We start from the raw sequence: 72,089 nt of genomic DNA on the forward strand, positions 1-72,089 counted from the left end.
TTGTGGCTTCTTCAATGTAATTGTCTGCATTACTTCCAATCCCCCATCTATATTATTTTTTATAAAGATACAGTATATAGAGTTGAAGTGGGAAGTGTACATACACTTCGGTTGGAGCATTAAAACTCTTTTTCAACCACTCCACAAATTTCTGTTAACAAAACTATACTTTTGGCAAGTCGGTTTGGACATCTACTTTGTGCATGACACAAGTAATTTTTCCAACAATTGTTGACAGACAGTATTTTTCACTTATAATTCACTGTATCAACAATTCCAGTGGGTCAGAAGTTTTACGTACAGTAAGTTGACTGTACCTTTAAACAGCTTGGAAAATTCCAGAAAATTATGAATAGCTTTAGAAGCTTCTGATAGGCTAATCGACATAATTAGTCAATTGGAGGTGTACCTGTGGATGTTATTTCAAGGCCTACCTTCAACAAAACCCTCTTTGCTTGAAATCATTGGAAAATCAAAGGAAATCAGCCAAGACCTAAAAAAAAAAAAATGTAGACCTCTACAAGTCTGGTTCATCCTTGGGAGCAATTTCCAACACCTGAAAGTACACGTTCATCGTACAAACATATACAGTTACGGCAAAGGCGCATAGACATACGTGACTATCGATAGTGCAGAAATCAGTGCAGCAAACTATTCCATACACGCTACCCTTGAAAAAGATTGTCTAAGAGCTGTATCGACGATCTAAAGCTCCTAATGCACAATACCGTCAGAAGGTACGCATTCTGTCTCCTAGAGATGAACGTACTTTGGTGTAAAAGTGCAAATCAATCCCAGAACAACAACAAAGGACCTTGTGAAGATGCTGAGGAAACAGGTACAAAGTATTCTATATCCACATTAAAACGAGTCCTATTATCGACATAACCTGAAAGGCCGCTCAGCAAGAAGAAGCCACTGCTCCAAAACCACCATAAAAAAGCCAGACTACGGTTTGCAACTGCACATGGGGACAAAGATCGTACTGTTTGGAGAAATGTCCTCTGGCTCTGAAACAAAAATAGAACTGTTTGCCATAATGACCATCGTTATGTTTGGGGAAAAAGGGGGAGGCTTGCAAGCCGAAGAAAACACCATCCCAACGTGAAGCACAGGGTTGGCAGCATCATGTTGTGGGGTGCTTTGCTGCAGGAGGGACTGTGCACTTCACAAAAATAGATGGCATCACTGGAACGAAACTGGAGTAAGTGATATATGATGTGGATATGATATTGAAGCAACATCTCAAGACATCAGTCAGGAAGTAAAGCTTGGTCATAAATGGGTCTTCCAAATGGACAATGACCCCAAGCATACTTCCAAATGGCATAAGGACATCAAAATTCAAGGTATTGAGTGGCCATCACAAAGCCCTGACTCATCCTGTAAAATTTGTGGGCAGAACTGAAAAAGCGTGTGCAAGCTAGGAGTATTTTCATTCTTTTTTTTAAACCTTTAACTAGGCAAGTCAGTTAAGAACACAATACTTATTTGCAATGACGCCTACCCCGCCCAAACCTGTACGATGCTGGGCCAATTGTGCGCCACCCTACGGGACTCCCAATCACGGCCGGATGTGATGCAGCCTGGATTCGACCCAGCTGCTGCAGTGTGTTAGACCACTGCGCCAGTCGGGAGCCCAAAGTGTATTGTATGTTGACTTTTACATGTTGTGGCTTTCGAGTGCCTTGTTTGCTATTCATACAGATATTTCATTAGGGATTATAAACTCAGCAAAAAAAGAAACGTCCCTTTTTCATGACCCTGTCTTTCAAGATAATTCGTAAAAATCCAAATAACTTCACAGATCTTCATTGTAAAAGGTGTAAACACTTTTCCCATGCTTATTAAATGAACCGTAAACAATTCATGAACACGCATCTGTGAACGTCTTAAGACACTAACAGTTTACAGACGGTAGGCAATTAAGGTCACAGTTATGAACATTTAGGACACTGAAGAGGCCTTTCTACTTCTTCTAAAACACCAAAAGAAAGAAGCCCAGGGTGCTTGCTCATCTGTGCGAACGTGCCTTAGGCATGCTGCAAAAAAGAATGAGAACTGCAGATGTGGCCAGGGCAATAAATTGCAATGTCCGTATGTGAGACGCCTCAGACAGCGCTACAGGGAGACAGGACAGACTTTCCAGTGGATATACTGAAGCAGATAATATAGCAAAGGCTAGTTACTTTTTAGAGTAACTAAAATAGAGGAATAAATACAAAAGTAATTTGACTGATTGAAACAGCGTTTAGCGTTCGAAGTTGAACGTTATTTAGGATATTGAAAAGGGATTTTATCAAACTACACTACTTTTATCTCTGGGTCCCTTAGGATGACAAATCAGAGCAAGATTTCAGAATGTAATTCAATTATTTACCTTCGATGTGAATGTATCAAACTGTCGCTGTGATACAAGTGTTTTGTTGTTGTGCACTAAACAATAGCATGGTATTTTTGCGATGTAATAGCTCTATAAATTGGACAATGCAGTTATTGAAGCATTATGCCCATATAGACACTTCTATGTACCAAATTTTAGTTTTTGTTTAAAACAATTTTTTGTCACATTATGCATATTAGCAATTCGTTGGACGTCATGAACAATCTATTATAGTTGCCAACGTTGCTGTGCACATGGTTTGGTCAGGGTGTGATAGGTGGGCATTCTATGTTCTATTTTCTATGTTTTTGTATTTCTTTGTATTGGCCGGTATGGTTCTCAATCAGGGACAGCTGTCTATCGTTGTCTCTGATTGGAACCATACTTAGGTAGCCTCAGGTAGCCTCCTTTCAGTGTGGGTAGTTGTCTTTGTTTGTGGCACTATAGCCCTTAAGCTTCACGGTCGGTTTTAGTATTTTATTGTTTTGTTGGCGTCATTCCACAATAAAAGTCATGTACGCCTACACCGCTGCACTCGGTCCGCTTCTTCCAGCATCGGCCGTGACAGAAACTACCCACCACCAAGGGACCAAGCAGTGTTGCGCCAACCTGGAGGACGAGCTGGACCGGGGAGGAGAGAATGGCAGGGGACAAGACCCGGTCACGGAAGCCCGAGAGGCAGACGGGGAGATTGGCGGAGTTTAGACCTGAGCCAACTCCCCGTGCTTACCGCGGGGAGCATGTGACTGGTCAGGCACCGTGTTATGGGTGATGCGCATGGTGTCTCGAGTGAGCATTCACAGGCCGGTGCTCTGTGCCAGCGTCCGCATTTGCCGGGTGGAAGTGGGCATCCAGCCAGAACGGGTTGTGCCAGCTCTGCGCTCGAGACCTCCAGTGCGTCCAAGGCCCAGTGTATCCGGTGCCAGCACCAGGAACCAAGCCTCCTGTATGTCTCCCCAGCCTGGTGAGCCCTGATGGCAGCTCCACGTACCAGACTGCCAATACGTCTCCTCACTCCAGTGATGATCCATGTCACGAAGCCTCCAGTGATGATCCATGGCACGAAGCCTCCAGTGATGATCCATGGCAAGAAGCCTCCAGTCATGATTCATGGCACGAAGCCGCAACAAGGGTGCCCAGTCCGGGGCCCGCAACAAGGGTATCCAGTCCGGGGCCCGCAACAAGGGTATCCAGTCCGGGGCCCGCAACGAGGGTGCCCAGTCCGGGGCCCGCAACGAGGGTGCCAAGTCCGGGGCCCGCAGCGATGGTGCCCAGTCCGGGGCCCGCAACGAGGGTCCCCAGTCCGGGGCCCGCAACGAGGGTCCCCGCACCAGAGGTGCCACCAAAGTGGGGTGAGCCAGTGGTGGAGCGGGATCTGCGTCCTGCACCTGAGCCGCCACCGCGTATAGATGCCCACCCAGACCCTCACCTATAGGTTCAGATTTTGCGGCTGGAGTCCGCACCTTTGGGGGGGGGGAGTACTGTCACGCCCTGACCTTTGAGAGCCTTTTTATGTCTCTATTTGGTTTGGTCAGGGTGTGATTTGGGGTGGGCTTTCTATGTTCTTTATTTCTATGATTTGTGATTCTATGTTTTGGCCGGGTATGGTTCTCAATCAGGGACAGCTGTCTATCGTTGTCTCTGATTGGGAACCATACTTAGGTAGCCCTTTTTCCCTCCTTTCAGTGTGGGTAGTTGTCTTTGTTTGTGGCACTATAGCCGTTAAGCTTCACGGTCGGTTTTGTATTGTTTATTGTTTTTGTTGTCGTCATTTTTAATAAAAGGAAAAAGTACGCTAACCACGCTGCGCTTTGGTCTTCTTCCAGCATCGGCCGTGACATATTGACTCAAGACATTTCAGATTTGCGTTTTTTATTAATTTGTAAAAATGTAAAAAACAATCCCAGTTACATAATTTAAAAGAAATTGCTTTAACACAACWAAATTTGGAAAAAGTCAAGTGGTGGYAATACTTTCTGAAGGTATTGTATAGCATAATAAGCAACTAATTCTAAAACACTGATAAATATTCAAATGTAATCAATTACAAATTGCATGACCCTCCCCTGGACTTGATTTAGAAAATACTAACCCCGACTGAAATAGAAAGCATGRCCCTTCCCCATTCTCCTTCTGGTCSCCGTTCTGTACATTGTGAAACATCCCTAAACACTGCATCTGGTAAAAATGGTGTATTTGATAGACATTACCAAATCAAGACAAAAACATAATGGCACTCTACATCATTCAGTTATAAAAAATAACCATTCAGTAGAATGAAGGCTTTCTTTTTCCTGTCTTTGTTTCACATACAGTTCTTCCATTTTCTAATAATTGCGCCAACAGTTGTTGCCTTCTCACCAAGCTGCTTGCCTATTGTCCTGTAGCCCATCCCAGCCTTGTGCAGGTCTACAATTATATCCCTGATGTCCTTACACTGCTCTCTGGTCTTGGCCATTGTGGAGAGGTTGGAGTCTGTTTGATTGAGTGTGTGGACAGGTGTCTTTTATACAGGTAACGAGTTCAAACAGGTGCAGTTAATACAGGTAATGAGTGGAGAACAGGAGGGCTTCTTAAAGAAAAACGAACAGGTCTGTGAGAGCCGGCATACTTACTGGTTGGTAGGTGATCAAATACTTATGTCATGCAATAAAATATTTAAAAATCATACAATGTGATTTTCTGGATTTTCTTTTTTTAAATTCTTTATAAAAATTACAGACCTCTACATGCTTTGTAAGTAGGAAAACCTGCAAAATCGGCAGTGTATCAAATACTTGTTCTCCCCACTGTACATATACACACATACACACATACTCAGTCCTTTCAAGTATGTATCCCACATAGCTACAGAATCGGAGCGAATCCCCAAGCTGACAAGGTAAAAATGTGTCGTTCTGCCCCTGAACAAGGCTGTTAACCCACTGTTCCTAGAACGTCATTGAAAATAAGAATTTGTTCTTAACTGACTTGCCTAGTTAAATGAAGGTAAAATAAAAATATTAAAATAATATGGCTTGTTAATTGTAGCTGTAAAATTMCAATGTCTAGTCTCCATTCGATTCACAGCCATGAAATCTGCTCCTGTTCTCCTTTATAGGGCCTTCTAGAAGGTGGGTGCCTCGCTCTTCATCCATCGCTGGCCATGCTTCCCCGTCGACTCAGCCTCATCTCCACCAGGCCCAGCTTATTGATGGAGCTCTTGAGGGAGTTTCGGAACATGGAACTGGAAAAACAGTAGATGACTGGGTCCAAGGCACTGTTAAGGTAGGTAAATCCAATGGACAGGCTGAAGAGCTGCGCAGCKATGTTGTAAGACACACAGTCCTCGGGTCTGACCTCCTTGATATAGACCGTACTCAGGCCTGTGGCGATGCCGGGAAAGAAACACAGCACAAACACAGCCACGATCAGCCCAACCACCCGGATGGCCCGCCGCACCTTCTGCTCCTTGTCCAGTTGCCGTTCGCGCAAGATGCAGGCAATCCTGGCTGAGCAGAAGAGCAAGAGCAGCAGGGGCAGGAAGAACTCTCCGARGAACACCATGTTGTGTATCTTGATTGCCAGGGGAGTAACAGTGTAGGAGCTGAAGCTGCGACACAGGGACATGTTGCCATTCTGCTTGAGGAGGTCGGTGGTCAGCAGGGGGAGCCGCAGGGAGATCACCACCGCCCAGATGCCCCCCGCCACCCATCCTGCCTGGGTAGATGTCATGTGGTTGACTAGGTGGTGRGGGTGGACCACCTTGAAGTAGCGGTCGAAGGCCACGGTAGTCATGAAGGCGATGCTGGCCGAGCGGTTGACAGCGAGCATGAAGAGGTTGATCCGGCACCAGGCTTCGCCAAACACCCAGTGTTCCCCACGGAACAGGTTGTCAATGCGGAATGGCAGGCAGATGAGCAGTAGGAAGTCTGCCAGGACCAAGTTAAAGAGGAACAGGGTGTTGGCCCTCCAAGTCTTCAGACGGCAGGTGAAGATCCACAGGGCTATTACGTTGCCTGGCAAGCCCACTAGGAGCTCTATAATCAGGACAGGAGGCAGTATGTTGGCCACCAGATCCTGAGGGGCCAGGCAGTGGAAGGGCTGGTTCAGTCTTCCGGTAGAGTTACTGTGCACTACTGTTGTTTCTTCAACCATCGTTAGATTGAGTATGTTTTTGCRTCCAGGAAACCTCAGAGTTGGTATTTTTCACACAGTCTGCCMCTTCCTCTTTTCAGAGCATCTCWGGGGGATATCTGCACAATCAAGYCAAATGTGAGAAAATATCATCAAATTTGCCAGGGTAATGCATTCAAGACAGACGAAGAGCTGTTTTCTACAAATAGTCTGTTCATATGCCTACCTCTTTGTAACAAAAAAAGGAAGCTAATTGGAGGTTCCTCTATTACAGGGCTTGGGTAAGAGCTCAGCAAAACCGTTTTCAGTCAGGCTGTGTGTTCCTTCGACCTCATMGCTTGGTTGTTGCTCAGACATGCACTGTCAACAGTGGGACCTTATGTAGAAAGGTGTGTGCCTTTCTAAATCATGTCCAATCTAGTTGCAAAAAAAKTGAAACTGGATGCACCRGAGCTCAATTTCAAGTCTCATAGCAATACTTATGAATACTTCTAGAAAATGTGGGAATGAACTGTAAAAAAACGATATATTTTCTATGCTCAAAATTGACTCCCTCAGTGCATGTTCAATGAAAATGCTTGCCATGTTCGCCTTACACAATTGATGAGAAACATGAAACAAATATGAKAAAATGTCAAAACAACATACACACAAGATAACTTTTCGCATATTCACTACTCACCAGTTGAGCATTTTGGGTCAATGACTGCATTTGGGGTTGAAGAGCAGTTTAGAATCCTGTAGGTGACTTTGAATGTCCTCAACAGATTTGATCTCCTCTCTTGTGTGTTTCCACTGTTCAGACTTTTCTGTTGTTTTTCTAGAGGAGCGTCTTGACAGACACTTTAAGACTGACTTCCTCTGAGGGCTGGCCAGAGCCAACATGACATCACAAGTGTGATCTCTGAGATAATTCAGGGAGTTTGCAATCACAACCAAACCCTAATTTTATTGTCTTCTAGTTCAGCCACATCTGCATATARAGTGCCTTCAGAAAGTATRCACACCCCTTGACTTATTCCACATTTTGTTGTTTTACAGCCTGAATTCAAAATYYATTCAATCAATTTGTTTTCTCACCCATCTACACACAATACCCCATAATGACAAAGGGAAAASASCTTTGTCAAAATGTTTGCTAATTTATTKAAATTAAACATAAATACCTTATTTACATAATTATTCAAACCKTTTTGCTATGACACTCCAAATTGAGCTCCTTTGATCATCCTTGAGATGTCACTCCAACTTGATTGGAGTCCACCTGTGGCCAATTAAATTGTTTGGACATGAACCCAATTACCACTCTGACAGAACTACAGAGTTCCTRGGCTGAGATGGGAGAACCTGCCAGAAGGACAGCAGTCTCCACAGCACCTCACCAATCTGGGCTTTATGGGAGAGTGGCCAGACTGAAGCCACTCCTGAGAAAAAGGCACATGACAGCATGCCTGGAGTTTGCAAAAAGACTGAGAGCATAAGGTAAATGAGTCTGTGGTCTGAGACAACAATTMAACTCTTTGGCCTGAAAGCAAYGCATTATGTCTGAAGAAAACCAGGCATCACRTGTCTAATACCATCCCTACCGTAAAYCATGGTGTTTGCAGCATCATGCTAAGGGGATGCTTTTCAGCGGCAGGGACTGGGAGACTGGTAAGGATAGTGGGAACAATGAATGCAGACAAATAAAGGCAAATCATTGATGAGAACCTGCATCAGAGTGCAAATGACCTCAGACTGGGGTGAAGATTTACAATGACCCCAAGCATACAGCCAAATCAACGCTGGAATGGCTTCAGTACAAGATTGTGATAGTCCTTGAGTGGCCCAGCCAAAGCCCAGACTTGAATCCCATTGAAAGTCTGTGGAAACACTTGAAGATTGCTGTTCACCGCCGCTCCCTATCTTACTTAACAGCGCTTGAGAAAATCTGCAAGGAAGAATGGGAGAAAATCCCCAAATCCAGATATGCAAAGCTGATACCGAAGGTGCTTCTACAAAGTATTGACTTAGCACCTATTTTTCTAAGTGTGTATCTAGAAGAATCCTTTATTTAGATGTCACCATAGGAGAACCGTTTTTGATTCCAAGTAMAACCTTTTTGGTTCTAGGTAGAACCGTTTTGAGTTCCATGTACAACCCTTTACACAGAGGGTTTTATATGAAAGCCAAAATAGTTCTACCTGGAACCAAAAAGGGTTCTACATGAAACCAAAAGGTTTCTCCTATGGGTACAGCTGAATAACACTTTGGAACCCTTTTTTCTACAAGTGCGGTGGTGTGAATACTTTTGTKAATGAGATTTCTGTATTTACTTTTCAATACATTTGCAAACATTTCTAAAAACATGTTTTTGACTTTGTCATTATTATGTGTAGATGGGTGAGTAGAAAATATTTAATCAATTTTGAATTCAGGCTGTAACACAAAATGTGTAATAAGTCAAGGGGTATGAATACTTTCTGAAGGCACTGTACTTCTGTATGACAGGGGGACTTTGCTTTATCTGAGGTATCATTGTGGTTATTTTAACATGCAACTGCTTGTTCGCAGCGATAGGGGATGTTGGTCAAAATACCAGTGAGTCAAGATATAGACGTATTATGAGGAATAAGAGAAGGTGAAATGAGCTGTCCTCATAAGAACAAAAACCAGGCATACAAATGAGGGAAGACTTTTTCCTGAAGCATACAGTTGCACTATTACCCATGAGTCATGACATWTGAGCAACATATACTGTATCAACCCAGAAGCTCCTTTTCAACCTAATTCCCCCTGGATCCCGCTATACTGTGGTCTATGAATCAGTCCATGGATTGCACCTGGCTGAGAACAGTGATTAAGCTCATAGCAGCGATTAGGGGACTACTTCAATTTTTCAAGAATGAGTTTGGGTGTCTTAAAGGGGCATTCWGGGATTGCTACATCCGTTTTAAGACTTGTAAATGAATGATATATAGCCATWGATTCTTGAAAAGAAAAAAAGAAAAATAGTCTGATCTATGAATAATGTCATAATATAACCATATACATCTCAAGGTAAAAATCCCCTAGCATGTGACAACAGACAGTGTTACTCTGAACAAAGTTCAGTACTCTGATCAAAGTCCATAGGAAATGATTTAGAAATGTTCAGATGACAGCACTATCTGTCAGCGATGTCTCAAGTCCTCTGTCGTCAGTCATTTTGAGGTTGCCGGTCTCACTAACTCTATTTCACAGAGCACAGAAGTAGCACATATTGTGAAAAATAAATAGGGGCACACGACCGCACCCACCGACTTTCACACTTTCAAAACGACTTCCCTGCATGCACAAATACTCTGCAATACATTAGTGTATTTGTGTTGATAGGCAGATGTTAACCCTATGGTGGTGGTGCCTCTTTTACGGCCTCTGTTTTGTGTGTGGTGTAATAAAGTAGGAAAAATCAAGCAGACAGAGACCAGAGTCCAGCATACACACACACACACAACCACACACACACACACACAACACACCAAAACACACACACACACCCACAACACACACACACACACACACACACACACACACACAAAAAAAAAACACGCAGCAGCAGGCAGCAAACACTGTGGGAGGCCTAGGAGGTGGACCACACTCACAGTATGGGAGTCAATTACCACTAAGTCATTCCCCTCTGTCTGTCTGTAAATGACTGTAAAAGTAGTTGAATTGCAATGTTTTGAGAGCCTTTTGAGGGGAAGCAATGTAGTTTGTGAAAAGGACCTGTGCTAGGTAACCTATGACATTTCTGGCACAGAACTGAAAGATATTATGCAAACTGTCTCAAAAGCGTACTTCCATTAGCTTTTCACAAAATTCACAAATGTAAATTGTTAGATATTGGACAGATCAGCGTTGTACCAATATCTTGGTCACTGTGTAAACAGGGTACAGTGTACTACACTCTTAGAAAAAAGGGTTCCAAAAGGTTTCTCCAGCCGTCCCCATAGGAGAACCCTTTTTGGTTCCAGGTAGAACCCTCTGTTTAAAGGGGTTCTACATGGAACCAAAAAGGGTTCTTCAAAGGCTTATCCTATGGGGACAGCCAACAAACACTTTTATCTTCTAGACGATAGCACCTTTTTTTGCTAAGAGTGTAGGCCCTACTTGCATMTTAGACATCCCACATTAACCCATACCCACAATTCTCCCATCCCATGTAAATGTACACATCACACATTAAACCAGCCTGGGAGGCAGACAATGGTGATCCTCTCTGTAACTCCAGAGGACCTAGATGTAATGTCAGGGCTAGCCCATCCTTATCAGTCTCCCATAAGGTCATGTCCATCACTCCCTTCGCCTGTCCTCAACTGATAAGCCTCACGCAGCCTGCTCTGAGACAGTGGAGAAAGGACCCCCAAAGCCTTAGTAAAGTTTACTTTGGCGACAGTGACACGCAGGCACGCATACACACACACACACTGTTTGTCACTGATGGCCCAGGTGAGTGGTAAACCTGGTTGGCTCTCRTCCCCACCGCCTCCGCACTCCACCCTGACCTTAGACTGGAGAAGAGATGTCGCTCTGTACCTCTGATAGCATGGACTGGCTTAATGTTTAGCCTAGGGTCTAAACACACACACACATAGACACAAAGAGGCAGACCGGGAAGCAGTATAAAAGGCAAAGTAACCACAGAGACATACACGGCTCAGGGATGGCGTCAGGAACACTACACGTAAGGAGGGTACTAGGCGGTAAAACTTTGGGTGAGTAATTGAGTCATTTTTGGGGGAGTTGATTTTATAGGATTGCATTTTTATCACAAATAATTTCGAATAACAACCATGACTATCAGCTAATCAATTTGTTACAGTGGACCTACAGCCATAAATGTTTCTATGCTGAAATAAAACTTGTTCAGTTCTTTCCTAAGCTGAGTCTTTTACAGTAACAGCCTGATCCATAACAATCACAGACAAAGTCAATTGTTTGTCTGTTAAATGAAGAACAATAGGCTCTATAGACCATAACAATGCTGACATAGTATAAGCACATTTCTTAAACTTTGCATGGAATATCATAGAGACTTTTTAATAGGAAAGCATGTAGTGAAATCGTCTGTGTTTCCCCCGTGAGTCAATAGAAGACAAAGGTTATTGACTTGCACCCTCCTCCCCAACGTCAAAAATATTTTCACATGACACTCCCCTTGTACTGTAAAAAAAATAAAAAWWAAAAAATGCAACCAACAGTTTCAAGTTGGAWATTCAACGGATATTCGCGCTTTCAAATCTCAATAGCTTTCAAACCACTTGAGCCACAGACTCCAAATAATTGTCATGAAGTTGGAAAAATTGCGRACAACATTGCACAGGTCTTATTTTCACGATTTGGACATTAATTTGCTTTCCAAAGKTAATAAACATGTGGAAATGTGAGCAGCATTTTGAATTCCTAATTGAATTAGTTAGGGAGCGTAAACAAAGTACAAACTTTTTTTACATTCGAATTTCAATAGCTCCTTGGTCATGTGACCTACTGACTTCAAACAAGGTTCAGAATGTCCATTCAGTGGGCCTACATATTGCACACCCTTTAGTTTGTCCATTTTCATCTCACATGATTTTACATGAATTTTTCTAAATTTAAAATTACAATAGCTCCTTGGTCATGTGACCTAATGACTTCAAACAAGGTTCAGAATGTCCACTCAGTGGGGCTACACATTGCACACCCTTGACTTTGTCCATTTTAATCTCACATGATTTACATTAATTTTGAAACTTTCAAATTTCAATAGCTCCTTGGTCATGTGACCTACTGACTTCAAACAAGGTGCAGAATGTACCCTTCTATATTGCACACTTCTTGTTTGTGTACTGTAAAATCATGCGGTGTAACGTAAATTTTTCATAGTTTTAAATTGCAATAGCTCCTTGGTCATGTCAATTACACACATAAGAAGCGTGCAGTGGATATACAACCATATTGCATAACCTCTAGTCATGTATRTTCTATATTGTTGTACATTATTATTAGTTTGACAATTAGTTCAGTCCAGTTCTTTAATTTTTATCTAGAATAATTGGTAGTTCTAATTACTTATTTTCCCAGTTTTTTTWATTTTGCCACAGTATTTAACAGCGGTACACAATAGGAGAGAGAGAGATAATATATCCTTTCATCGTTAATATCAACCATAAAGGAAAAGGGCAAAGTACGAGAGTCATGTTATTAATTGTCCAAAGCAGGGATGGAGAGTGAGCTGGTGAGGTAGGCTGCAGTGGGTTTGCTGGTCAATACATATACTGAACATGTAACCACAGTAATGGTGGCCAGCAAATCAATGAATAAAAAATGTATATTGACAAATTAAACAGAAATTGTAGACCTTTAATCTTTTCCAACATGTCAACAGATACTTTACTTCAAATAAGTACGAAACATTTCACCATGTTAACTTTCTCTTTATCCCTGGTTGATGTACATGTCAGAGCCTCTTCAGTGTGGATGGGGTTTAGCATACATTTTCAACAACAAAGACTGCACTTCCAGTTTGTTCTTTACTCTGTTGAACTCTTTTCTCTTCATTCATAGGCACAGCACATGGAACCACCGTTGGCATGCAAAACATTCTATCAAAACAAAACAAAGCCTAACACGTTTTAAATAATATCAAATATCAATGCAGAATGACGAATTAGCCATCCATTGTGTTACATCATAAATTGTCTTACACGTTACTAACCCAGTCAGTCTTTGGGCCACATCCAGGTTCTTTATCAGTGGCACACACGAAGCAGTTGTTGAACTCTGAAATCATAGGCATGACCTGAACATATGGCTGTCCCACACAACTACATACAAATATACATAACAGAATTTAAAAAAACATTTACTTTGAATTAAATGTCATTACATACCAGACATTTTTAGTAGAACCTCAAGCCATTTCTTTTCGCAGTTGCTCCATGTGTTTTTGAAGGTTCCATATCAATTTGGGAAGGGATGTTGGGGAAGTTCTGTGCAACTACACCAAAAATAAAATAGAGTTTTTGACCTAATTGTCACATAACAGCTAACCATTCATTATTGAAAATATAACGGTCAAACCTGCATTACAAATACCCCACAGCTGAAGGTGTCCTGCTGCATGGTGTGAGTTATTTCCCCTCCTTTGTCCACTCAGTCGTCTTTTCCATGGCAGGATCTTCTCATTTTGAAGTATTCTCTTTTTTATTTAAACATAACGGAATTCTGATTAATATAGGCAAATTAATACACAGGCCAAAAATGTATGCTGTTTTCATTATCACTGTAATTTAGTAGAGGTATATTCCTTTATGCCCCATTCTACACACAGCCTAAATTATAGGCACTGAACCATTTACAGGACAATAATAAAAGTAGCATATAGGATCCAACCCTATCACAGAGTGAATAAAGCTCAAGAGCGTTTGTAGACTTTAAGAAAAAAATATTAAGGGACAGTTTCATCAGACGTGCTTAAAGAAAGCACATCACAAAGATCACAGATGACAGTGCCCACCAAATCTTTGACAAGAGAATGAATTGTAAACACCAAAGTGTGTTAAAGTGTGTTTGTCAAAATAATATCTGAAAATGTCAGTGTTTGAACACAATACATCCACACGGTCCCGTGTGGCTCAGTTGGTAGAGCATGGCGCAGGTGTGGGGTTCATTCCCACGGGGGGACCAGGATGAATATGTATGAACGTTCCAATTTGTAAGTCGCTCTGGATAAGAGCGTCTGCTAAATGACTTAAATGTAAATGTATTTGCAATAGCAAATTTATGATATATGCAGTTGAGGAATATTCCATGTACCAACACTACATGTAGATCGGACATTCCCACATACAGTAGACACATACATAGAGGCATTTTTCAGCTATGATTTTACCACTCAGAATCCAGAATTATATGACAATGGGGCCAGCACAGGATGTAATACCCTTACAACAATCTACTTTTTGTTCTTCTTGACTTGTTATCTGTAACTGCTACTATGTGTCAAGAAAAGACCCCAATTAGGGGTTAGTGTACTCCAGTAAAAAAAGGCTGGTTAGATTAAAAACTATTGCCCTGTGTCCCGTTCATAGGGATGAGAGACTCGTCACTGGTAGAATTGAGTTGGCACTTTAATGACCCAAATACCACAGACCCACAAAGTTGAGGTTATTCATTGCCAGTAATTAGTATATATATATTTTTTTTGCATTGATGCAGTGTGTCTTCTAACTGTCCAAGAATAAGATCCAAAGCGATAGAAAATGTTTGTTCCCATAAATACAATGGAGATGTCTCTCCTCATATCTCTGGCACTTTAGTCAGACTGCCAGACTGTGTAAAACCTTTATGATTGGGCCAGCAACGGAGTTCCCATTGACTAAGCACCACAGAGCCAATCAGGAGAGAATACACAGGTCAAGGGTGCCAATTGAAAGTCAAGGGGTGTGTCTGTGCCTTTTGGATGACTCTCTCTTTACAGAGAACCCTGTGGTTCAAGTCTGCTCTGCGCATGTCTGAAAGTGACAGAGCCAGCAGCCAAGAGAGTTTTTCACAGTATGTCATAAAAAATTAGGGCCATAAATATTCAAGTGTACATCATCAGAAACATTCAGCTCCAATTCCAGTTAACTACATAATGATATTACATGTCCTTATACTTGGTTAGGTGCACATCTAATGTACTTCTATGTTCATCCTTCATCTGTATGATTTTTTTTACACAATATGTTTAGAATTGTGATAAAAAAAATAAATGCTTATTGCCATGTTATGACTAGTATTTATTACCTCACCCACAAGCCATTGTAGGGCTGCAGAGTTTTAAACTCTGAATGATGGAGAAGGAAAGAGGACTTTTTGTCTGTAGACTCACAACAGCAACCGTCACCTCGCAATTGTTTCTTCGCCACAGAGCTGTGACCTGCAATATGGAAAGGAAACACATTTAGAAGAGATATGTCCTCTTAAACATGAACTGAAAATCACAATCTTTTGACATTTGAAAAAAAAAAAAACATTGTCACTTCGTGATTGTTTGTCATCTTTCCTGTCCTCTAGAGTCTCTCTGCCCTCACCTTCTGTCCCTCTGTCTCTGTAATTCATCACTATGTCGATACCTTTACGTCACTCAGAAATAAAAAAGTTATCAAAATGTAAGTTGATCACTGCACAGGAAAACTGTAGTTTCAACGTGTAGTTGTGGTTGGAATGTTATACATTTTGGTGTTACATAAACGTAGGAATCTATTTCCCAGAAATAGTAGGCCACGCATCAAATAACTATTTTCATCAGAAAAACGAACCCTCAAATGCACTTTAGCATTTTGTAAGTTCTGCAGGTGGCTTGTTGTGAATGCACTCAAATATCAAGTCATTTTCAGGTATTAAAACTGCGTTCTAATCTCAACGTAGAAGGATTTGTCTTAATGTACAGTATATGAAAGTGATGCTATGAAAATGATTATTTCACGTTATCAAGCTCACTGTGACTGACAAATCCCTGCCTATTACAGTGTATAAAAAGAGCATATGAAACATTGTTTTTCATGAGGCCTATCTGTGCGCCCTCCTTTAAGCACCTCTGTTTGAACACCTCTCCTGTCCTTGATCCATACCACATACAGCCATTTGCGGATCTTTTCAGTGTTCATGTGAAAGATAGTTATTGCGAGGATGGAACATTTGTTAACTTCCCCCCCAAAAAATTGAACCCCCATGTAAAATGAAGGCCTGCAAAGCTTAGAGATTTAAGTCTAATAGCATGAGATGAAAGTAGACTAACATCAGGGTGTGCAATGTGTCGGCCCACTGAGTGGACATTCTGAACCTTGTTGGAAGTCAGTAGGTCACATGACCAAGGAGCTATTGAAATTCAAACATGTAAATAAATAATTTAAAATAGTGCGAGATGTAAATCGAATTTAAAAAAAGTGTGTGCAATGTGTGTCTATGCCATCGGGTTAGCTACAACTAGTTTTGGAAGTTTTAGGAGTAATGGTTAAAGAGCTATTGAAATTTGAAAAATGTGATTTGTCACTATGTTGACGGTCCCTAACGGCTGTTGGTGGATGTAAGGAAAACTACAGGCGAATATCCGTCAAATATCCAACCTGAAACTGTCTTTACCTCGGTAAGGTCTAGGGGAAGGACTAGCTAACATGTCTTTACCTCAGTAAAAATGCACACCCTCCTCCTCATACTTATAGAATTAACCGAAAACAATGTTTACGACCACAAATAACAATAACTGCAGCGACCCTGTGTTTTAAAACGTGGATATCGTCTTCGCCACTTCAGCACGCTTTTGTGGCACAGTCGATACCATGCAGGGCTACGGGCCAGAAGGTTGAGGGTTCGCAGACCACCATGGACAAGTTAATTCTCCCTACCTGTTTCATTACACTACGATCAGAGCCGGCTGCAGACAATGATCAGCTAGGTAGGAATCCTATTTACAAAATGTTGATGCAATATTTATAATTATATAAAACATATGCAATTAATTTTCAACCAACAGGTTTCTGTACCAATGCACCACAGAACCAATTAGCCAAGCATATCGACTTTGGGAGCCTCAACATCATGGTTTGCGTTTTCAACACCACAATCAAATAAACTTGTAAATCTCGACAAACAGAATATATAGGTCTACATCCCTCCCTACCTTGTAGGCCTACCCAGTATCGAAGGCTTGGCTTGACAATCTCTGAATGTCATTACACTTTTTGGTGTTTAGTAACAGTCGTCTCTGTTTCCATTGAACTAGCCTAATCAGATTAATACATTGTGACTGTTTGTGTTCCTGCCACACATGAAAGGTAATACATTTAAAAAGTCAAATTACAAATACATACTATATTAAAGCGTAAGTTTGTAGAGAGGAAGCAAAGCTTTAAGCTTTCCTTTCTTAGCTGGGCCTGCTGGGAGCATACAGTACTAGTCAAAAGTTTAATTAAAGGGTTTTTCTTTATTTTTACTCTTTTCTACATTGTAGAATAATAGTGAAGACATCAAAACTATGAAATAACACATATGTAACCAAAAAAGTGTGAAATAAATTAAAATATATTTTATATTTGAGATTCTTCAAAGTAGCCACCCTTTGCCTTGATGACAGCTTTGCACACTCTTGGCATTCTCTCAACCAGCTTCACCTGGAATGCTTTTCCAACAGTCTTGAAGGAGATTCCACATATGCTGAGCAATTGTTGGCTGCTTTTCCTTCACTCTGCGGTCCAACTCATCCCAAACCATCTGAATTGAGTTGAGGTCAGGTGACTGTGGAGGCCAGGTCATCTGATGCAGCACTCCATCACTCTCCTTCTTGGTCAAATAGCCTTTACACAGCCTGGAGGTGTGTTGGGTCATTGTCCTGTTGAAAAACAAATGATAGTCCCACTGAGCTCAAACCAGATGGGAAGGCTTATTGCTGCAGAATGCTGTGGTAGCCATGCTGGTTAAGTGTGCCTTGAATTCTAAATAAATCACAGACCGTGTCACCAGCAAAGCACCCCCACACCATAACACCTCCTCCTCCATGCTTCACGTGTGAACCACACATGCGGAGATCATCCGTTCACCTACTCTGTGTCTCACAATGACACGGCTGTTGGAACCAAAAATCACAAATTTGGACTGATCAGACCAAAGGACAGATTTCCACCGATTTCCACCATTTCTCGTGTTTCTTGGCCCAATCAAGTCTCTTCTTATTGGTGTCCTTTAGTAGTGGTTTCTTTGCAACAATTTGACCATCAGGCCTGATTCACACATACTCCTCTGAACAGTTGATTTTAAGATGTGTCTGTTGCTTGGACTCTGTGAAGCATTTATTTGAGCTGCAATTTCTGAGGCTGGTAAACATTTTGACCATCAGGCCTGATTCACACATACTCCTCTGAACAGTTGATTTTAAGATGTGTCTGTTGCTTGAACACTGTGAAGCATTTATTTGGGCTGCAATTTCTGAGGCTGGTAACTTTAATGAACTTATCCTCGCAGCAGAGGTAACTGGGTCTTCCTTTCCAGTGGAGGTCCTCATGAGAGCCAGTTTCATCAAAGCACTTGATGGTTTTTGCGACTGCACTTGAAGAAACTTTCCAAGTTCCTGAAATTTTCCGGATTGACTGACCTTCATGTCTTAAAGTAATGATGGACTGTCATTTCTCTTTGCTTATTTGAGCTGTTCTTGGTTTTTTACCAAATATATACCACCCCTACCTTGTCACAACACAACTGATTGGCTCAAATGCATTAAGAAGGAAAGAAATTCCACTAATTTGCTTTTAACAAGGCACACCTGTTTATTGAAATGCATTCCAGGTGACTACCTCATGGAGCTGGTTGAGAGAATGCCAAGAGTGTGCAAAGCTGTGATCAAGGCAAAGGGTGGCTACTTTGAAGAATCTCAAATCCCAAATATATTTTAATTTGTTTTACGCTTTTTTTACTACATGTTTCCATGTGTTATTTCATAGTTTTCGCTACTCATAGTCTTCGCTATTATTATACAATGTAGAAAATAGTTCAAATAAAGAATGAGTAGGTGTGTCCAACCTTTTGACTGGTACTGTATGTGGCCACATTATTATAGGACGACTTGGGAGAATGATGATCCACAAAATACAGCAGACTGGCCTGCTACTGTAACTTTCTAGACCTTATAAACTGTCGAGGGCAGACCCACAACTGATCCAAATGGAATGCAATATTCAAATCACAGGGCCGTTGTTCAAATGACATTTTCACAGCAATTTACAGCCTTGGTGCAGCTTTGAATGATTTTACAGTTAGCCTATTGCAGATCTGGACAAACGATCCACCTACCACTATTGTCACTATGAATGGTGGATAGAGGGCAGGATAGACAGACTTGTAGACTATATTGACCTGTGGTGTAGTTAGCTTCCGTAAAAGCATAGTGCATAGGGGAAGTAACAAAATATTTTGACAGGCGCATGAAAGCAGATGAGACAATTTGTCTAAGATGGACTCAATGATATAGCAAAACCTGCAAAAGGGCGAATGCAAACCAAGGAAGAAACATTCTCTTAAACATTCACACTCATCATAGCATCTTCAGTGGTGGTTTTCTTCTTCTTTGGCTGACAGTACCAAGTGAGAAAGTTAATCAAAATAGCTTCCCTTATCTCAGTAGCACTTGGCTGGGTTTGCAGGATAATTCATGGGTCACTCACCCCTTACACCCAGTAAAGTTTGCTCTTTACTAAATGGTTTTAAGAATACACTCTACAAATATTCTACCACTAAAATGATATAGTTATACATAATAGATATATGCTTATGTATTTGTAGCTCCACCCATGAATTATCCTGCAAACCCAGCCAAGTGCTACTGAGATAAGGGAAGCTACTTATGAGGTGAGAAATACTTAATGGCATGCGACAAGTCTTGATCTTCTCTTCCTGTGACAGAGGCTGGTGATGACGAGGAGGCCCCACCAGAGCCACCAGAGCGGGTGACCCATCATCCCCTGTCCCCTCTGGCCCGCCTCTATGTCTACGCCCTGCACGGCTGCCTGTGTGAGGTGGGCTTCACCGCTGTATGGGACTGGTGGGAGACCAAGGACAGGAGGCTGGCAGGACACACCAGCCTTTGGGCCCTCCCCATGTATGCCTTGGCCATCTTCCTCATGGAGGGCCTGCGTGGCAGGCTTTTGGCCCAGCGCTGCCCCCTGCTGCTGCGCATGCTGGTCTACACCCTGTTCATCTACTTGTGGGAGTTTAGCTGGGGTGTGGTGCTGAGGTTTCTAGGAGCCTGTCCATGGGACTACTCTGGGTTTAGCTATAACCTGGCAGGGCTGGTGACTCTTGAGTACGCCCTGCCCTGGGCCCTGGCCTCACTAATAGCAGAGCAGCATGTCATCAGAAAAACTCTGAGAGTACGACTGGCTAACTGATGACTCTCTGTAGAGGATTACCAAGTCATACAGTCTCACCTACATCCTATTATATACACAGCATACTTAAGCAATAAGTCCCGAGGGGCTGTGGTATATGGCCGTTCTTTAGCATGACGCAACGTGGAGTGCCTGGGAACAGCCCTTAGCGGTGGTATGTATACTGTATTGGCCATATATCACAAACCCCCGAGTTGCCTTATTGCTATTATAAACTGGTTAACAATGTAATTAGAGCATTAAAAATAAATGTTTTGTCATACCCGTGGTACACAGTCTGAAATACCACAGCTGTCAGCCAATCAGCATTCAGGACCTGAACCACCCAGTTTCTAAATAGAAACACACCATGTCATTGACAGTGTCCTCGCAAACCCTTAATTCCATCGTTTTAAGTAAGCGTGGTAATAAACTGTCAACATGCAAGCATTTTTACTGAGAGATCGCTAGTCGGTTGCCATGGCAGCGAATAACAAGTGCACTATCAAGCGTCAAATGAGGCAAGCTGGAACATGACAGAATGTATCAGTCATCTGCTCTGTGGGCAGTACACTGTGCTGGAAAGAGAATCTACTGTAGGGCCACTGTCACAAACCCACACACCACATTCAGTTGAACAACCTAAGTACTGTTCAAACATCCTAAGGATCAAAGGCTTCATATTAAAAAAAGGTTTTAATTAGTAGGTCCATCAAATATCTAGACTACATTTTTGTGAATTGCTGATTTCTATTTTGTTCTGCTATCTTACATATGTCAGGTTTGGACGACAGAGAAATAAAATTAGTTATTCTGAACTCTGGGTTTAAGTTGGTTAAATGTATGTTGTTAAAAGAAGCATTGCATCAATGGAAGATAAAAGTTATGCTTCAGTGTGTGGTTTACATGAAGGGAAGTATTACAGGAAGTACGTGTGAACTTCCTCATTCAACCATCCTGACTGCTGGGAAGTGCTAACGAAGCCATTTGGTGTGTTAACAAATAAGAGATCACATACCATATTTGTATTTATTTATGAACACTTGTACAAATTGTACAAATGTACAATTCAGTTTGGATACATATCAACACTGATTCAGGTGTTCATGAAATGGTTTAATTCCGAAAGCATATTGTTGCGTTAATCATATTGTTGCGTTTATTTGTCAAGATGTTCTATTACAGTTTGCTTGACTTCCTCTTTTACTCAACACCTACCCAAATCTTTTCTTTGAGTTCCTTACAGAGTGTTAATCTTTAACGTCATTTATGACTCAGGGTTACAATCACGCTCTCTGTAGCAAAAGAACATGCAATCTCTTTCGCTGACCCTCCTTTTTCCTTGTGCGTCGCAGCAGAGAGTGGGCTCGTCAGAGGTCGTGCACGTTTCCTCCCTGGGTTTTGAGTGACAAACAGGGAAATTCTCCCCTCCACTGGTACCGGCAGCGTCAGAATCATACAAACAGAAATTCAAACGTATTCCTCTAGCAAACCACAAAATAATAGCATCTACTGTATGAGTGACAACCTCTTTCTTCTTGTGTTACTTGAATACAACATTCTTTCTCTAAAGCCATTATTTATTGGGGCAATTCACAAACATGCACATATCCACTCTATCTTCCGTTTCCTTTTCTTATTACCACACTCATCATCCCACTCACTGGCTATGTCCCGGAATGAGTAGACTGTCTCCTGTGGACTGAGGGAACTCTTGGCCATCCAGTCCCATGGGGAGGATCCCTCCTGAGAGAGGAAAAGAGGGTGAGAGAGAAAGTGCAAATAGACAGAAGGAAGCAGAGCAGAGTAAATAAGCAGAGTAAATAAATAGTGAAGGCATGATGACGTGACAGAAATGCAAATTTCTCGAATAGATTAGTGATACTGTACCTGCTGCCATAACCAGACATCAGTTTCTCGTTTACAAACCTCTGTCTGCCCGGGCCCATACAGCATGGTCTGTCACAGAGTAGTAGAAGTAACATCAGCACCACCATCATCATCTTTACACTCACTAGTCTGATAAACCAGACCTATAGCTCACTTCCCTCCTACTACACTAGTGATTAACTTACTGTAACTTTCAATATTAGCAAGTCATGAATTTGAATCAGTGAGGAGCTCAGTCTAGACTGGTTGTTGGTCGCTTTGAAAGGTTTCCATGAACGTAAAAGGTCAACAAATAGCTAAGTCATCATTGGGATATTCCAGGGTCACCTCCGTCTCAAACTGGGCCCCGAACATGTAGATGGGGTGTCAGCTGGCCAGGGAGGGACGCTGTTTTCCACTCAGTCTCTGAAGTGGAAGGGGGTCATCACATGCAAGGTGTTCTGAGGCTGTCTGAAGTCTAGACAGACAGAAAATGATAGCACATTGGCCAACAGGGTTCTCGTGTAGTGGGATACACTTGCACAGCAAAATATCCACAAACCCGATGTAAAACCACACAAAAAATAAAAGTAGTGTGCAACACCTATTGAAGCCCACCTTTCCCATTGTCACTTTGTGAGAGGGGGAGTCACCCGGGTTTAACTTGCCTGTTCTGTGCTGCCCCGCCGCAAAAAAAAACTGAGGACCACAGCATCCGCTGAGTATTCCCTGCCGAGCACTAATGTTCACAAAAAAAGTGTTCTATTTAATGCCGGACTAAAATCAATGACATGCGTCTCACTTTTGAATCACTGGCACCAGCTGGGTCCTCAGGTTTTCACAGTAAAACCCTCTCAAAATGTCTGTAGTGTCATTCACACAGTACCTGAAACCACGAAGAGGCATGATTTACCACCCACCCACCCCACCCACGCATTCTCCGAGCTGGGAGCAGAAATGTCTGAGGACCAGATATGGACACAGGAGGACATGGGGTGTGTGTGTGACACAAACACAAACCTAAAAAATCTGCATTGTTTTTATGGCACTATCACTTATGTTAAACAGTGGACTTGGCGAGAGAAGCTTGGAATAAATGTTGTTTCTCTCACCGGTGCCTTATGGATATGCACAAGCTCCCGAGTGGTGCAGTCCCCTAGGGTGGCGCACAATTGGCCCAGCGTCGTCTGGATTTGGCCGGAGTAGGCCGTCATTGTAAATAAGAATTTGTTCTTAACTGACTTGCCAAGTTAAATGTATGTTTACCATTCTCTACCACCTTCAGACATATGTCCCCTTCCACCTAGTAGAGCTGCACAAAACAAGACAGGAAGAGGACATGACAGTGAAAAGCAATAACTACAGACTAGAAAAAACACAGATACATCATATGGAGGATATCTTAGGCCTCATATCACATTCAAGTGCTCACTAAGCTGTGAATGTGCTTATGCTGACCTCCAGTGGCTAGATTATGTTCTTGAAAATGCAAGTACAATCCTCTGCTTTGTAAATACACTGAGTACACAAAACATTAGGAACACCTGCTCTTTCCATGATGTAGACTGACCAGGTGAATCCAGGTGAAAGATATGATCCCTTATTGATGTCACCTGTTAAATCCACTTCAATCAGTGTAGATGAAGGGGAGGAGACAGGTTAAAGAAGGATGTTTAAGCATTGAAACAGTTGCGACATGGATTGTGTATGTGTGCCATACAGAGGGTGAATGGGCAAGACAAAAGATTGAAGTGCCTTTGAACGGGGTATGGTAGTAGGTGCCAGGCGCATTGGTTTGAGTGTGTCAAGAACTGTGTGTCAACAGTTTCCTGTGTGTATCAAGAATGGTCCACCACCCAAAGAACATCCAGCCAACTTGACACAACTATGGGAAGCATTAGGGTCAACAGCCAGCATCCCCGTGGAACACTTTTGACACCTTGTAGTCCATACCCTGACGAATTGAGACTATTCTAAGTCAATATTAGGAAGATGTTCCTAATGTTTTGTACACTCATTGTATAAAGTCTTTACACAGCGCAAATAAGTCTTATAAGTCTTATATCCCATACATAATATCTCTTAGTCGTTTGAATGCCCATTGTCTGCAAGTGCTTGAGATATCATTCCTATGCAATGTCCCTATCTGAAAGTAAGCAACTGATGCAAGGACATTACCACGCTAGTTAGTTAGCAATCAGTCAGCCACAGTAGTAACTTTCCTGACCCACGTGCCTAACCTTCTCACATAAACTCAGTCAGAAGCTTAGCCAATGGGCACACAAAAATCAAGAACTTCACTCAATCCTTCCACAGTATTTGGTCAATGTCATAGGTGAATGCTGGCCTTTTCTCTTACCTCCTCCCCTTCCTCTATGTGTTAATCATTTGTTGGGACCTCCGACAAACACGATGTTCAGCTGACAAAAATGCCTAACGGAGAAAGAAAATATGAAAGCATGCACTTGCTCACATTCATTACCTTTGTCAATCTTTGCCAACATATCGTGAATCATTACTCTTTGACTACTAAAGATAGTCAGGGGATAAACAGTACTTTTTTATTTTATTTTTTACAGCTCAACATGATAATAGCATGGTCCCGTTTTAAAATAACAACAGATGCTTTATATAAATCTTATGGACGATTTGTGAAGCACCTATGCTTATGAACACTTTATATGAAGACTTTATCAGTTATAGTTTGTCTAATCTAGTGACACCAGAGTGTGCAACTAAAACTGAAACTATAACTATGTCTATAAACGAAACTAGCCTAGGCTGCTACTCACATGAGTTTGTTGCACACTGGTGGTAGAAAGGCCTTTTCGTTCTCTGCAATCCATTCGTTCACSATCACAAGAAGTGGTTTCCCACTCATTATTGCAAAGTGATGTGAAAATTGTAACTGAAATAATAACTCTTTGTGTATTGAATCACTTAGTTCTGTGTGTTTTTTTGGGGGGGGTTCAGAGAGACTGAGAGTCCAAAATACAGAAGTGGGATAACTAGGGTAGGAGTCCGGTGTGATCGGTGAAATGTTGCTTACATTCCCACAATAAGAAAACTAGTGACAGTGGTGTGGGCGGTCATATAAAACCAAAGCGGAAACACTTGTCAGTAAAGTGATGGAGTGAAGTGATGAGGGGAAGAGGGGTGCACATGTTAATGAGTAGGAGGGAAGCAGGAATCACATTACAATTAGCACTGCAGTCTCTGCAGTCTCATAGAATGTACATGCATAAGCAACGTATATTATAAAAGGTACAATTAAATGAGTTGTATGTTTTTTTATGTTAAAAAAAAACATTTTAAATTGACTGTACTCTATGTTTGAACCAATAGCCTACTGTTTCATTGGCTGAGTTCATCACCTTAAAATCCCCTTCTTTTACCATTTACCGCAACATCAGCAAGACAAAGGAGCTGATCGTGGACTACAGGAAACAGAGGGCTGAGCACTTCCCCATTCACATCGATGGGGCTTTAGTGGACCGGGTCGAGAGTTCCTCTGTGTCTACATAACTTAGGAATTAGCATGGTCCACACACACCAAAACAGTTGTGAAAAAGGCACGACAACGCCTCTTCCCTCTCAGGAGGCAGAAAAGATTTGGCATGGGCCCTCAGGCACTCGAAAAGTTCTACAGCTGCACCATTGAGAGCATCTTGACTGGCGGCATCACAAATCACAAAAAGCATGTGACAAATACAATTTSATTTGATTTTGATTTGATCTAAAAGGTGCATGGGACTTACTATTCTACTATCAGCTCTTACTGTCTGGGTCCAGATTGACGACACACAACCAGGGTGATGACATCAGAGGTCAGGGCTGTGTAAGATGAATAGGGCAACCCCCTCAGGCCACCTCCACTGTTAACTAAGAAATAGACAATTTACTTGATTATTTCTCTTTTACTTTCTCATACACTAGCTAATTCCTGTATTCTAAAGAAAACTGACTCACTGGCTGTGTCCACGAATGATCGGACTCCTGTAGACAGAGGGAATCTTGGCTAGAGTCATAGAAGACCTCTCCTGAGGGAGGAGGAAAGGGTGAGAGGTAGAAAGAGAGAGAAAAATGTGAGCAAAGTAGCATTAACAGCTAAGTAGCTGAAAAGTGGTGATCAAATCAAATCAAAGTTAATTTGTCACGTGCGCTGAATACAACAGGTCTAGTAGACCTTACAGTGAAATGCTTACTTACAGGCTCTAACCAATAGCGCAAAAAAGGTATTAGGTGAACAATATGTAGGTAAAGAAATAAAACATCAGTAAAAAGACAGGCTATATACAGTAGCGAGGCTATAAAAGTAGCGAGGCTACATACAGACACCGGTTAGTCAGGCTSATTGAGGTAGTATGTACATGTAGATATGGTTAAAGTGACTATGCATATATGATGAACAGAGAGTAGCAGTAGCGTAAAAGAGGGGTTGGCGGGTGGTGGGTGGGACACAATGCAGATCGGGTCATTCATGCTTGGGGAAGACACATACCAGTTGCAGATCCACAAATMAGTTTCTCTTCTCATCCCCTCAGTCTCTCGTGGCCAATAGAGAAGGGTATGTCATGGGAAGAGCAGGGCAATATGACATCATCATCATCATCATCACACTCTCTAATCAAGCCCCAGGTGGACTAAAGAGCAGTTTCTCACATTTTCCTTTCCCATCAATTTGTTAAGGATCGGCCCCTTTCCCTCTTAAGGATCGGCCCCTTTTTAAAAAAAATGTTTTTGGCCTAAAATGACATACCCGAATCTAACTGCCTGTAGCTCAGGCCCTGAAGTAAGGATATCCATTTTCTTGGTACCATTTGAAAGGAAACACTTTGAAGTTTGTGGAAATGTGGAAGGAATGTAGGAGAATATAACACATTAGATCTGGTAAAAGATAATACAAAGAAAAAAACTACAGTTTTTTTTGTTTTTTGTACCATCATCTTTGAAATGCAAGAGAAAGGCCATAKTGTATTATTCCAGCCCGGATGCAATTTAGATATTGGCCACTYGATGGCASCATTGCATGTGCAAKGTTTTAGASTGATCCAATGAACCATTGCATTTCTATTCACAATGTTGTATCAAAACTGCCCAAATGTGCCTAATATGTTTATTAATAACTTTTCATGTTCAAAACMGTGCACTCTCCTCAAACAATAGCATGGTATTCTTTCACTGTAATAGCTACTGTAAARTGYACAGTGCAGTTAGAATAACAAMAATTTAWTATTTCTGCCAATATCAGATATGTCTATGTTCTGGGAAATGTTCTTGTTACTTACAGCCTCATGCTAATCGCATTAGCCTATGTTAGCTCAACCGTCCCACCAATCCTGAAGAAGTTAATGAGCTCCATCTCTCCACACTACATCCCCTCTCCGTCGATATCCTGGAGCTTGGCAGGAGCCACAGTCTGCTGGGAGCTCAGTCTAGACATGTATTTGTGAAATCAGATTAGTTCTTGCTAATCTGCCTCCTTGGAGAGGAAGGTCATGTGACAGATTTATCTCCCAAGCATATGTTAAAGAAGGCTGCTACATATGTCACATTTTCATCCCTCCCTCCCTCCCTCTCTCCCTCCATCTATCCATCCATCCAGATACAAGACAGATGATTGCTTAAGTTAGTGGATAGATGATAATGATCTGAATTCATGTTGTCAAGTATGGTTGTTGACATGTTGAATTGTGATCCTCCAATAAACTATCCCTACCATACATGTCTAGACTAGCAGTGTTTTTCATTCAGTTTACAATGTTAACATAACCATACTACAATAAAACAATGGACTCTTTTTCGAAAATAGATTATTATACACAAGCAAAACTGCATCATGTTATAGAGGGTAGCCTGAAGAYAAAGAACATGTTTAGTCAACATAGCCGTGGGAAGTAGTTTTGGGGTGGGGGTGCTGCAGGACTAACACAGGACTAGTGCACTACTTTTGTGAAAAAAAGTTKAACTAAATGTATTTGAGTGTTTACCAGCATGTGTAACTTCAGTCTGATAATTATCTGTGCAAAACAGTTAATCTGTTAATACTTGTGGAATTCTTGCTTGATATTTATTTTCCAGTTTCTTGAAAAACTTTGCAAATGCAACTTATTTCGTTGTGAAAACTGAAGGTGTCTACTCAGTTGTTTTACAATTTAGTAGACACCCTTATCCAAAGCAACTTACAGTAGTGAGTACATGTATTGCATACTAATCCCCCATGGGAATTGAACCCCCAACCCTAGAGTTGAAAGCATCATTTTCTACTACCAACTGATCCACAGCATCACATCACAAACCAGTTGATGTGTCAATGTACTCAATCAATTACTGTATTGTGCATTGTCTTTATGGTGATCGAAAGTCCACAGGTACAAATCTAAATGACCAGCCTATGTACAATACAGTAATGTACATTTACATTAAGTGGTTTGTAAGGATGGCAAATTAATACTGCACAAAAAATGCTTGTTTTATTTGATCAAGATAAATATTTAATTTGATGTGGATCTTTTGGGTATTTGCCCATAACTTTGCACATTTTGATGWAAATATTTAATGAAAGGGTTTTGTTCTTTCTGGATTCAAGTAGAATAACGACCACAGAGAAAGGGACAGMGCAACAACTCTTACAATTCCAACTGTTGAATCCTGCAAGATACTGTTTTATACACRTACCTTTTTTGCCAAACCAGCAATGCTGACATTGTTCCTTAATTTAAGGTTAGGGCTAGAATTAATGATAGCAGTGTTGTTAAGGTTAGGGTTACGGTTAGGAACATAAACTGTAGAACTATGTGGGGTTTAGCCATAACTTTGTGGCTGTGGTAACTAGTAACGACCCTGTAGCAGCCAGGATTTCACAGAAAGCATTAGCAACTTGTTATGAAATTAATATTCATACTACAACCACACAGTATAATATCACTTTCCAGATTAACTGTCAAATACACACGGCCAATATAGGAAAATACAATTTAGTCACAATAGACTCGACAACGGACAGATCTCTATCCATCCAGTGATCAGTTCAGGCGAACTAACGTTAGCAAGCTAAGTTAGTTAGCTATGTTCAAACAACGCAAACGACTGATTCGGCAAATCAGTCATTTGTTACAGCTTAGTCGGGTCTTGGTCGGTTTCTATGGGTGATGTTGTATGGTTCTGTTTGTGTTGTAACACATAACAGAAAATATAATTACCGATAAATAAATCATTAAAAAAAGAGATGATAGCATCCGGTTTAGACTGTTCATAATCTCTATTGCTGAGCCYTAGTAGTGGAGCTCCAGTGGCGCAATCGGTTAGCGCGCGGTACTTATATGACAGTACATTGTAGAGCTATGCCGAGGTTGTGAGTTCGAGCCTCACCTGGAGCAGTATTTTTACTACTGCAGAAAAGTGGATTAGGTATCTGTTGAATTTGAGATAATATTGAATACGTGAACCAYCCTCTCTGTACCTACCTAAACTGTCAGTGACTGACAATTAAGCAGTGTAGACAAAGATGATATCAGGTAGGGACTTTCTTCTCTAACATATTTTTTTAGCCTAAACCTAGTAGAGATACAAAAATGTAGGTAGAGTAGCCTAGATATTACTGCACTGTGGGAACTAGAAGCACAAGCATTTCGCTACACTCGCAATAACATCTGCTAACCACGTGTATGTTACCAATACAATTTGATTCGATTTAATCACGATTTGTCATGTCTTAGCTACATGCTATTTCTTAGCTACATGTTATCATTAACATATATTCCTGTTGTTTTATGTTGCGCTGATCAAGGCACGTGCACAGGGGTATTTGGGTGAGTGATGATCACATTCACATCCATGCGTGCTTCGAAATGAAGACATACAACAAAATAGCTATTATCCACACTCCCATCGTGGGGAAAGTCGTGTATATCCGTAACGGACATTTTGGTGACCTTATTTGACTTTTTCTGCTGCTTTTGAGACACGGTTCGATCCCCCCTTGGGASACTACTTGATTGAGTAAATAAAACACAAAACAATCACAGTACAGTAACTATTATGCATTATTATTGTAATATGTATTCATCATAGAATTGTGTCAGTTATTAATGATAAACCTTTAAACTGCACTCTTCCTCTCCTCCCTATTTTTCAGCTCCAGATGACAAAACCTACACAGTCCAAGGATTGCAGGTCTGCCGACTTCCTTCTGGTCACACATTGTATTCAGAGAAATATCCAATAAACCAAAGACATTGCTTTAACTGTGATTGTAGTTTATTGCAGATATTCTCCTCAAATAAAATGTAGCATACATAAAATAAACAAGTTATTACAATTTATTTACATTGGGTCTAATGTGGGTGTGTGAGAGGGAGACATGTTTTTCAACTCAGAAAAAAGCACACAGAATTTCCTCAAACTGTAAACATTAAGCCATAGTCTTTTACAATATTATCAATCACACTTTGATTTGATAGATATTTAGAGTAATTATGTAGATATTGAGAATGGATATGAAGGAGTAGATATCTCCAATACTAAAATAAAATGGACCAAACATTAAATAAACAAGTAATTACAACTTATTTACATTGTGGATAATGTGTGTGAGTGCATGTTGTTTTATTTTTCCTTGTCAGCCACCCATCTCTGCTTGTCAGTCTTGATAGGCCCAGTGTACGCACTTCTGGGTGAGGCTGTCAGGCAGTGGTGGAGTGCATGGCAGATCTGACAAGAGAGATGCACAAAGTGACAGTAAGTACAGTGGGAGAACAAGTATTTGATACACTGCCGATTTTTCAGGTTTTCCTACTTACAAAGCATTGTAGGAGTCTGTAATTTTTACACTTCAACTGTGAGAGAATCTAAAACAAAAATCCAGAAAATCACATTGTATGATTTTTAAGTAATTAATTTGCATTTTATTGCATGACATAAGTTATTATACACCAGAAAAGCAGAACTTAATATTGTGTACAGGAAACCTTTGTTTGCAATTACAGAGATCATACGTTTCCTGTAGTTCTTGACCAGGTTTGCACACACTGCAGCAGGGATTTTGGCCCACTCCTCCAAACAGACCTTCTCCAGATCCTTCAGGTTTCGGGGCTGTCGCTGATGTTATTGCGACCACACCCTGACCACACCCTTGTAGTAGGCCATTCGGTGATTAGCCTGGGAAAAATTACTATCAACCATGTACAGTAAAGAGGATCTGGATTGACAAGTAGGCTAAATCATGTGAAGTTACAAACCTCTAGGGCTTAGTCTACGCTCAATTTAAATAAAGGATGCAGGACATGAGCTCTAGGACCATGCCTCAGGACTACCTGGCCTGACGACTCCTGGCTGTCCCTGTCTCCAGTCCACCTAGTCGTGCTGCTCATCCAGTCTCTGCTGTTTCTGTCTGCAGCTATGGAACCCTGACCTGCTCAAGGCTCATCGGAGATACTAACTGTCTCCCTCTACCGGACCTACTGTCTCAACATCTAAATGCTCAGCTATGAAGAGCCAACTGGCATTTACTCCTGAGTTGCTGAACTATTGCACCCTCTATAACCCTCTTATTTGACACTGCTGGTCATCTATGAACATTTAAACGTCTTGAAGAATAATCTGGCTAAATAGCTGTACTCTTTTATAATCTCCACCTGCACAGCCAGAAGAGGACTGGCCAACCCTCAGAGCCTGGTTCCTCTCTAGGTTTCTTCCTAGGTTCCTGCCTTTCTGGGGAGTTTTTCCTAGCCACTGTGCTTCTACGTCTGCATTGCTTGCTCTTTGGGGTTTTAGGCTGGGTATCTGTATAAGCACTACTGCTGATGTAAAATGGGTTTTTATAAAATACATTTGATAGATTGCTTGTATATGCTTCTATTCATGTCAGTAACTCTAAATCTAAATGTGACATTGAGTTGTCTTATATTTCCTCAATAGGAAGTTGTACCTTAAACTAACACTTTTCCCTGGTCTTTCCTACTGGGTACAGGGGGCTTCAGGTTTGGGAATGTAGGGCCTAGAGAATTGGAATATTAACAATAATTAGTGTCCACATTTATGAATGAACTTCATCATGGGTTCGCTGTGTATCTCAACTGATTGAGAATTGCTGATCATATACTGTATATGTCTATTTTCTTTAGAAAATCTGCAACCAAACCACACAATTGTATCCAGTGAGAGTGCACACAACCATTATGTTATTTTTGACTAGGTAAAATAAGCTAACATCGACGCTAGCCTACTACACCCATATCAACCAACTAGCCAACTAGGTGTAACAAGGCTATAGTATACTGTAACGTTACTGTAGACAACTGTACATTACATTATTATCCACCTAGCTAGTTAGTGATAGCTAGCTCCAAAGAAACAACCAATAAATGACATCAGGTTTTTTAACAAAACATGTATCTATCTATCTAGCTTGTATGATTGCATGTAAAACAACTTTACAGATGATTACAAAGTTTGAAAGCAAAGTTGACTTACCAGTATGCTGCTCTCTCGGGAACTAGAGTGAGGCATCCAGATATGAGGTTAGCTAGCGCCGTTAGCATTAGCTAGCTAGCAGCGACAGCATGTTAGGTATGAAAGTATCTATCCAGCAACAATGTCGAGGTCAAAGAAGAAAGAAACTGTGTTAAGCCATGCTGGGTTCGTAAGATAAATCAAATAGGACTAGAGTGAGGAAACCAGATATGAGGTTAGCTAGCGCCGTTAGCATTAGCTAGCTAGCATCGCCAGCATGTTAGATATGAAAGTATCTATCCAGCAATAATCTCGAGGTCAAAAACTAAATAAACTATGTTAAGCCATGCTGACTTCGTAAGATAAATACTTAAAGGCTGAACGTACATTTATGTGACTAACTAGCTAACTTTAGCTTGCCAGCTCAGTGACCGGTGATGCACCTATTCCTGTTTACAGAGTGTGCGTCCCTCCCCCTCCCATGTCCCGTATGGAGAAGCGCCACTGAGTCAACATGTGGCCMGAYTTATATTACATCCGGGTTGGTTTACAAAGCCCATTGACAATTKATGYGAKACTGTTTAGGGCCGTTTAGCCGCGCGGGGGGCAGGGGCGGGTACCAGTTATCTTGTAGCACACCTCAATGTGTAGGCCTAGCAATTTTCTAGTTATTCTGTTTTTGTGACACTATTTGGTGGGAGGACTTTGCTAAGGCCTAYTATAAAGTGCAAATATATTATTCGTTTTTAGCTGTATGTGTAAGAAGTGTGTTTCTAACTCACACACTATTTAATCAACTGAGCTGAAGTAGTTCCCTCTCATTATCTATATATAGGAGGCAGCATGACTGAATTTCTACACAAATCTATTGGGCTGTAATAAGACTTGCTGTTTAACTTCACTAGAGGGGATGGTATTTGATAATTAACTGCATTTGAACTTGGACAAGGTGAGAGTGACTGTAGTTGAGGTAATTTACCAGTATTACATTAGAATGGTGTATTTAGTATACTTCTCTGGCCAGCCRGTAATGTCCTGTATCAAGTTCCACTCGGGGGCGCTGTTGTCCATGCTATGAGTGGGGTGTGCCATCTCTAGTTAAGTACATCAATGAGGCTTGGTGGCTGGTAGTMACTGGCAACGCCTCTCTTTAGTTGAATGATTTAGACACATTTGATTGATGCATCATTCGCAACCTTTCAGTTGACATGAATACCGTTTCTTTTAAATGRCAGAATGTTGTCCTATACTGATTTGTCTGTGTGCGCATGTTTGAGAACGCTCCCTGAACTTTATCAGAATGTTCTCCTATACTGATTCAATGTTGAATACATCCTACTGTATACATTACACTATAGAAAACATGGTAAAATGTAAATGTTGCGGGGAAGAATGTGTAAAACAAATAGACGTTAGGGGAATGTGAAAAAGCTGATGAGAAAACTCTTTAGAAATAGGCTTTAAGCTGTTATTTAGGTAGCACCTAATTAATTTAGACAACCGTGTGTGAGTGGATGGATCCATTATGAAGAAAAGTAACACATGATAGAGGAGAGAGATTTTACGGTAGAAAAAACTGAGCACGGAGAGCTTTGGCAGCTGGCCTCCCCCTCCCCTCCGCTCAACTCCCCTCCCCTCTCTCCCTCCTCCTCTTCCCGACCCCAATACACACACCCAGGATTTGACATCATCTCAAATTAAATGACTCCAAGATTCATATAATTGACTCTTACACGGAAAGAACACAGCTGATTTAAAAAACATTCGGTGTCGAGGGATTTAACCTTTTGTCCATTTAGTGCCCTCCCAGGAACACTTGAACGCTAAATGCAATTAGCATGAGATCAGTGGAAACAAGGTCACAACAGGTGATGAACTTGTCCCTCTTGTACTGCAAAAATGAAAAGTCTTCTCCCCACCAGTACTTCCAAGACTCTCWCAAGCTCTGTAGCTGTATGGAGGAGTTTTTCAATTTAACATCAGGCCCGAGGACCCCAGCAAAAATCWGAATTTTRTTCACTGCTTATATTTAGCATCCCATTGAAGTATTTTACTTTCAGGAAAACCAGGCCTACAAGTACAACACAAAACATGACATAAACACTTGCATTCAGGAGTTTTATTGACAAATGTCAACAACAAAAAATAAAATAAGGTACACCAAGCAAAAACCTGATAAGAATTAATTTAGGAGAATAGAAATGGTTTGCTAGGTAGGAAATTAATATCCAACTAGTCAGTGACAACTGTGTGGAGTTTGGAGTTTGTGACAGCAACTATGTGAGTTTATTACAGTATTATAGGCACTATGTCCTGGGATTTCCAATSACCTTCTATGTAGAAGAATCTCTTRACCTTRTAACTACTCTGAGCATCATAGAGCAAGACAGATCACATGTACGTGTTTGTGAGAGTTTCAGCTTTTCATAGCTGGGTCATAATATAGCACAAACCATTCGGGACTCTACAGACGTTTTTGTGAGAAGACACACTCATCCCAAATTGAATGACTAAGAACTATATAATTGACTGCCCTTGTCTCACAAAAACCACTCTAGCTCAGCCCCCGTTTATCACACAGACTAATGGCTGGTATCTATGGATGCAAAATAAATAGACAAATTCAACGGTACAACCCCAAAGTCTGTAGCGCAAATGTTTAAAAGGGGTTAGAAGTCCAAAACGTGCCGGCGATACGGTGGGACTCAAGGAGTTTAAAATATTAGCCTAAACAATATATGCTGACAAAAGCACATATCACAGCATACTACAGGTGACAGATGGATCTACAATTTTTGGGGGGGCGTATGACTGTGAGATGGTCTAAAATATAATTTCCCCCTCCAGAATTGAGCCCAATAACATTTTGGTCCATGTTATCAGGGAGGTGTGCTATTCAACAATAAACATTATCACCTGCTGTAGCCCAACTGATGAGGAATATTGGCTATAAATAAATAGGCTGAGGGTTGCCCATCTGCATTTAGCTAGATCAAACTCTAAGCATTATCTTGTTGCTAGTTAGCAACATATTGAAGGCTTGAATGTACCCCCAAAAAGTTCCACTGGCACTCAGCCAGGGATCATGTACTGTGAATATAATGTAGGCCTCCATGTTARACCTGACCCGTGTTACATTTAGTAACACGCTATGTGCGCATAAACCATGCCGCTGCTAAAAACTCAGGTTCTAAAATGGTTCCTAAATTTGGGGGATTTGAGAAATAAGTGTACACTAGAAAGCTCTGTGATCCTCCTCTTTTAACAGTGGCCATCAAAACTGCTTTCAAATGTGTTTTCCCGCGACTGCATTAAGAATGTTGTAGGCTACAATGCATGCATGTTTCTCTTCCTGTGCGGCACTCAAAATGAATATAATGTTCTTGCATACAGTAGAATGCAAAAATCTGACCAATTGAATAGTTAAACGATTCTACTATGGGGTTGTCTAATTTTGCTGTTGCTTACTTGTGTTGTTGGGTGAGGAAAATGAACAACAAATTTTCATGAGAAAATTCAAATGTTGTTTTACCAAAGGAAATGGGTCTCAGCTCCGTCTGGCTCTCATTTGGATCATAGGTTCCAGGTCCCGGACCCAGCGGGACCCGGCCCAATTTAATACCTGGTTATCGAGGTAATTTCCTTCGTAGGTGACGTTAGAGGTCAGCATGTGGGAGAAGTTGGAGCTCAGGGATGATGGACAGGTTTCCTACTAGTAGGCTAATTACCAGTTGGAGGGTGTTGAAGTGGATTTTTCCCAGTCATATGTAGTAAATACTACCTTCCCACTTGATTATGAATGCAGAGTAACCCCATTAAGACACATGTTCTTGTACTGTACTCTGGGAGTCGTAGGCCGATCTGCTGCTCTCTGCCCATATAGGCCTTCTCCTAAGTCACACACACACACACACACACACATCACCATATCTCCATTTGTGGAGACAGTGTATTGTATGAAAGCTTGTCGGTTCAGTATAGACAGGTTTTGATGGAGACATGCCAAACACACCATCATCATCACCACAACACACGTGTTTGTCTATCCAATCATTTCCAGGAATGTTTTTTCTTTTTTTTCTCCAATTGTTCTTTTTTTTCTCTCCTCACTCCACGCTCAACTCAAATGTGCCCTTGGGTAAATTAGGCCTGAGTTTCTTCTCTGACATATTTTGRGTGGATTGTGTTGGCTAAATGATGAACAGGACTGTAGTGAAACACTGAATGTGTGTTTGTGTTGTTCATGTAGTTGCTTGTGTGCACATCTTTTGTGACACAGGTATGTGTTCCAGTGAAATGGCACGCATAGTTTTCCCTTTCTAGTTTTATCATGTTTGAACAGTACTTGTTGGATGGTGATCTGTCGCATTGATTTCACAAGGTCTCCATATATCAAAGCTAAAATCCTCTCAAAATCTCCTTCCTCAGTCTTACGACTAAATGGGGCATGATGTAGGCCTAGCAGCGTATGTACGGGTTTGGTTCGTCATCATATTGGTGTAGATTTTTTTTTAACAAAGTTATTCTCATTGAGATTAAAAATCTATTTTTTAAGAGCGACCTGGCCAAAATAGCAGCATATAACATTTTATACAAAGACACACTTACAAAGCACAGTTGGAAAACAGACATTTACCACTTGATCAGGCATGATGCTCTGGAGAGGTGTGGTGCATCTAGGGGGTCAAACAGAAGCTCTATCTTTTTCGGTGAAAAAAGCCCTGTGAAAGGGTGAGATAGTGGTGAGACTTGGGAATGAACAGCAGGTGAAGGGTTTTTGAGCGTGGTGGTGGGGCCCGTTCCTTTATCTCCTCCTTCATCTGCCCTGGGGTGACCGAACTGTCATTCATTGGAAAATAAATCACTTTCTCTGCTCTGACTCATCTTTAACCCTAACAACACTGAGAATGTTATAGTGAAGTAACATAGTCATGGGCAGGGCTCTAAAGTGCGACCAGTTTTATCACATATGCTCATTTTTATTTTGCTGTGCGACTTGGAATTTGAATTTGGGAGCACCAGTGACGCGTAGTAAAATAATCTGCCAGAATAATTAGGCTTCGCTGTAGGGGAGAGTGGGGTAAYTTGAGACATTTGTTTACATTCAGCTTTTTTTACATACACTCTTGTCAAGGGAAATACAATATTCTTTCTAACAAAGTTATCTACATACAGTACCTTCAGAAAATATTCATACCCCTTGACTTATTCCACATTTTGTGTTAAAGCTAAAATTCWAAATGGATGAAATWGATTTTTTTCTCTCACCCATCTACACACAATACGCCATAATGACAGTGTTTTTAGAAATTCTTGCAAACTTATTGAAAATGAAAAACAGAAATATCAAATTTACATGAGTATTCAATACTTTGTAGAACTARCTTTGGTGACGATTACAGCTTTGTCATATGTCTGTATCAGCTTTGCACATCTGGATTCGGGGATTTTCTCCTATTCTTCCTTGGAGATTTTCTCAAGCACTGTTAAGTTAGATGGTAGCGGCAGTGAACAACAATCTTCAAGTTTTTCCACAGACTTTCAATGGGATTCAAGTTTGGGCTTCGGCTGGGCCACTCAAGGACTTTCACATTCTTGTTCTAAAGCCATTAAAGCATTGCTTTGGATGTATGCTTGGGTTCATTGTCCTGTTGGAATGTAAATCTTTGCCCCAGTCTAAGGTCGTTTGCACTCTGAAGCAGGTTCTCATCAAGGATTTTCCTGTATTTGGCTCCATGTCTCCATTCATTGTTCCCTRTATTCTTTCCAGTCTCCCAGTCACTGCCACTGAAAAGCATCCCCATAGCATGATGCTGCCACCACAATGCTTCACAGTAGGGATGGTGTTAGATGGATGGTGAGCTGTGCCTGATTTTCTCCAGACATAGCGCTTTGCATTCAGGCCAAATAGTAAAATATTTGTCTCATCAGACCATAGAATCTTTTGCCTATGATCTCAGAGTCTTTCACGTGCCTTTTTGCAAACTCCAGGCATGCTGTCATGTGCTTTTTTTTCTCAGGAATGGCTTCCGTCTTGCCACTCTCCTATAAAGCCCAGATTGGTGAAATGCTGTAGAGGCTGTTGTCCTTCTGGCAGGTTCTCACATCTCAGCCAAGGAACTATGTCATTCTGTCAGAGCAGTCATTGGCCTCTTGGTTACCTCCCTGACCAAGGTCCTTCTTGCCCAGTTGCTCAGTTTGGTCGGACAGCCAGCTCTGGTCTGGTCTGGGTAGTTCCATATTTTGAGACCACTGTGCTRTTGGAAACTTTCAATACTCTAGAAATTGTTTTATACCCTTCCCCAGATATATGCCTCATCACAATTCTATCTTGGAGATCTATGGACAGTTCCTTGTACTTCATGGTATAGTTTCTGCTCTGACAAGTACTGTCAACTGTGGGACSTTAAATAGACAGGTGTGTTTCTTTTTAAATCATGTCCAAACAATTGAATTGGTCACAGGTGGACTCCAATCAAGTTTTAGTGACATCTCAAGGATGATCAAAAGTAAATTGGATGCACATGAGCTCAATTTGGAGTGTCATAGCAAAAGGGGTGTTAATACTTAAAMAAATTAGATATTTATGCATTTCATTTTCAATACATCTGCAAAAATCTGTAAAAACACATTTTCARTTTGTCATTATAGCGTATTGTGTTTAGATGGGTGAGAAAAAGGCTACATTTGTGTAGCAATTGTGTACGGGTGTTCGCCCTGTGCACGCCTAAATACAAGCTTTGAACAACTGCTTTTTGGGGGACACAGGTCAAAAAGTTTGAGAACCACTGAGCTAGCAAACAGATTGCTGATGTGCTGTACATCTATAGYACCAGTCATGTTACCTCATTAACTAGTTAAAGAGCTTCTCCAGTACTTTTATATACTTTTTAGACAGTAGTTCTGAAAGGAGGGCTCATGAGCCAAAAGTTGTCCCTGAAAAATTGCATACTACGTCACATATGTGCAGATATGTGCACGAGATCATTGCTTTCGCTCTCGCTCTGCTGAGTGTGAATCTTGCTAGCTGTCACTCAAATGGCGAGAGGCTGAAGCTCATTGGCTCAAACTCGAATTGKTAGGGGGGCTGACCCACGTGGGGGAAAATGTAGGTAAAATGGCACAGCACAGCTTCCAGAGAAAACAGTCACTTTCAAACTAGGGATTTCGTGGCAAAACAGTAATTCTGCTCATAGATTATGCATGTATGAACTACACATTGACACATCCAGCCCAAAAATACTTACTAGTCGCCAAAGTTCTGTAGCATGTCTCTACCAACCTGGTAACTTTACTAGTATCCTAACATTTTGAGGCACAGAAAGAATGGAAAAGGGATAGCTTCTTCAGGAGATCAATGATCATAGCAATMAATGAATGACAGATTTGCACATCATTGTTCTTAAAGAGACAGTGTACAATTTTCAATGTAATGCATCTCAATGGACGGGTTAGCTGACAARGTCACAAACTATGCGCACTCTTCAATGGCGCAGAAGTCCATGTGTTGTTGTGATTCTAGATGGTCAGATAGCTAGCAACAATGTCAAGAAGCTGCCATGTTGGGAACTGTAGATGGCTCATTTCAACTGTACTGAACAAAAATAGAAACACAACATGCAACAATTTCAACATTTTTATGGAGTTACAGCTCATATAAGGAAATAAGTCAATTGAAATAAATTCATTAGGCCCTAATCTATGGATTTCACATAACTGGGCAGGGGGTCAGCCATGGGTGGGCCTGGGGGAGCCAATCAGAATGAGTTTTTCCCCACAAACGGCTTTATTACAGACAGAAATACTCCTCAATTTCATCAGCTGTCCGGGTGGCTGGTCTCCGACAATCCCGCAGGTGAAGAAGCCGGATGTGGAGGTGCTGGGCTGGCATGGTTACACGTGGTCTGCGGTTCATTGCCCCCCAGCACAAGGTGCACCTGTGTAATGTTCATGCTATTTAATCAGCTTCTTGATATGCCACACCTGTCAGGTGGATGGATTATCTTGGCAAAGGAGAAATGCTCACTAACAGGGATGTTAACAAAAAACAACATTTGAGAGAAATAAGCATTTGTGCGTATGGAACATTTCTGGGATATTTTATTCCAGAAGAAAAGTTTGTGTTCATACGCACATCCTTAGAAACATAGGTGCTGGGCTAATAAAGAATACTAGTATAAACAAGAAGGCAGGCCCGCACCCTGTTTAAAGCTCCCAATTCACTGCTTTATTCAGAACGTGTCAATATTGTATTTCAGCTCATGAAACATGGGACCAACATCTTGCATGTTGCGTTTATATTTTTGTTCAGTATAGTTTTATCCTGTTTTTGATGCCATGTCTTGAGGTGTTTTGACTGATGTCACGTCTATGCTAATATGGCKAAATTTTGCTAGCTAGCTTACCAACAACTATAACAATTCTATTTGAGAGACAAAACGTGCTCATTGTGCAAATGTATTTATGTTTTCAATAAACACCGGAAACAAACTATAATTTACATTTTGTCAACAATCTAAGTCAACCCTGTCTGTTTTGCCCCATAGTTGCACACACGTTGGTTTTGTTGCTAAACAACCAACCTGTCTATTGGAAACCTAATATTCCACAAATTACTGTGTAATTTCAATGACAGGTGTTTGTATCAACATTTTAGCTTTTTTAAATGACAAATGTCTTTACAGGGTTACATATTAGTTTCTAGGGCACAACAAGTAGGCCCAATAAAGGCTGTATCTCAATCAATTAAAACATATTTTCTGGTGCTCCTAAAGTTTATGTGGTGCTCCTAATTCTTTTAGGAACATTTTAATTTAGAGCCCTGGTCATGGGGAAGTCTGTATGCTGTATGACGGAACAGTCAATATGAGTAGCAATGTAGTGAAGCTTTGCACACAGAGGAAATCCTATAAGGATTTAGTTGTAGATAAAGTTGCTGGAAAAACTCCAGTTGTAGTTGTTTAGTTGTCACGATCACTCATTTATTAAAAGAACAGATGGTTAAAATATTAATTTCCCAATTGGATCAGAGCCCACACTGGATTCAAAACAGTTATTTTCACCATGCATAGTATTTTTTCTAAGAGCAGTGAACTAGCTGTAGAAAATGGATGTGGGAAATACATCCACTCTAGAAAACAGAACCATTATCACATCTTTTACAGTCAAATGAAACAAAACCCTTCACCATACAATGTCTGTCAGTTCCCCTAATTGTCGAGAGATGTCCCGCAACTCTGTGGGACATAATCCAGGCGTTTCAATGTTTTGAAAGGCCTCCTACAACTGTACGCCAAAAATCTTTAGATCTCAGTCCCTTCGTGATTAATGACAGAACTATGTGTCATGAGATATAATTKATGTGTCTTTGGTTAGCGCTGAGTGCTAGCCGTCTGGGAGCAGTGACAGCTCATATAGCCCTGCTGTTATGTATAGTGGCCCGTGGGGCTGTATTCATTATGTGTCAAGGTATAATTATTGTGATTTCTTTCCCACAGAGCCCTGTCAGGTTGGTGATGAGGCTTCTGTCAGAGCACCAAGGGGAAGTTGTCACACRCTGATCTGTTTCACCTGTCTTTGTGATTGTCTCCACCTCCTTCCAGGTGTRGCCCATCTTCACCATTATCCCCTGTGTATTTATACCTGTGTTCTCTGTTTGTCTGTTGCCAGTTCATTTTGTTTCTTCAAGCCTACCAGTGTTTTTGTTCTCAGCTCCTGCTTTTCCCAGTCTCTCTTTTCTCGCCCTCATGGTCCCTCATGGTTTTGACCCTTGCCTGTCTTGACTCTGAGCCCGCCTTCCTGACCACTCTGCCTGCCCCTGAGCCTGCCTGCCAACCTGTACCTTTGCCCCACCTCTGGATTGTTGACCTCTGCCTACTCTGCCCCTGAGCCTGCCTGCCGTCCGGTACCGTTGCTCCACCTCTGGTTTACTGACCCCTGCCTGCCTTGACCTGTCTATTGCCTGCCCCTGTTGGAATATTAAACCGTTGTCAATTTGACGTGTCTGCATTTGGGCCTTACCTTGATTCCTGATAGAAATAATACATTTGGAATCAAGTTGTAACCAAAAAAGTGTTACTCAAATCAAAATATGTTTTATATTTGAGATTCTTCAAAGTAGCCACCCTTTGCCTTGATGACAGCTTTGCACACTCTTGGCATTCTCTCAACCAGCTCCATGAGGTAGTCACCTGGAATGCATTTCTATTATTAAAAGGTGTGCCTTGTTGAAAGTTAATTTGTGGAATTTCTTTCCTTCTTCATGCATTTGAACCAATCAGTTGTGTTGTGACAAGGTAGGGGTGGTATACAGAAGATAGCCCTATTTGGTAAAAGACCAAGTCCATATTATGTCAAGAACAGCTCAAATAAGCAAAGAGAAACGACAGTCCATCATTACTTCAAGACATGAAGGTCAATCAAAACGTAACATTTCAAGATCATTAAAAGTTTCTTCAAGCGCACTCGCAAAAACCATCAAGCGCTATGATGAAACTGGCTCTCATGAGGACCGCCACAGGAAGACCCAGAGTTACCTCTGCTACAGAGGATAAGTTCATTAGAGTTAACTGCACCTCAGATTAAAGCCCAAATAAATGCTTCACAGAGTTCAAGTAACAGACACATCTCAACATCAACTGTTCAGAGGAGACTGAGTGAATCAGGCCTTCATGGTTGAATTGCTGCAAAGAAACCACTACTAAAGGAGACCAATAWTAAGAAGAGACTTGCTTGGGCCAAGAAACATGAGCAATGGACATTAGACCGGTGGAAATCTGTCCTGTGGTCTGATGAGTCCAAATTTGAGATTTTTGGTTCCAACCGCCATGTCATTGTGAGACGCAGAGTAAGTGAACAGATGATCTCCGCATGTGTGGTTCCCACCTGAAGCATGGAGGAGGAGGTGTGATGGTGTGGGGGTGCTTTGCTTAGAATTCAAGGCACACTTAAACAGCATGGCTACCACAGCATTCTGCAGCGATACGCCATCCCACCTGGTTTGCGCTCAGAGGGACTATCATTTGTTTTTCAACAGGACAATGACCCAAAATACACCTCCAGGCTGTGTAAGGGCTATTTGACCAAGAAGGAGAGTGATGGAGTGCTGCATCAGTTGACCTGGCCTCCACAATCACCCAACCTCAACCCAATTGAGATGGTTAGGGATGAGTTGGACCGCAGAGTGAATGAAAAGCAGCCAACAAGTGCTCAGCATATGTGGGAACTCCTTCAAGACTGTTGGAAAAGCATTCCTCATGAAGCTGGTTGAGAGAATGCAAAGAGTGTGCACAGCTGTCATCAAGGCAAAGGGTGGCTACTTTGAAGAATCTCAAAAAGCKATTTTTTGTTTACTACATGATTCCATTTGTGTTTTTTCATAGTTTTGATGTCTTCACTATTATTCTACAATGTAGAAAATAGTAAAAAATAAACACTTGAATGAGTTGGTATGTCCAAACTTTTGACTGGTACTGTATATGTTTATTTTCTTTTGAAAATCTGCCACTAAACCACACAATTAAAAATAAAATCAAGGTAGACCTAGCAAACAGGGCAGAGCATTCAAGTAAAAGGCAAATCCATAACATCAGCTATGGTAGGGATAAAGACAATGCGACACCACCACAGCTGCATGAATGTGTTGTCTCTCTATAATGTTGGCTAATTCAACCATTTCCAGATCCAACGAATAACAGAACAGTATGAAGGATACTGTTGCTGTATTGTAGCCTACTCTACTGTATTGTAGCCTACTCTACATTTAGTAATGTTGTACTGTAGCCTACTGTACCCCATATCAACTAACTTGCCGACTAGTAGTGACAAGGCTATATTGTTGTCATTTACTAATGCTGTAACGGCACTGTAGCCTACTGTACACCACTGGAACGAACTGCAAAATCTCTGAAGCTGGAGACTCTTACCTCCCTCACTAGCTTTAAGCACCAGCTATCAGAGCAGCTCACAGATTACTGCACCTGTACATAGCCCATCTGTAAATAGCCCATCCAATCTACCTCATCCCCATACTGTATTTATTTATTTATCTTGCTCCTTTGCACCCCAGTATCTCAACTTGCACATTCATCTTCTGCACATCCTACCATTCCAGTGTTTAATTGCTATATTGTAATTTCTTTGCCACCATGGCCTATTTATTGCCTTACTCTCTTATCCTACCTCATTTGCACATGCTGTATATAGATTTTTCTACTGTATTATTGATTGTATGTTTGTTTATTCCATGTGTAACTCTGTGTTGTTGTATGTGTCGAACTGCTTTGCTTTATCTTTATCTTAGCCAGGTRGCAGTTGCAAATGAGAACTTGTTCTCAACTAGCCTACCTGGTTAAATAAAGGTGAAATATATATATATTTTTTWGAATTAACCACCTTACGTAAACTCACCCCATTCCTTACAAATGTGCGCAAACGCAACATTCAAACGAGGCTGCAAAGAAAACTAATGGGACTGTAGTGACTGTGTTGACTTCAAAATCGGGGGTGTGAACWACGTTTCTATTCAWGCGTTGYTRGACATGGTAATGGCTCTATAGTATTGGAGAAAAGTTGAAAAAAACTGACCCTCCGTTACATCGTGACGTGTCATGSCGTAACATATAGCACGCATAAAGCAACTATTTCTGTCTTACAATCTCTCTTCTCCAGGTGTAGCACTTCTCTCATCGTTTAAAAACAAGAAATGGACAGTGACGGGGGTAAGGGGGGATACCTAYTKATTTTTTGCGTCATAACTGCAAGCGATCATCATTCTCAAAGCCGCTGTTTACTTCTGAAGATCACTTTAGCACTGCCCTAAAAACCCGATTCAAATTCGACACAAACCTTCAAATAGGTATGTAATGACACATTATATAAACTATAATAAATATAAAAATATAAACTATAATAAAAAAATGTAATGTAAATGTAAATGATAAACTCTTTATAGTGTTTTATTTACATTTTAGAGGCGATAAGGTGATAAGTTGGACAGATCGAGTGAAAAAAATCAATTTTCCCACACAACATCTCTCCTTCTCACTATCACGCATTAGTTTCGCTTCCCCACCTGCCATTTTTAAAAAGATCCGACGGGGCTCATTGCCTTCTTGAATCATGCAGAAACTGGCAGCGTGGGGGTCATGTAATTGATTCTGTTGGAAAGGGGAGAAATTGTGCTTTACAATTGTATTGACATTACAGTTGATCTGGAAGTATTACGTTTTTGGGGCGCTAAAATAAGGTCAATTGTACGGACCAAGGCGATGTACAAAAGTGAGTGAGTTTACATTAGATAGCTAGTGATAGCTAGCTAGCTACAAAGAAACAATCAATGACATAAACAGGCTTTTTAACTAAACATTAGCTAGTATGAGTGGATGTAAAACAACTTTAAAATTATTACAAAGTTTGAAAACAAAGTTGACTTATTGGTCTGCTGTTCTTGGGAACTACTAGATGGAGGCATCCACATAAGAGGTTAGCTAGCTAGCGCCTTGGCTTAGGAAGCTAACAGCGCTAACGTTAGCATGTTAGCAATAAAACTAMCCATCAAAAATGTTGAGGTCAAAAACAAAAGAAACTATGTTAAGCCATAATGATATAGTAAGAAAAGTCCAACCGGTCTGAAACAATTAACAGGCTGAACGTACATTTATGTGACTCACTAGGTAACTTCAGCTTGCTAGCAAAGTGACTGCTGCTGGTGGAAGAAATATCACGTCTTCCTTTTAATATTTTTTTTGGCAGTTAATATCCCTTCTTCCTGTTTACAGTGTTATAGGCAGAGTTGCAAAGAAAAAGCCATATCTCAGACTGGCCAATGCAAAGAAAAGATTAAGATGGGCAAAAGAACACAGACACTGGACAGAGGAACTCTGCTAAGAAGGCCAGCAACCCAGAGTCGCCTCTTCACTGTTGACGTTGAGACTGGTGTTTTGCGGGTACTATTTAATGAAGCAGCCAGTTGAGGACTTGTGAGGCATATGTTTCTCAAACTAGACACTCTAATGTACTTGTGCTCTTGCTCGGTTGTTTACCAGGGCCTCCCACTCCTCTTTCTATTCTGGTTAGAGACAGTTTGCGCTGCTCTGTGAATGGGAGTAGTACACAGCGTTGTACGAGATCTTCAGTTTCTTGGCAARTTCTCACATGGAATAGCCTTCATTTCTCAGAACAAGAATAGACTGACGAGTTTCAGAAGAAAGTGTTTTGTTTCTGGCCATTTTGAGCTTGTAATCGAAGTCACAAATGCTGATGCTCCACATACTCAACTAGTCTAAAGACGGKCAGTTTTATTGCTTCTTTAATCAGAACAACAGTTTTCAGCTGTGCTAACATAATTGCAAAAGGATTTTCTAATGATCAATTAGCCTTTTAAAATGATAAACTTGGATTAGCTAACACAACGTGCCATTGGAACACAGGAGTGATTGTTGCTGATAATTGGCCTCTGTTCGCCTATGTAGATATTCCATAAAAAAATCATCCGTTTCCAGCTGCAATAGTCATTTACAACATTAACAATGTCTACACTGTATTTCTAATCAATTTGYTGTTATTTTAATGGACAAAAAATCTGTTTTTCTTTCAAAAACAAGGACATTTCTAAGCGACTCCAACTTGTGAACGGTAGTGTATATATACATTTTTATGAATAAGGAAATTATGAAAAATATTAACATTCCACCCGTGAGGTCACTAGAGGGCGATTTGACCATTTGATTGTAGGAAAGGGCTACAACAACATAATAATATTACCATCAAGTATCATCATCAAGAATTCTCACAGCTTGCTAAAGCATTGTGAACTGAGCTGGCAGAGAGTTCTGAGTAGCGTAGTTTGGCTACGAGCATCACGAGTTTGCGCCCAGTGCTGGGCGATCGTTTTTTTGTGAGCTACAATGAAGGCATATATTGATGTTCTCCGGACCTTTTCAAAGGTCCAAAATCAAAGTATATTTCTAGTGATTAGTCTGAGCTAGACACCTACACTTTTTCAGCGAAACTTTCGCTCCCCCGTAACCCACCAATTGCAGCTCTATACATAACTCTCTGCAGCAGTGGTGTTGCTATGCTTACTACTGGCTTTTAGTGGCCCAAATTTCCAGGCCATTTATCAATGAAAGATTGTTTTGGAATGCTGTCTGGCCAGTGAGTTTGAACTGGACTGCAGACCACATCCTCTGGCCGCGGCTGCCCATCCAGATACATGTCATGAATAATGGGTTGCTCATTGGAAGTAGCTGCTTGTGATTTATGTGCTTGCGGGGTCTCTGGCAGAGGATGTGTGTGTCCTGATGCAAGTCCAGGTTCCCCCAGAGCATTTTTTCTCCTGCTTTCCCGGAGTGTGTCCCTGGCAGCGCCCCTAGACGGACCTGAGCTCATCTGAGCGAGGCCCCTGTTAAATCGTGTTAATACCTGGATGGCAGGGTGACAGTCAGAGCTACTTCACACACACACACAAAGGCACACATACACACACACACATAAAGTATACTCACACCACACACACACACGCACACAGATGAGCTTGTATAAACACACACACTCAGACATTTGCGCATGCACACAGATTCAAAGAGATCCTCCAGTAAGATCCTGGCAGAGCAGGGCCGGCCTAGCACAGGGAACAACGCTTCCCATTCAGAGCTGGGCCTGGGAAAACACAGGGTTAAAGCCCTGCACGGATTCCCCCTGCTCTCTGGGCTCTCAGGCAAGTGGACTTACAGGTGCTGCACACCCATCTCCTCCTCTCCCTCCTCAGGGATTCATTCAGAGTTGGCAGGGCTGGTGGCTTAGTGCTGTTGCTTTTTCAATTGACTGCGTCCTGTAATAGCCAGAGCATTGCTGTAACATTGTTATTCCATTGGCTGGTCTAGTGGAACTCTGCTGTGCCCGACTAGACCTGTCCCCCCCCCGTGGTGCGATGTTCCGTGTTATTAGTGTGAACTTGTCATTTTTAAAAGTTTCAATTTGCTAGTCAGAAAGTCCGTAGGCCTATAACCTTCTGCTAGAATGAACAATATGCATCTTCTAGTGATTGGACACAGTGATCGATGACAAGGAAACAGTGCTGGTTTGTCAATCTGCTGTCTGTCCCGCCTCTTGGTACCTGTGTTACTTTTGTGTGCTCTGATTGGCTACAATCATAATGTAAGTGGTAACTTTGAGTTGAAAGCCACTTAATTATTATTTTGTGGCACATTCATTTATTTTCTTTGACGTGTTTCATTGACCTAATAGCCAGCTACGGAGTCGGGCGCATAGGCTATTTAAGCCACTGTGCTTTGATTAACAACCGAACAGCAAGTGTTGACTGGTTTATAAAAGGTGCCAAACTGACTGAATAAAGTCAATCTCCTATATCCTTTTGCTATTCCTAAATCCTACAACGTAGTTACAGTTTCTTCAGAAACTATTCAGACCCTTTTACACGTTTTGTTACGTTGCAGCCTTATACTAAAATGGATTAAATAAAAAAATCCTCAGCAATCTACACACAATACCCTATAATGACAAAGTGAAAACAGGTCTTTAGAATTGTTAGCAAATTTATTTTAAAAATGAGTTAATTAAATACCTTATTTACGTAAGTATTCAGACCCTTTGCTAAGAGACTCGAAATTGAGCTCAGCTGCATCCTGTTTCCATTGATCATTCTTGAGATGTTTCTACAACATGATTGCAGTCCACCTGTGTTAAATTCAATTCATTTGACATGATTTGGAAAGGCACACACCTGTCTGTATATGGTCCCACAGTTGACAGGGCATGTCAGAACAAACACCAAGCAGTGAGGTTGCAGGAAATGTCGTAGAGCTCTGAGACATGATTGTGTCAAGGGAAATCTGGGGAAGGGTACCAACATTTTTTGGCAGCATTGAAGGTCCCTAAGAATACACTGGCCTCCATCATTCTTGAATGGAAGAAGTTTGGAACCATCAAGACTCTTCCTAGAGCTGGCCGCCCGGCCAAACTGAGCAATCGGGGGAGGTGACCAAGAACCCGATGGTCCCTGACAGAGCTCTAGAGTCTCCTCTGTGGAGAACCTTCCAGAAGGACAACCAGCTCTGCAGCACTCCACCAATCAGGCCTTTATAATAGACTGGCCAGACGGAAGCCACTCATCAGTAAAAGGCACATGACAGCCCGCTTGGAGTTTGCCAAAAGGCACATAAAGACTCAGACCATGAGAAACAAGATTCTCTGGTCTGATGAAACGAAGATTGAACTCTTTGGCCTGAATGCCAAATGTCACGTCTGGAGGAAATATGGCACCATCCCTACAGTGAAGCATGGCGGTGGAAGCATAATGCTGTGGGAATGTTTTTCAGTGGCAGGGACTGGGAGACTAGTCAGGATTGAGGCAAAGATGAACGGAGCAAAGTACAGAGAGATCCTTGATGAAAGCTGCTCCAGAGTGCTCAGGACCTCAGACTGGGGCGAAGGTTCATCTTCCAAAAAGACAACGACCCTAAGCACACAGCCTAGACAACGCAGGAGTGGCTACGGGACAAGTCCGGACTTGAACCCAATCGAACATCTCAGTAGAGACCTGAAAATAGTTGTGTAACAATGCTCCCCATCCAACCTGACAGGGCTTTAGAGGATCTACCCAAATACAGGTGTGCCAAGCTTGTATCGTCATACCCAAGAAGATTCAAGTCTGTAATCTCTGCCAAAGGTGTTCCAAAAAGTACTGAGTTAAAGGGTCTAAAAACTTACAGTATGTCATATTTCAGGTTATTATTTGTAATAAATTTGCAAAAATGTCTAAACCAGTTTTTGCTTTGTCATTATGGGTTATTGTGTTTAGGTTGAGGGAAAAAACTATTTAATCAATTTTAGAATAAGGCTGTCACGTAGCAAAATGTGCAAAAATGTCAAGGAATGCACTGTATATGTCCATGGTATCGCATCAAGAAAAGTAATCCAAAGATCTTGTTTATATTTTCTTAGGATTCGGAGCCAATGTCTAGACAAGCCAGTGACCACTAAAGGGACGCGGCAGTGTTGCCTAAATGTCACGATAGGCCTACTGATTTGATTAAAGTGTTGAKAATAGAACAGTCAAAAGCTGCTTTCTGTGTAACAAAGTCCATGTTTAACACCTGCAACATTCTTCAATCATACCTGGTCTATTCACAATCTGGCGAGGGGTTTGACATTTGTGGCATTTTTTAAAGACATTTTCCTGCAATTCAATATTGTTTCTCAACAGGAAATCCATGTTTTACTTGACAGGACAAAACCTTTATGTTACAATGATGCTTGTACAAACTCGAACCCAGTCACAGAGAACCACAGCAAGCAGAGGTAAGGGTAAATCCAGATCTTTACTTAAAGTCTTGACAGAAACAAGGTAACCGCACAAGAGTGCACTAAACAAAAACAAGATCTAAGCAAGGATCCAGGCCAACAGAGGAACCTAAATAGTCAGGCAACCAGCTGAACAGAGAGGGAAACCAAACCAAACCAATAAATCAGGGTAACCTGAAAACTAGAAACAAGATAAGGGTGTCCTCCAGCAGTAACCTAAGGAAACACACTCAAAATAAAACAGAAACTGTGACAGGACACCCCCCCAAGGAACGGCTCCTGGGGTAACTGAATGGTGATGGAAGTCCCGAATGAGTCCTCAGGACCATAACCCTCCCAGTCCATGAGATGCTGAGTCCACGCCGGAACTAATGACTGGAGAGGATGCGTCACACCGTGTAGGCTGGCTGTCTCGCTATCATGCGAGGCGGCGGTGGAGGCCGAGTGGCCGAAYCCAGAGGAATGAACACCACAGGCTTGAGTCTGGAGATGTGGAAGGTGGGATAAATCCTCATGGACCAGGGAAGACAAAGACAATAGGCCACTGGATTGATGCGCCATAGAAACTTGAATGGCCCAACGTACAAGGATGATACTAGGCAGATCCCTAGTAGACAACCAGACCATCTGGCCTGGACGCAGGGGGGGACTCGATGACGTGTTGTTGAACCCGAGCTGAGGACCTCAGGAGCGCTGACCGAGCCCTCTTCCAGGTCAACGAGAGATGAGATGGAAGACCCGTGATGAAATCTGTAGAGAGATGAGACCAGGGTCAAGAAGGTGTTGGCAGAGGACGAAGAAGCCCCAGAGGCTGCTGATGAGGTGTCTTGTTCTGGGCGCATGTCGGACAGGCATCCACGAAGTTCCGAGGGCCCGCCTTCGCCGAGGGCCACCAAATCCTCCTCCTCAAAAACTCTAGCGTTCACTGCCCTTCCAGATGAAAGGTGAGATGCAACGAGTGAGCCCACTGAAGTGCCTTGGACCGTGCCCCAAGAGGAACAAAAAGTCTGTTAGAAGGGCAGCCGTCAGGAACTGCCTCCCTACCTTGCGCCTCCCTCACTACAGTCTCTATACCCCAGGACACCAGCGCGAGGACGAGTGACCTGGGGATGATGGATCCAAGTGGCCGATCCTCACTGGAGCTGGGGAACTGGCGAGACAGAGCATCCGGCTTCACATTCTTAGACCCCGGATGGTAAGATAACGTGAATCTGAATCGAGTGAAGAAAAGAGCCCAATGAGCCTGTCGGGGACTGAGGCATTTAGCCTCCTGGATGTTGGCCAGGTTCTTGTGGTCCGTCCAAACCATAAAAGGATGTTCCGAACCCTTCAACCAGTGCCGCCACTCCTCCAAAGCCAGTTTGACCGCAATAAGCTCCCGGTGGCCGACATCATAGTTCCTCCCCGCTGGAGTGAGACGCCTGGAGTTGAAGGCACAGGGATGAAGCTTTTGGTCTTTAGCTGAGCACTGAGACAGAACCGCACCCACGCCAACGTCAGAGGCATCCACCTCTACCACGAAGATAGAGAAGGATCCGCATGAACGAGAATGGGTGCAGAAGAAAACCGACGTTTCAGGTCTTGGAACGCCTTCTCAGCAGTAGAGGTCCAGCTTACATGCCCAGCCGAGCCCTTGGTGAGCACTGTCAGTGGCGCAGCCACAGAACTAATGTATCTCACAAATCTGTGGTAGAAGTTAGCAAAACCCCAAAAACGCTGGACTTGCTTGACAGTGCTGGGCCGTGGCCAGTTGACCACCGCTTCTACCTTTTGGGAGTCCATCCGTACACAGCCTTGAGACACGATGTACCCCAGGAAGGAGATCTGAGGAACGTGAAACCCACACTTTTTGGCCTTCATGAACAAGTGGTGAGAAAGGAGTCTTTGAAGGACCTGGTGAACATGTTGGATTTGTTCAACCATGAACCTGGAGAAGATGAGGATGTCATCCAGGTATACAAACACGAACTGGTGAATGAAGTCGCGCAGCACATCATTAACCAGGGCCTGGAAAATGGCTGGAGCATTAGTAAGTCCAAACGGCATGACATGGTACTCATAATGTCCATTTGGGGTGTTGAACGCTGTCTTCCACTCATCTTCCTGTCTGATGCGCACCAGATTGTACGCGTTCCGTAAATCCAATTTCGAGAAAACCGTAGCTCCCTGGAGTCTCTCAAAAGCGAATGACGTCAGAGGTAATGGTTCTTGGTGGTAATGTTATTTAAACCCCTGGTATTCGATACAGGGACGTAATCCCCCATCCCTCTTTCCAACAAAGAAAAACCCGCTCCTGCAGGTGACGTGAACGGCCAAATGAAATCAGCCACCAGCGCCTCCTTAATATAACTGTTCATGGCTGCAGTCTCTGGACCTGAGAGAGAATACAGCTCTCCTCTCGGAGGAGTAGTCCCGGGCAGGAGGTCGATGGCACAATCGTAGGACCTGTGAGGAGGCAGTTCGCTGGCCCTTCATTTGCTGAAGACCTGACCGAGATCCCAGTAATCCCGAGATCAGGCTTGTCATCCCCAGCCGGCGGAACAGGAGCATCGGAAGCCTCCAGATGAGCAGGACCAGAAAGATGAGGAGAGACTTGCTGGAAGGTGAGCTGGCATGAAGGATTTCATCCCAGGACCCTTCCTGAGGGCGAGTCAATTTGAGGATTATGGATAGAAAGCCACGGCTGTCCAAGAGCCAGGGGAAGCTTAGGAGAGTCCACCAGATGTAACTGGATAAGCTCCACATGGTCATCCAGAACTCGTAGCTAAATAGGCATGGTGAGTTGCTTCACCTTCCCAGACCCTAGGGGTTGACCATCCAGCACAGTGACCATCAACGAAATGTCCAGCTTAGTGAGAGGCAGCCCCTGTAGGCGAGCTAATGTGCGATCCAGAAAACAGCCGGTAGCCAACTGCCCATTGTCCCACCGCAGGTTGGCCAGAAGCAAGGTGCGTACCGTATTCTCCCGTCTACTGACGAGTCATCCTGTTTCCCGTCAGCTCGGGACAGGAGGATTGGAAGTGTCCAGACTGTCCACAGTAAAGACAATGTTGCTCGTTAATCCTGCGCCTTCTCTCCAGAGCGGAAAGTCTGGTGCGTCCCAATTGCATCGGCTCCTCTGAAGGATATGAAGGGGAACCAGAGCCGAATTGAGAACTCTGACGGGGTACAGAACCAGCAGACGCAGCATAAGGCAGTGGAACAACCGAAGGAGTGACTCCCTCAGTGGGACCTGAAACACTGGAGACCACTCGGAACCACTCCGTCCTCTCACGACGACGTTCCTGGAGCCAGTTGTCAATCCGGATGGCCAGAACGATGAGCTCATCCAGAGTGTCAGGGTTGTCCCGGGAAGCTAGTTCATGAGAACCTTGCTGAGTCAGTTGAGAAAGGCTGAGTGAGGCCTAGACCTAGACGATATCCAAAACAACTAACACACTGAATTCATACATTTCCTATCATTTGAATTATAAAGTCATGTCTTTCTGCTCAATACGACATATAATTTTACCAATCTGGGCGGTAAACTAGATAAAGTATTCAATCATTTAGCTGTGTATTTCTGAAGGATCAAGGCATTAGAATGTACCAGAGACCACCAAGGGGCATGCACCGCCAGTCCCCCCAAGCCTGAATCTCCCTGGCTGGCTACTTTTTCTACTTGGCATGTACTTTTGGAAAACACTGGTCATCGCAAACAGTTGATCACTTCTCATGTCTTTCACATGATTATTTATCTAACACCTTGCGACCATGATAACACTTGTTACTGGACGTGTATACAATATCTATTCACAGCACTGGCAGCACATTCACCCCCCTGCTGTTTTATTCATGCTGTTTTATTTGTACATGAATGGCCTATTCAGAACACCCGCTTGTGCCCAACTCGGTCAGGCCCTAGAGCAAAGGGAAGGAAGAGTACGTGTTTTTAGTTTCTGCTAAGGTAGCCCTCTCTCCCCACTGTCAGCGTGCCAGCGTCTGATCTGATCCACCCTGGCTAGTGAGGGTGTGAAGGGGGAAGGAGAGGGCTGACATGACATCACTTCTTCCACTGCTGTGGGGGTTGTTGTCCCTGCCATAGTAGGTCCAGGTGCTGGAGCTAATGCAAACATTCTGGGGACTTCACAGGGGCTCTGTCATTATGCCACCCACGGATGGCATTCACACACAAACGCACGTGCATGCCAGCACACATACAAACATACACACGTGCATGTGCGCACACTAACACACACACGTCGTGGGTCCTACATGGATATTAATTACAGACCACAGGGACCTGTTGCATTATCACTCCCAGAAGAACTGCCAATTACGGCAGAGGATGAACTGCAAATCTGCTTGTCTTAATAAGCCACTGCTGCTGTTGCTATCCTGCTGGTGCCAACTGCCTGGGCAAAACATGCCTGTATGCGTTAATTAATCACACACACACAGACACAAATAAGCACTTGCACACACTGTACCCAGGCACATGTGCAAGGAGAGCCAAACGTTTTTTAAGCTGTCAGGTTGTCATGGATATGCTTTCAGGATAACTAAGTGTACCAAGGCCTTGCTCTCCTGGTACAGAGTGTGTCGTCAAATCTGCTAATCACCCACCATGGATTTGAATAAAGGTTCAATTTAAGCACTCTACATGAAAGATGACAGTTAAGATGAGAGCTATAGAGCAGGTGCCTGTTTAGCTGGGCTGAAATAGGAGATGTGTCCTGCAATGGAGGGAGACTAACTGTCTAACTGGGTCATGCGAGGCATGCACATCACTCAGTGATGCATGAGAGCTGTTCCACTGTGATCAGCTCCCCTCCTTTGACATTGGCCCTCCGTCCCTCTCTCCCTCTGTGTTCTCAGCGATCACGGCTGGAGATTACCCTGGCTTTAATGGAATGAATCAAWCCCCTTCTCACCACCACACACACAGTCCTTGCCTCTACCCTCGGGCATCAGAGTGGGCCCCACCAACGTATCCCTCAGACCTGTTAAACCAACAAGCGCCCAGGCCCATTGTGCTCTGCTACAGGCCAGAGGTTGGCTGTTGGTTTGGTCCCGCCGCTTGGTTAGGACAACGTTTGGACAGCGTTTGATCCGACTTAATCCCAGAGAGCGAGAGGTCATGCTGGAGTGCTGTGTCCCCAGGCAGGAGTTCTGGCCCCTGCGACATGGCCCTACACCTGCACAGCCTCCATCACACAATTCCATTCAGTTCAACAGGACTTTAGTCTAGACCAGGTTTTCCCAAACTGGGGAACACGCAATGCCGTTGGGGGGTACTACAAATAAAAATGTGATTCACATATTTTTTAAATCACATTTTCAAACAGTCCATTTATATTTTCCAACGGGGCTATACATTTGGGTAAGGTTTTTTTCTCGCCTGAGTAGCCTCATTTCACTGCCAAAAATWAAATGAAACCATCTAGTGTTCAGCGAAATAACAACACAATGTGAAATACAGGTAGCCTAGTCAAATAATGAACATCCAATCACATTAACCGTTACTCTCTCGTGGGAATTACACTAACAGTCTATATGTAGCCAAACGTTGCTGCTGTTCATTCCGTTTGCACTACTATATTGGGAGTAGTGCCTTTCCTCAGCCCCAGTGTGTTGTATGTGCAAAAGTACTATCTCACAACTCGATGAAACCTTCAGTCTTGCGCAGACATTTAGAAACAAAACATGCCAATTTGAAAAAAAGCCACTGTCACGCTCGTCTGAATGAATGGACCAAGGCGCAGCGTACTTAGAGTTCAACATGATTAAATAAATATGAAACTCACGAAAATAAAACAGAAGAAAACGAAACGTGACGTTCTGGGCTGCTCACAGGCAGCTACACAAAAACAACAGGTGGGAAAATGCTGCCTAAATATGATCCCCAATCAGAGACAACGATAGACAGCTGCCTCTGATTGGGAACCATACCAGGCCAACAAAGAAATAGAAACAGATTGCCCACCCTAGTCACACCCTGACCTAACCAAATAGAGAATTAAAAGGATCTCTAAGATCAGGGCGTGACAGCCACAGGGGATTTTTGAGCGAGAATTAAGATGACTTTCGAGTAGTAAGACATTTATAAAAGCAACAGATACCATTAATAAGAAGGGGCTAGAAGCGTCTTATATGGTGAACAACCAAGTGGCTAGGACAGGCAAGCACCATACTATTGCGGAGGACTTAATTATTCCTGCTGCTACGGATATGGCTGGGACAATTCTGGGGGAAAAGGCCAATAAAACTATACAGACAATGGCTTCATCAAACAACACTGTTTCACAACGCATCAGTGACAAGGCAGGAGATGTTTTGAAACAATTACTGCTTTGCTTACAAGCCAGTGAATTCTATGCGTTACAGCTGGATGAGTCAACAGACGTGGTGGGCCTGGCACAGCTCCTGGTATATGTCCGTTACATTTATGGGGGGTCAATTAAGGAAGACATCCTCTTCTGCAAACCACTGGGAACAAGGACAACAGGAGAAGATATTTTTTAAATACTGGACAGTTTTGTGACATCAAATGGACTTTGGTGGTCAAGATGTGTTGGTATCTGTACTGATGGCGCAAAAGCCATGACAGGGAGACATAGTGGAGTGGTAACGCGCGTGCAAGCAGTTTCTCCTGACGACACTTGGGTACACTGCAGCATCCACCGAGAGGCTCTTGCTGCCAAAGGAATGCCTGACAGCTTGAAAGACGTTTTGGACACTACAGTGAAAATTGTTAACTTTGTTAAAACAAGGCCCCTGAAATCTTGTGTATTTTCTGCACTATGCAATGATAAGGGCAGCGACCATGTAACGCTTTTACAACATACAGAAGTGCGCTGGTCATCAAGAGGCAAAGTATTGACACATTTTTTTAAATTGAGAGACGAGCTTAAAGTTTTCTTTACTGACCATAATTTTCACTTGTCTGACTSCTTGCATGATGACGAGTTTCTCGTCATCACCCTATCTGAGTGATATTTTTCTCACCTGAATGATCTGAATCTAGGATTACAGGGACTCTCCGCAACTATATTCAATGTGCGGGACAAAATTGAGGCTACAATTAAGAAGTTGGAGCTCTTGCATTTACAAGGACAACACACAGGTCTTTCCATCGTTGTATGATTTTTTGTGTGCAAATGAACTCAAGCTTATGGACAACGTCAAATGTGATATAGCAAAGTACCTAAGAAAGATGGGTGCGCAATTACACAGGTACTTTCCTGAAACGGATGACACAAACAACTGAATTCGTTATCCCTTTCATGCCCTGCCTCCAGTCCACTTACCGATATCTGAACAAGAGAGCCTCATCGACATTGCAGCAAGCGGTTCTGTGAAAATTGAATTCAATCAGAAGCCACTGCCAGATTTCTGGATTGGGCTGCAATCAGATTATCCTGCCTTGGAAAATGGCACTGTTAAGACACTGATGCCCTTTGCAAACATTATGTGCGAGTGGATTCTCGACCCCTTCAAGCACACTCTTCTAATTAACCTATGGTGAGTTATTCCACATTTTCAATGAACAAATAAGGTTATATATGTAAGATGGTTAAATAAAGAGCAAAATTATTGATTATTATTGTATTATTATTTGTGCCCTGGTCCTATATTGTCAATTCCCACGCTCCGGGTTGTGACAAAAAGTGTGTCTGTGTGTGGCAGGCTTACAATGATGACAAGAAACAACATTTGCGAGTGCACTGACCCTGGTGCTAAAGGGGGTACGCAGCTGGACGTTGAGTGCCTGCCACAACTTCTTACCTGATGTTGTTTTTGGTGAGAATGATGGCGTGATTTAAAGATGCTAGTTTATTTTGTCTCTATTGGTTTACATGTTAACTACACATAATTACTTGTTTCCTCATGTCAGACCATGCTCGCTTTGTATGAATCCATTGGGCTCCTTTGGTTGTATTAGTCTATTTAACTGCCATTCTGTTACATCTGTTCTGCTGTACTGTTTTATGTTACTCCAGAACTGTTTTATGTTACTCCTGAACAAGGCAATTTGAGTGATTATTGTCTTGTCTCAGTTTCACCCTTTTCAAGTCAATAAACCTGAGGACAAATTAATATCCTGTGTCCAGAGTCTTAATGTTGAGAAGGTGTTTAGCTGCTTGTCAAGTTATACTGACGTATAAGGAGGACAGAACAGTGATTCTGATATAGTCCATCTCATATGTCGGAACTGGCATGGTTGAGAGGTCTTATGCACAGACATTTCTTTGAGCATGACTCCCCTCAGCTTCAGGCCAGGCCCAGAGATACAGTACAAGCTAGAGGTGGAGTCTGGGTGTTCACAGAGAGGGCRTGCATGGTGTACCACTCTGGGCAGTTGGTGGAATGGATGGAGTACTCCGTGTGTCATGATATGAGGAGCACTACTGATTTATGCTACACTGTGTTGCACACTCCCTCACAATAGTTTTTTTATTTTTTATTATTGCACATACTCTGTAAATCCTGGCTAGATTACTGTAATTGTAAGGTATATGAATAGATGATTAATAGATAGAGTTGCAGCAACTTTTCCCTTTCTCATATTATTCGCATGACCTAATGATTGAGTTGTGCATTTTCTGATGTGGTGTGTCTCTCTCACACCCATCTCTCTCGCCTGTCTCACCTGACCTGTACATTTATCTTCACTCCTGGTCCAACATGTATACGGTCTATAATCAAGATATTCAACTCATTCTCTTCTCACCCTAACCTCGGGTCCTATACACACCGTTGAAAAGAGGTCTAAGGAAAGAGTTAAGATGACTTTGGTCCTAGTAATGCACGCTATCCTGTGAATTCTGTTTTAACAGAGGAAAGAGACCCAGAACAGTGAACGGTTTTGATTTATGAGAGCAGAACCACATTCGATATTCATTTCCGCAGCTGTGGCCAGCTAAAAAAACAGCCTGCAAATAGGCCGGTACCGACAATGGAACAGTGTAACTGTGTGTGAGTCACTCCTATTTTAGGAATGTTTTGGTCTTTTTCTGTAAATTTACAGCAGATGTTCCTGATTTGACAGATGTATATATCTATAATTATTAAAAACACCTTTTGGTGACTCAGTATTTCGAGGCTTGTCTTGTGTAATCGAAGCTGCGGTTTTAAAAAGGGGTGGGATTCAGGAATTTATTGAAAGGCAGCAAAACAGCCCCGCAGTCAGTTTCCAGACCTCCTGCTCACTAGACCTGGCGATAGAGGGAGATCAGGAGGGAGGGAGGTCTAGGAGTATGGAGGGAGAGATGGAGAGATGGAACAGAAGTGATGATACCCAGTCAGATGGAGAGATTTGGTTGCCCTGAGATTGGAGGAAAGCCTTGCATGATTGCTCACTGTCTTTCCCACGTTTTTGTGCTATACTGTGTGTTACGAATCCCTCTGGCCCGACAATCTAGGGGGGATGGTAATGGGACCCGTAACACAACTCATGCAAATTATTATAGTGACAACYTAACAGTGAGAACAAAAATAACCACAGACAACTAAATTACTACCGTCAAACACTCAAGGTTTATTTAAAAACACACGGTAATGGGGGGAGCAGGAAAAGGGGCTGAGCTGGACCCAAGGAATGAAAGAATAATAATTCAAAAACACCCCTAAGCTAGACTAGCCTACTTCACAAACAGCTAACTAACCAAAAATACAGGGGGTGGTCCGCCCAGTTCTAACTAGTGTTTATATAACAAAGTTTACCTACGGGTAGTGTATGCCCAAGGGCGACTTGTCTGGTTACCCCCTTTTCCCACCATCAAACAAACACTCAAACAAGAGAGAGATCCAACTGGAGGCGGAAAGAGAGCCCAAATTAGGCGAGAGATCTCCAGTTGGAGATGTGTAAACTTGAGGCAGAAGAGAACCAGCGGCAAGTTAGATTGGAGATGTGTAAAATTGAGGGCAGAAGAGAACAGCGCAGATGGAGTTAAAAAAATGCGCCAGATGGATCTGGAGGCAAGAGAACAGCGAGGCTAGCATTTGTTCCTGCAGTGACTGTTAGTGGAGGCCGTCCCTCACAACTAGAGATCCCAACACTTTTTGACATTAGTAAGCAGATTGCCTTAGTAGCTTTTGTTCAGAGAGTCAGAGGTCGACTCCTTCCTATTTTTGTGGTATTTGAAGCGTTGTAGCCTGAACAATGGCCTAAAAGAGGTATGGTGCCTATACTTCAGTGTAAATTAACTGGTAAAGCCCAAGAGGTTTTGTCAGCGCTAACCTCTTGAAGACAGTTTAATTAATCAAGTGGTCAAAGCTACTGTTCTTCGGCCTATGAGCTGTGCTGAGGCATACCGACAGAGATTTTAGGTCTCATAAGAAGTCTTCTAGTAGACTTATGTGGAATTTGCTAGAGAGAGGGAAATCTGTTTTTTGATAAATGCATGCCTGCTAGCAAGGTAACTGATTTAACCTCTCTCCGGGAGTTAGATTTTGTTGGGAAGATTTTAAAAATTGTTAACCTGAACGGCATTGTAGTGTACCTAAGACGAACAGAAAGTATCCGTCCCTGTCAGAAGCGTCTGTGTTGGCAGACGAGTTTGTGTGTTGCGCACAAAGAGTGTGTTTTCGGCTCATACTGAGAGTAGAGTTACAGAGATTGCCTACTTATAGCCCTAGTCGGCCAGCAGTATATCAAGCCGCCAGATAAATGAGCGTCCCTGTCTATTGTCATAAGGTGGGACATATGATTTAATGATTTGCTTCCCTCTACAACGTAAACAAGGGATGCCTCTTCGTGCCCAAGCACCAACAGGTGTTGTCTAAATTGTACGGTTGTGGAGGTCTGAAAACGAAACAGGTGCCTAAGGGTAAATGTATTTTTGAAGACCAGTTTCCCGACCGTAGTTATGAACCGTTCATTTCGAGGGTTGTGTCCCTGAGCGAATGAACGAGCGTCTCAGCGTCCGGTTAAAATCCTTAGAGATACTGGTGCGGCGGCAGTCGTTTATATTGTCTGATTGTTGCCCTTATCCGACGATACATACTGTGGTTCCAGTGTGTTAGTTCAGGGTATGAAAATGGGTTTTGTTCCAGTGCCTTTGCACTTTGTGAAGTACACTCTGAGTTAATCAGTGGAATATTCAGAGTGGGGTTACGTCCTATGTTCCAGAAAGGTGTGACCTTTATAATGGGTAACGATATTGCCGAGGAAAGGTATCCGTATTGGAAGTATTGGATAAAAGTGACACACTCTCTCTCCAATGAGCTGGCACAGAAGTTATCCACATGTGTTCCCGCTTGTGCTGTCAACTCGTGCTCAGGCACGACAACGAGAGTGACGTGATAGATTTGTCGAACATGTTCTGTTCAAAGAGGATGATCAAGAGGATGGGTTGTGCCGCTACCTTCTGGGAAGCTGAATCACACTCGACAAAAACAGCCAGGAAAGAAGCGAAGAATGTTGAACTTATTGCTGATGCAATACAGTTACCAAGTCACGTCGTGAGCAGCTGGTTGCTAACCAAAGGTTGACAACCAAGCTTGCTAAATGTTTTCTAGTGTTTTCTCATTGGAAGAGGTAAATAGAAGAAAAACGTGGCTTACCTCATTGATGGATAATCTCCTCATGCGTAAATGGACATCCCATGTGACGCAGGGCGAGATTGGAATGCTGTTATCAATAGTGATTCCTACAGCCTTTCGACAAAATGTGTTATCCTTGCTCATGATCACCAGTGGTCTGGTCATTTAGGAATCAAAAAACTTAATGATCGATTCTTCGCCATTTCTTTTTGCCAGGTTTAAAACAAGATGTGGCTCAGTACTGTCGTACATGCCACACATGTCAGATAACAGGAAAACCAAATCAGGTTATTCCTCCCGCTCCTTAGTCCAATACCTGTCATAGGTGAACCATTCGAACATGTGTGGTTGATTGTGTTGGACCGTTACCGAAGACAAAATCGGGTAACCAGTTTCTGTTGACAATTATGTGTATGGCAACAAGATACCCCGAGCCATTCCTCTGCGAAGGATTACAGCCCCGGTAGTGAGTAAAGCCTTAATCAAATTCTTCACGACATTCGGATTACCTAAGGTGGTACAAAGTGATCAAGGTACCAATTTCCTATCCAAGCTCTTTCAAACAGGTGTTAAATCCTTATCAATTAACGCACCGTGTGTCAAGCGCCTATCACCCAGAGTCTCAGGTGCGCTTGAAAGATGGCATCAGAACTGAAGTCTATGCTACGTAAATATTGTTTAGAATCTGAGAAAGATTGGGATGAGGGAGTTCCTCTAGTTTTGTTTGCTGCTCGTGAAACTGTGCAGGAGTCCATAGGTTTCAGCCGGCTGAACTAGTGTTTTGGTCACACAGTGAGAGGACAATGAAAGTTCTTAAAGAAACAGTTTTTGTCCCAAGAGTTGTGTACAGGAGATGAGAAGGTGTTGGACTACGTTAGTCGCTTTCGGGAGCGCCTACACCAAGCCTGTGCTCTTGCAAAGGAAGCTCTGTCTTCCTCCCAAAGGAGCATGAAAAGACACTAAGATAAGGAGGCTGTTTCTCGTCCACTACAGCCAGGTGACCAAGTACTGGTCTTATTGCCTGTTCAGGATCTTCACTGTCAGCTCGTTCTCTCTGGTCCTTACTTCATTGAGAAGAAATTAAGTGAAACTGATTATGTGCTTCAACGCCTGATAGAAAACGCCAATCTCGTGTGTCCACATTAACATGTTAAAAGTCCTACCACACCCGACCCGTCACCCAAGTGGATAGTTCAAAATAGAGGAAGGTACTGCTGTCTCCTCTGCTTCTACTGCTATGATAGTGGACTGTCATATTGATGATGGTGAGGGAGATGGATTAGAGTTGCGCATACTCAGCAGCAGTGCGTTAGATTGCCCAACTCAGAAATGCTGTTTGTCTATCCAGTCAGGTCTGGTCATTTAACGGACGGACAGGCGACGATGTGTGAGGCTACTACACAGTTTCCATGTCTCTTTAATGACGTTCTACTCGCACAAACGTGTTGGAACATGACATTAATGTTGGAAATGCTACACCTATCAAGAACACCCCTATCTGTATCAACGCTTCCAAAAGGAAGATAATGAGGGATGAAGTGACATATTTGTTGGAGAATGACCTGGCTACGCCAAGTTCAAGCCCTTGGAGTTTCTCCTTGCATTCTGGTTCCTAAAACTGATGGTACGTCCAGGTTATGCGCACGGATTATCGAAAGGTTAATTCTGTCACAATGCCAGATTCGTTCCGTTACCAGACTGGACGATTGTTATCGACATATTGGAGCTGCTAAGTATGTTACTAATTTGGACCTCTTAAAAGGTTACTGGCAGGTTCCGTTAACTCACGTGCTTTGGAGATTTCTGCCTTTGTAACCCCAGACAACTTCTACAGTACCTCAGTCATGGCTTTGGGATGCGAAATGCACCACCACTTTCCAACGACTAGTTAACTCCGTATTAGCTGGAGTACCCAACTGTAGTGCTTATCTTGATGATCTAGTGATTTATTCGTCTGAGTGGTAGATCATGTTGACTCTCTCAGGGTAGTATGTGAGCGGTGGCAGCTGCTTCGCTAACCCTGAACTTGGCAAAGTGCGAGTTTGGAAAAGCTACTGTTATTTATCTTGGCAAAGAGGTCGGCCATGGACAGGTGCGCCTGTTGATGCCAAGGTGTTGGCTATAACTGCATTTCCCGCACCTACCACCAGACGACAGCTACGCCGCTTTTAGGGATGGTGGGCTACTACCGTAGTTTCTGTCAAAATTTCTCTGCGGTAGTTGCTCCATTGACCGATTTGCTCAGTCCGGCTAAATCATTTGTGTGGTCTCCGGATTGTAACATAGCTTTTGAATCTGCCAAAGCCCTCTTGTGTAATACCCCTGTACTTGCTGCTCCGATTTTGAAAAACCGTTTCACTTGAGGTGATGCTAGTGCCAGAGGTGCTGGTGCTGTTCTACTGCAGCAGGACAAGAGTGGAGTGGATCATCCAGTGTGTTATTTTTCTCGGAAGTTTATATAAATGTCAAACAAACTATGCCACAATAGAACAGGAAGCTCTTGCTTTGTTGGCTCTGCAGCACTTTGAGGTGTACATTGGTTCCAGTGCCCTGCCAGTGATTGTATATACGGACCACAACCCCTTAGTGTTTCTCCACCGCATGTACAACCAGACCAGCGCCTAATGCGTTGGGCCCTTATTGTACAGAATTATAATTTGAGATAAAGCATAAAAAGGTTCTGAGAGAATGTGGTGGCAGATGCTTTGTCTCGTGTGTGAGAATTATGATGTTTGTATGTTTTGTAAATACTGTGTTCGCAATCCCTAGGGTTGCTCTTTTAAGGTGGGAGTGTTACGGATACAAGTGTTCTGTGTATTTCTTTTCTCTCCTTCTCCCCTACTCACAGGTGACAATAATCATTCCCAATCAGTCATCAATCAGTCGCTAATCGGAAGACACCTGCTCCTTTTCCCTTACCCATCACGGTCCCTTTCCTTGGTTTAAAACCCTGTCAGTTGTTTTCTCCCCAGCTCAATCTCTTTTGTAAATGCTTTCTGTCTGTAGATCGCTTGTGTGTTTTGCATCTGCATGCCACTTTGTCCCCACCTGTGAGTATTGTTTTGGTTATGGTNTCTCCCCAGCTCAATCTCTTTGTAACATGCCTTCTGTCTGTAGATCGCTTGTGTGTTTTGCAGCTACATGTCACTTTGTCCCCACCTGTGAGTATTGTTTTGGTTATGGTGTTTGAGTGTTTGTTTGATGGTGGGAAAAGGGGGTAACCAGACAAGTCGCCCTTGGGCTACACTACCCGTAGTTAAACATTGTTAAAAACACTAGTTAGAACTGGGCGGACCACCCCCTGTATTTTTGGTTAGTTAGTTAGCTGTTTGAAGTAGGCTAGTCTAGCTTAGGGGTGTTTTTGAATTATTKTTCTTTCATTCCTTGGGTCCCGCTCAGCCCCTTTTCCTGCTCCACCCCATTTACCGTGTGTTTATAAATAAACATTTAGTGTTTGACGGTAATTAAGTTGTCTGTGTTATTTGTTCTCACTGTTACGTTTTCACTACTATAATTTGCATGAGTTGTGTTACGGGTCCCATTACCATCCCCCCTAGACTGTCGGGCCAAAGGGATTCGTAACACTATCCTATAKAATAAATATGTTATTAGACTGTCATCTGATGAGGTTTTTTCTTGGTTAGTGGCTATCAATATCTTTATTTGGCCGATTTGGTGATAGCTACTGGTGGAGAGAYAAAATGGTGGACAAAGAAAAATGGTGTCTTTTGCTAACGTGGTTAGCTAATAGATTTACATATTGTGTCTTCCCTGTAAAACATTTTAAAAATCAGAAATGATTGCTGGATTCACAAGAAGTGGATCTTTCATCTGGTATCTTGGACTTGTGATTGAATGATATTTAGATGCTACTATTTACTTGTGACGCTATGCTAGCTATGCTATTCAGCTTTTTTACTGGTGGGGGGTGGGGGGTGCTCCCGGATCCGGGTTTCTGACTCGGTAGAAGTTAAGGACAACAAAGTCAAGGTATTGGAGTGCCCATCACAAAGCCCTGACCTCAATCTTATAGAAAATGTGTGGGCAGAACTGAAAAAGCGTGTGCGAGCAAGGAGAACTACAAACCTGACTCAGTTACACCTGCTCTGTCAGGAGGAATGGGCCAAAATTCACCCAACTTATTGTGGGAAGCTTGTGGAAGGCTGCCTGAAAAGTTTGACCCAAGTTAAACAATTTAAAGGCAACGCTACCAAATACTAATTGAGTGTATGTAAACTTCTGACCCACTGGGAATGTGATGAAAGAAATAAAAGCTGAAATAAATCACTCTCTCTACTATTATTCTGACATTTCATATTCTTAAAATAAAGTGGTGATCCTAACTGACCTAAGACAGGGAATTTTTACTAGTATTAAATGTCAGGACTTCAACTGTATGTACAAAAGTATGTGGACACCCTTTCAAATTAGTGTATTTGGCTATTTCATCCATACCCGTTGCTGACTGTATAAAATCGAGCACACAGACATACAACTCCATAGACAAACATTGGCAGTAGAAATTCCTTACTAAAGAGCTCAGTGATCTTCAACGTGGCACCGTCACAGGATGCCACCTTTCCAACAAGTTCATTAAATTTCTGCCCTGCTAGAGCTGCCCCGGTCAACTGTAAGTGCTGTTATTGTAAGTGGAAACGTCTAGGAGCAACAACGGCTCAGCCGCGAAGTGGTAAGCCACAAGCTCACAGAACGGGACCGCCAAGTGCTGAAGTGCGTAGCGCGTAAAAATCGCCTGTCGTCGGTTGCAACATTCACTACCGAGTAACAAACTGCCTATTGCAGCAACGTCAGCACAATAACTGTTAGTAGGGAGCTTCACGAAATGGGTTTCCATGGCTGAGCAGCCACACACAAGCATAAGATCAACATACGCAATGCCAAACGTCGTCTGGAGTGGTGTAAAGCTCGCCGCCATTGGACTCTGGAGCAGTGGAAACGAGTTCTCTGTAGTGACTTCATCATCTGGCAGTCCAACAGACCAATCTGGGAGAACGCTACCTGCCCCAATGTATAGTGCCAACTGTAAAGTTTGGTGGAGGCAAAGTGGTCGCGTGCTTTTTTCATAGTTTAGGCCCTTTAGTTCCAGTGAAGGGAAATCTAAACACTACCGCATACAATGCCATTCTAGACATTTATCTGCTTCTAACTTTGTGGCAACAGTTTGGGGAAGGCCCTTTCCTGTTTCATCATGACAATACCCACCTGCAAAAAGTGAGGTCCATACAGAAATGGTTTGTCGAAATCGGTGTGGAAGAACTTGACTGGCCTGCACAGAGCCCTGACCTCAACCCCATCAAACACTTTCGGGATGAATTGGAACGCCGACTCCGAGCCAGGCCTAATCGCCCAACATCACTGCCCGACCTCACTAATTATTTTGTGGCTGAATGGAAGCAAGTCCCCACAGAAATGTTCCAACATCTAGTGGAAAGCCTTCCCAGAAGAGTAGAGGCTGTTATAGCAGCAAAGGGGGGACCAACTCCATATGTGACTTGTATCAGGAAACTAGGCATTTATCACATGTCACTATTTCACAAGAGAGGCATTTGAAGGTAAACATAATTTTTTTAAATCAAAATGGGTTTTTGGGCAGAAATGCTTTCTGGAAGATGTGAACTTTCATGTGCCTTAATAACAAACTTGTATGCAATCTGTAAATAGAAATAAAATWGTTGTATTATGAGCCTAGTTTGTTTAGCCACGGAAAAGGACAGAAACCTTTCTGCTAGCCATGGACTGGCTGAGATAATGGATGGGCTGGACATGCAGACAGATGAGTTCGGATTGGTCTGCCAAGTAGCATGCTTCTTCTGTCTGTGACATGAGTTGCTCAGAATGTGTAGATAATCCCTTCATCAAAAAAAATATATCACGAAGAACTGCAAAAGTGTTGCTAATGCGCTCCACTTTCTGGAGAACCAAGTTTTGAAATCAGTGGAATGCCCGGTGGAAGCAGAGTATGATAGCTAAGGAGATGGAGAAAATTCTGCCGCTTGATTGCAAATATGCGGAGGGAGTCAAAAAGAAAACACACAGAAGGCTGTTGTATAAAACACCTGTCTCCGGATCAGCTATATCTTCAAACTAAGGGCAACCATGGCATCTGTGACAGAAAGAGACAAGCGTTCATCCATGTATACCGTGCAAGAGAGTCTAGCTAGCTTCATTTTCAGATATGATATATTTCTAATTTTGACAGAAAGTCGTCTTCATTGCAAGTTAAAGTGTACTGTCAGCTGGCTCGATAGCCAACATTACGCATATGATCTGTATAGTCATATTATTTGTATCTCAGAGCCATTTCCATTGCTAATTATAGCCTAATGTTAGCTAGCTAGCTTTAGCTAGCTTCAGATTCATGCAGGCTAGTAACGTTATGAGTTGGGCTGATGGTTCATTGTTTAGCTAGCTAGCTAGCTACATGTTTAAACAAAATACTTCACTATGCAAGCAACCATTTCACTATACCATTTACACCTTCTGTATCCTGTGCATGTGACAAACTTTGATTTTTATTTAAAATCAAAATGTGTGTTTACCAGAGACGATAATGTGAAGAACAGCACCAAAGTCAAATTATGATATAACGTTAGGCCAACGAGACAGTGTCCAAGTTCTATGATTCTAAGATTTGTAATTAACTCACCATTAACTTGTAAATAATGATCTTGTCATTAGCTTTTTTTTCCTGTAATAATTAATACGAATTAGCTAAGTTAAGATGTTGTAGCTAATGATATTGGTCTTATGTGAACTGGCTAATTATCTAACTCCTCATTAGCTATGCTAACATTATGTGAACTGGCTAGCCAGCTAACTTAACATTAGCTAGCTGCTAACATTATGTGAACTGACTAGCCAGCTAACTTAACATTAGCTAGCTAGCTAACATTATGTGAACTGACTAGCCAGCTAACTTAACATTAGCTAGCTAGCTAACATTATGTGAACTGACTAGCCAGCTAACTTAACATTAGCTAGCTAGCTAACATTATGTGAACGACTACCTAGCCAGTAACTTAACATTAGCTAGCTAGCTAACATTATGTGAACTGACTAGCCAGCTAACTTAAAGATAGCTAGCTAACATTATGTGAACTGACCTAGCCAGCTAACTTAACATTAGCTAGCTAGCTAACATTATGTGAACTGACTAGCCAGCTAACTTAACATTAGCTAGCTAGCTAACAAGCTAGAAATGATCCAAAACATTGTTTAGAAAGTTGCTTTTAGTTGCCTGGTTTGCCAGATTGACATAAACTAAATTCAAGTTTAAACAGATTTATTGGTGTTAAAATACACCAGTTATGCTATTTTGGACCACCAGGATGCTCATTTAATGCCACCTGTCGTGTTTCTGTTTATAKTTTTTCATAACGACAAGTTTGATGTCGGACGACAATATAATTTTCATGATGTCACCGCGACAACTGACTACAGACATTTCGACAGACGTTGTATAAACCAGCCTTTAGTCTTGAAATCTTTGGTTGTTTTGTATACTACCATTCTCACTCTGTTTAGCACATGGCCTCACATGTGAATCCTTGAAGAGATGGGCGGGGCTAAGGCTTAAGAGGGTGTGAACGATACTGAATGGGTGTAGACAAAGACGAGCTCTCCAGTAGGTACCAAAACATTCAAGGTCCACTTATTCAAAAATGAGTTTACAAGTTTATCAACTTTCAAAGCAGAATTACTTTCCCATTGCTCCTCTACTGTAGTGTATGGCAAACCATTTTCTAGCTCTGAGTCTCTACTTTCATCCAATGTAAAAAACAGAATTTCAAACTTTGCTACATAAGATCGAGTCAGTCGGTCACATATTAATGCCCATGTTTTTGGAATGAGATGTTCGACGAGCAGGTGGTCATGTAGTGTATTAAACTGTCAAGAGGAGTAAAACAATGTTGTCCACTGTAGGTTAGAAATTATAGCCCCTTGATATTATTGTTGGATCTGATTTGAATTGCTAACATTTCGATGGCCATAAAAAAATAGACATGCCTATAGTAGACAACCTTGTTTAACTGCTCTTGACAGTTGAATCATTTCTAAGACGAAGCCATTATTTATTATTTTACACCTGAGGTTACTATACATAACTTGTTGCATGACTAAACTGAAGTGTAATGGGCCTGGCAGTTTTCTAGATAGACCGGATCTTTTTACTTACCCCCTGGGTCCTGTTTCAGTAATAGTGAAATCAAACCTTCTTGCTGAGGACCTGATATTTACACATTTTTACAGGAGTGGTTAAAACATGCTAATAGTGGATGTTTGAGTAGATAAAAAAAAAAAAAAGGTTTCATATACCTCAACTGGTATGCCAGCATAGAGCTCCCAAGTGGCGCAGCGGTCAAAGGCAGTGCTAGAGACGTCACTACACACCCTGGTTCAATCCTGGGCTGTATCACAACTGGCCATGATCGGGAGTCTCGTAGGGCGGCGCGCAATTGGCCCAGCATCGTCCGGGTTTGGCGGGGGTACGCTGTCATTGTAAATAAGAATGTGTCCATAACTGGCTTGCCTAGTTAAATAAATGCCATCCAGCCATGGATTTTCCCTGGCCTAAAGGCCTTAAATGCACCAAGAAGTTCCTCCTCAGCATATTTGGCCCTCACACAAGTCTTTATGTACAGCTGTTCAATTTACACTATTATTTAGGGGGCTGGTCCTTACAGTTAACATTAGTTAGTGGAAATGGAGGAGACTGAAAAGAGACCATATGCTTAAAGTATTTTGCTTCATTTTTCAAAATACAATTTAGTGAATCATGAATGACTCAGTCATTTGTAACATGTTTCTGTAAATTATTTTTGGTAGCATTTCTATGTTGAAGATTCAAAAAGAATTTGGTGCATTTTTCGCTTTATTTTTATACTATATTATACTTTATCCTTCCCAATTAAGTTACTCCATTTCTTTTAGTTTTTCCTTTAGTTCTAATGTGACCATGATATCTGTAATTTCCCTAAGTGCATMAAGGTAATATTGTGTAGTATGATTTCCTTTACGACCCATTGGGGTACTTAAAACTATTAKAATTTCCCACCATAATAATACAGTCATTTGTTGCTCGTGAGCTCGATAGATTAGTACTGTATATTTTTGAAGAAGTGGGAATCATTATTATTTGGACCATTTTACACTAATTAACCAAATCTGTTTATCGTCCAATAGTATATTTACAAGGATCCACCTTCCTTGCGGATCTGTATGGARAGTTTGCACATTTGGATCAAAATTATAAAATTATATATTAATAATATAAAATGGGTGATTGAATATGATGCAAACAATGACATTGATAGAACCCACAATCTATCTGCAATATTAAAGCTGATCTACCCCCTAAACTATATATACAGTTGAAGTCGGAAGTTTACATACACTTAGGTTGGAGTCCTCCACAAGTTGTAGACTTTCACAAGTCTAGTTCATCCTAGTACGCAAGCATAAACACCATGGGACCACGCAGCCGTCATTTCGCTCAG

The 72,089-nt window shown here is 42.1% G+C and overlaps 2 protein-coding genes, 1 long non-coding RNA gene and 1 other non-coding gene across 5 annotated transcripts; 2 read left to right on the forward strand and 2 right to left on the reverse strand.

Moving 5' to 3' along the window:
* Positions 1–5,040: 5,040 nt before the first annotated feature.
* On the reverse strand, positions 5,041–7,341 carry LOC111978923 (hydroxycarboxylic acid receptor 2). Its single transcript, XM_024009172.3, has 2 exons — positions 7,182–7,341; positions 5,041–6,618 (listed from the first exon to the last, which is right to left on the reverse strand). The coding sequence occupies exon 2, from the start codon at positions 6,518–6,520 to the stop codon at positions 5,513–5,515; it is 1,008 nt and encodes a 335-aa protein (XP_023864940.1). The 5' UTR covers positions 6,521–6,618; positions 7,182–7,341; the 3' UTR covers positions 5,041–5,512.
* A 3,595-nt stretch (positions 7,342–10,936) lies between these two features.
* On the forward strand, positions 10,937–21,218 carry LOC111979358 (transmembrane protein 229B). The gene is made up of 2 exons (XM_024009849.2): positions 10,937–11,235; positions 19,937–21,218. The coding sequence occupies exons 1-2, from the start codon at positions 11,184–11,186 to the stop codon at positions 20,419–20,421; spliced, it is 537 nt and encodes a 178-aa protein (XP_023865617.1). The 5' UTR covers positions 10,937–11,183; the 3' UTR covers positions 20,422–21,218.
* An 8,336-nt stretch (positions 21,219–29,554) lies between these two features.
* Positions 29,555–29,648, forward strand: trnai-uau (transfer RNA isoleucine (anticodon UAU)). The gene is made up of 2 exons: positions 29,555–29,592; positions 29,613–29,648. It is a non-coding gene; the product is annotated as a tRNA-Ile (tRNA).
* Positions 29,649–30,510: 862 nt separating this feature from the next.
* On the reverse strand, positions 30,511–33,203 carry LOC111979741 (uncharacterized). Of its 2 annotated transcripts, none has more exons than XR_011481575.1 (3): positions 32,743–33,203; positions 31,266–32,266; positions 30,511–31,118 (listed from the first exon to the last, which is right to left on the reverse strand). It is a non-coding gene; the product is annotated as an uncharacterized lncRNA (long non-coding RNA). The 2 variants fall into 2 exon arrangements; XR_011481574.1 differs by having other exon boundaries at positions 31,239–32,266.
* Between the last annotated feature and the right edge of the window lie 38,886 nt (positions 33,204–72,089).

Source organism: Salvelinus sp. IW2-2015, linkage group LG19 (genome assembly GCF_002910315.2).
Source record: "Salvelinus sp. IW2-2015 linkage group LG19, ASM291031v2, whole genome shotgun sequence".
Classification (NCBI taxonomy): Eukaryota; Metazoa; Chordata; class Actinopteri; order Salmoniformes; family Salmonidae; genus Salvelinus; species Salvelinus sp. IW2-2015.

Bases quoted from the DNA above. Each gene is read 5' to 3' on its own strand.
- LOC111979358 (XM_024009849.2), top strand. From the start codon at position 11,184: ATGGCGTCAGGAACACTACACGTAAGGAGGGTACTAGGCGGTAAAACT. The intron at 11,236-19,936 runs GTGAGTAATTGA...TTCCTGTGACAG, and splicing joins ACTAGGCGGTAAAACTTTGG to AGGCTGGTGATGACGAGGAG.